Source organism: Thamnophis sirtalis, unplaced genomic scaffold (assembly GCF_051295495.1).
Source record: "Thamnophis sirtalis isolate CommonGarterSnake01/CBP01778 unplaced genomic scaffold, rThaSir2_p1.2 scaffold_2, whole genome shotgun sequence".
NCBI lineage: Eukaryota > Metazoa > Chordata > Lepidosauria > Squamata > Natricidae > Thamnophis > Thamnophis sirtalis.
In genome coordinates this window covers 86,601,666-86,667,427 of record NW_028261382.1, presented here as the reverse complement: position 1 = coordinate 86,667,427, position 65,762 = coordinate 86,601,666, and the positions used below count along the sequence as shown (strand labels likewise).

The 65,762-nt window shown below is 42.0% G+C and overlaps 1 protein-coding gene across 2 annotated transcripts; it reads left to right on the top strand.

Annotated features, from left to right (window-relative positions):
• Window positions 1-17,660: 17,660 nt before the first annotated feature.
• On the top strand, window positions 17,661-64,396 carry SLC37A2 (solute carrier family 37 member 2). 2 transcript variants are annotated; one of them, XM_087706309.1, is made up of 19 exons: window positions 17,662-17,971; window positions 32,149-32,230; window positions 33,171-33,258; window positions 35,744-35,822; window positions 38,104-38,239; window positions 45,103-45,179; window positions 46,855-47,021; window positions 49,115-49,152; window positions 49,402-49,569; window positions 51,155-51,245; window positions 52,484-52,546; window positions 53,053-53,138; window positions 54,282-54,330; window positions 54,776-54,849; window positions 56,710-56,788; window positions 57,942-58,039; window positions 58,590-58,654; window positions 61,381-61,428; window positions 61,857-64,396. In XM_087706309.1, exons 1-18 carry the CDS (start codon window positions 17,913-17,915, stop codon window positions 61,397-61,399), a joined length of 1,518 nt encoding a protein of 505 aa, XP_087562435.1. In that variant the 5' UTR covers window positions 17,662-17,912; the 3' UTR covers window positions 61,400-61,428; window positions 61,857-64,396. The 2 variants fall into 2 exon arrangements, with proteins under 2 accessions (XP_087562436.1, XP_087562435.1); XM_087706310.1 differs by lacking the exon at window positions 61,381-61,428 and having other exon boundaries at window positions 17,661-17,971.
• The last annotated feature ends 1,366 nt before the right edge of the window (window positions 64,397-65,762 follow it).

Sequence of the window (65,762 nt, the reverse complement as noted above, 5' to 3'; positions counted from 1 at the left end):
AAAATAGGAAAAATGTAAAATTTTAAATCCCTATAAATCTGGGCATATAAGCTTTATCCTTGGATTTTCTTTAAATGGTAGCATTAAACAGGATTCTTAAACATGTAAATATAGAAGTTAAAAATCTTGCTTGAGTCTAGTTAATGGTTATAGCAAGTCCTTACGTCTTTTCTGGTAGTTCATTTCCAAGGACAGTCTCGTCTTGTAACTTTAGCACCATTTTAAAGCTCAATAATTTTATATCTGTACTTAGTTATCTTGGCTTTTTCCTACTAAAGGTCTCCACTCTGGTATACATTAGTATTTTACAAAGCTGTATTGGAAACTTATCTTCACCTATATTTCTATCATAGAATTAGTCTGCTGTGTCATTTCTCTAAATTGCATTCTTTGTATGTTAGAGAGTAAGGGTGTAAAAAATTATGAAACAACTACATTTTAGGTGCAATAACAAGCAAAGACAAGGTAAAACAAGAATGTGATATTAGCTGAGACTCCTAGTCTCCCCATTTGGAACATTCGTTTTTTTGTAATTTTATAACTTACATTTTTTAAATTTTTTAATCCTAAATTATTCAGGTTTTAATATTTTAATTTATTATTTAAATTGCATAATGCCCAGAGCCTCTCTTTGAGGGAGATGAGTTATTAAGTTTGATTTTTATTTATGTACAAAATCTGCTTTTTAAAAACTGGCTCTTATAAACTGCTTATTTAATAAGCAAATTTTCCCCTTTATCTGAATTTCCATTTAAGAAATGGTAAGTGAAAGAAAGAGCAATGACTTTTCTAATATTATTACTATCATTTTGCTAGAGGTTTTGTGGAACTGGAGAGCAAGAGTGTGTTGTGCTAAAGCAACTCTGCCCCCAACTATAGATATTGGTAATCATGATATGTCAGGTTTACCAATTGTGTTGCTAGTGTTTTTCTGCTTGGTCAACAAGGCAATAAATTCTACATCTGGGATCCAGTTTCATTCAGACTCCTATGGAGCCTGAGCCCAGAATCATAATGATCCCATAATCCCTTGCAGGATGGAGTCTGGGCAACTGAATGGAGCTAGCAGAGTGTTTTAAAGGCCAGATGCCCTTCCTGTCACCAATGCAGTGTTTTGTTTAGCAGATATACAGAATTCTCAGTGTGCCCAGAGAGAGAAATACCTGCCTCTACCTAGGATTGAACTTCACCGCACCATTCATTCTGACCCAGAATGTGCAATATGAATTCAGATAAGGCCAACCCTAATGCTAAACTGCTTTGAAAAAATGAGCTGGTTCACACAAGAAGCAAAAACAATGAGGTTGGGTGTGTTCTGTGAATCCAGACATTTTTTTTAACGGTATGGTGTTTTGGATGAACTTTTTAAAAATGTATTTTACATTGTATTTTTATCTTGGTCAGCCACTCAGTGTCACTTTTGTGAGATGGGTTTCCATATAAATAACAGGTTTAAATGTTGGTTGTATGCTATTAGATGGGTACAGGTAGTAGCAAGGGTAAGAAAAATAAAATCCCAGAATTCAAGAGATGGAAGAACTGTTTAAAAAAAAAACGCTTAGATTTGGCTCAAAGCCATACTGAAAAATCCACTGCCTGTACAACATAATGGGTTATGCCAATAATATTATATTGGATCTGCAGAGTTTATGCTATAAGGTGTGGAATTTATTGGCTGGTTGGTGTTCCCCACCCCATCCCAAGTAAATGGCCCTCTTCTGTGTCTCACCTGAAGTAACCTTGCTAGGTAGGGTCAGAGCAACCTGTGTTTCTCTCCGTGCAGAGGGTCAGTTAATTGTATGCTGCTGCTGATAAAAGTTAGGTTTTAATTTGCTAATGAGAATGAAGTGCAGCCGTACAAAAATAGAAATGTTCCATAGGAGTAAAAATAACTGGGTGACTTGAGATGTCTTGGCTATGTAGGTGGAAACTAGTTTTTGGGGAAACTGTTTGCAATTTGATTGAAATACTTTTACTACCTCTAGAAACACAAATGTGAACATATATTGCAAAGGCTAATTGACTTCACTATTAGAAATGCTCCTGGGAAAAAAGAGCAAGAGCCAAGAACATTTGTTCAGTGACATTTGGCTCTGTAGAAAAGACAGATTTGGCTGTGTTTATTCCCTAATGATATCTGTAATATATCACATAAGAGTTACATGAAATTCCATGTATTGCCATCTACAGTACTGGTCCCTGTGTTTCCTACTGCATTGCCACACCATAATCACAACAGTAAATATATTGATAATCCTCATTTTCTGCATACCTTTATGGGCTGAATGATAAACAGATCTACTTGATAAATCTATCGATTTATTTAGAATATGAAAGAGGGGCTTTTTCTTTGCCTCATAATAGCTTGGATATGACATAACGGGGACTTTATTTCAAAACTTTCCACATGATTGAATTCCCTTCCCCAAGAACCCTGATGCTGTTAAAAATTCATGCTGGTTTTGTATCTCAAATTGAAGCAGTTTTGTTGCTTTATAAGCTAAATACTACTAAGCCAGGGTTCGTAACAACAATTAGGGCCAATTCATCCACCCTCTTCCTAGATTACTCAATATTTATAATTAAATGTATTTTCCAATCCACCATTTCTAAGTGAAAGATTAAGGCTCAGAAGAATGCACACTTATTTTTGGTCCATTTATTTTTATTATAATTTCTAAAACATACTGGTTAACACAGAAGAATTGCAATTCTATTTTAAACATTCAAACCTGAAGTCATCTTGACATCCATCTCGACTCCTTTTAATTTCATTTTCATTAATGAGACATCTGAGTTTATAATAATCTGACTAGCAATTGGTTACATTACTGTTGAAATAGCAGTTTTGTTCTTCACGTTAAAAAGCCAATGCATTTCCCAAAATATTGGGAATTGAATAGAATTTCCATTCCATTATGTTGAAAATACTGAAGATGCTATTTTAAATACTTTTTAAATGAAGAACAAAATCACTTATCAGCCCCCCCCCCAAAAAATATAGATGCAATTGCTAAAAAAAGACCTAGAGCAAGATTTGATTTGTTGGATTCCATGGCCAAGTACGGGGCACTTCCATCAAGTGCCACCTAATTGTATATGTGGTGCCCCAGCCATAGAAAATATTCCTTATGTTCTGTTTGATTGTCAACTCTATAACTCTTTTAGATTTAGTTAAATTCTCTACTTTCAACCTACTGGGACCTGAATCACAGATTGCTCTATTTCTCTCTTGGGCTCTAGCATATATATGTATGTATGTATATTCTTTATTGTCATTGTACTTAAATACAACGAAATTGTTTATACATTGTTAGCAAAACTGTTATGTTTACAGACAAGGCACTTCAGCTAAAAATGTGTTCTATTGAACAGGGTATCATACAAAGCCAATGTATTTATCTGAAAGTTCGTTATTTTTATTTAGCACACATATTTTATTACTGCATTTTCTTTTACCTAGTTTATCTTGGAACTAGACCTTTTATCTACTTTTTTTTTAAAAATGTGGTTGTAAGACCTATCAATAAACTACCTACTTAGAAAATCCATTCCAGGGTTGCAATCCCCCAATTTCCTTCAGGGTGGATATTTGAAGCATCTTCTCCCTGTTAGATCTGTAGGGTATCTAGATTCTACAAAATGACCATCTTGAAAATGACAAGGTCCCAAGCTATAAATTGCCAGCAAAAGTAATTCAGTCAGCAGGATCTAAGTTGTGAGCTTTAGCGTAATTGTGCTGACTTTAATGTAGCTTAACCATCTTGAGTTTCCATTGTGGCAAAAAAAGATAAAATGCAAATTTGAATAGGTAGATAAACACATAGCCCCGTAGAAAACATTAAATGTACATCCCATTAATCTACTCCAGGAAGCAGTAATCTAAAATTTGTTTGCCTTTGCATAATATTGGGAAAATGTCCCTTTAAGTAGCTGCATCCAAATATATATATATATTTTAAAACAATTACAAGTTTTTCCCCACGGCTTTATGAAACTGATTTTCTGTTGACTTGTACGTGTGTCTCGCCCAGCGCAAACCGAAAAAGCATTTGTAACTCTAATGGTATTCTTTAATGCTAATTATTACCCGATAACACACGAGTTATTTGCGTCAGCAAGAACAACAAACCCCCAATAAAGCATTTAAGGCATGCCATGATACTTTTTACATAGGGTCTCGCCCTTTGCAAGTCATACACTTCTTTCTAGAGTAGTAACCAATACCTAGATAACAAAAGAAAATGACCTTTACTGCGGATTGGAACAGGCTCAACTTTTAATGAAAGTAACGAAGAATCTATAATGTTCTAAGAGGTCACCATCCTTAGCATACGTTTGGCGTAAGATATCCCAGTAATTGGTCCCACAGACCTTTCTGACTGGGAGTGAGTAAGTGGGTTCTTGCTGACTTCGACACCATAAATCAAGGTCCGTGGGGCAAACAGCTCCTCAAATGTTTCCCCACTCTTTTCTCTCTGGTTTCTTTTTTAAGATAACCACCTATTAGCCACCAGGAGGCATAGTTACACAAATCATAGTTACACTGTACAAGCTACAGATGATTTTTACTATGGTTGCGGAATTTGCACAAGAAGGGGAAAATAATGAATTCGTGTTTCCAATATCAAACAGAACACAGAATATAAAATAATACAGAACAACATAATATTTTATTGGCCAAGTGTGATTAGACATGCAAAGAATTTGTCTCAGGTGCAGAAACTCAGTGTACATAAAAAGAACAAAGTAATATAATTATAATAGTGATACCAATAAGGGAAAGTAGTAGAAAAGGTGAGAATGATAACAGTAATGCAGCTATATTATAAGGGTAAATATCCTTAGAACATAAAACAGTCCTGTGGGAGTTAGATGTTCAGCAGAGTGATGGCACAAGGGAAAAGGAGTATATACGGTGTTTTGTGTTGTATACAGTGTTGTTTGGCACATCTAATAGTTGTCCTTGACTTATGATCACAACTGGGAGTAGAATTTCCATTGCTAAGCAAGGCAGTTAAGTGAGCTTTGTCCTATTTAACAGCCCAAATCACTGAAGTTGTTAAGTAAATCATACACTCATTAAGTGGGTGAACTTTAAATCCCAACATGAAACATGGCTTCCAATAGGAGCTGAAGCCGATCCATTTTAAACTTGCCAGGGCTAAGTAAGAGTGATTACTCCTAGACTCACCCAATCTTAGAAACCATTTGCTGTCCTACAGACAGTAATTATACTCTTTGTTTTGCTCCTAGGAAAAAACAAAAGGCCTTACTTGAAACTTGTTGACCATTTACAATTGGTAGGACCAAAGGTTCATCTTTCACCATAATACTGACCCGGTCCTGATCCAGACAGAGAGAAGTCATTAGTTTTCTCTATGAGGTATAATCACATTTTCATGGTATTGGACCTGGGTACTTGAGAGACCGCCTGCTGCCAATTACCTCCCAAAGACCCATTAGATCTCACAGGGTTGGCCTCCTCCGGGTCCCGTCTACCAGCTAATGCCATCTGGCTACTACCTGGGGGAGGGCCTTCTCTGTGGCAGCTCCGGCCCTTTGGAACGAACTCCCCGCAGAGATTCGGACCCTCACCTCTCTCCAGGCCTTCCGAAAAGCCGTTAAAACCTGGCTGTGTCGGCAGGCCTGGGGTTGATGAGTTCCCTTCCCCTCTCGATTTGTGTGGCTGTTGGTTATTTTTAAATGCTTGTATTTGTAGTTTCTGTGTTTCCCTTTCCCCCCTTGGATTTGTGTGCCGCCCTGAGTCCCGCTGGGAATAGGGCGGCATATAAATAAAACTAAACCTAAACCTAAACATTTACTGTGATTTTACTGTACATTTACTATGACATTTACACATTCAATACAAAGAGGGTTGGATTGCACGTTCGTATCACCAATATGAGGCTTAAAATGTAAGGAAGGGGCTTGTGAAGCCATCTTCTGTAACATTTCATATAAATCTTTTAACATATACTGTTTTCTTTGGTTCAGACATGGCCGGAGAGGGAATAAACATTAATCAAATTGTACAGGAGCTCCAATTTAAAGAAACTCCGAATACCTGCGCTGGTGGGGAAAAAAACACATGGCCAAATTATATTATCTTCATAATGTTACTGAGATTTATGTGAATGGATTTTAAGACCGTGATTCCTTTAGATCTCAGGGGCAATGAGTAACAAGTTTCATTGCATTATATAACTTTTTGCCATCACAACAACTGGTTTACTTAAAGAGTTGCAGAGCTGGAGGAAAGCATAGTTACAAAATGTAATGCACATAATTTTATTTGACTGAATAAACTATAAAATTACATTTTTTCACCAGCTCTAATATTCAAAGCCTTTATACCAGAGGGTATATTTTAACAGGCAATGAACCTGCAATTGTTTTTTTCTGCATATTTTTGAAGGTGAAAAAGAATCTCTCCTCCTTACATGTGTATGCTTGTGTGTTTATACAAAAAAAATGTAAGATTCTTTGCCCAACTACCTAGTAAAATTCACAATTTCACCTTTTCTTGAATTCCAAGAAATCTCTAATACTCTTCCAAAAACAGTTGATATTAGGAGGTGTTCTATTTATTTTTTAATAATTATGTATAAATAACTTTTTAAAAAAATTAATACATTATGATTCCAGATAAGTTTGAGAGCTATTTTTTCTTGTATATCATCTTAAAACAAATGTTGGTAGTAAAGCATTCATTATCAAATCAACTGATTTAACTCCTGGGGTGACAAGAATATAGTAAATTAGAAACGAACTAGAAGATGACTTTTTAATTTGTTGACAGTTAGCTGATGTTGCTTTAATGTTGCCATAGCTATTGGTAATATAAATCTAATGTATCTTTAGAACCAAAGTTTTTTTTTTATCAGCAGTATTGAAAATTATCATTTAATGACTTACTGGGGAATCTAAGTTAAGGGTCATTGACTAGAATGAGAAAAGTAGCATTCATGGTTAATTATAAATTTCTGGCACAACGCCTTTCTGAAATGTTTGGAAAAAAAGAATTATCTTACTGACGTGAAAACATAATATAATATAGTAGCCTAGAAAAAAATTAATGCATCCCTTGATTTCTAACGACAAAGTGCTTCAGACTTACTAAAATCAAATCCCATTTTGCCACTTTTTGCAAGAAACACCATCAATGAAATTTCTAGTATGAAATATTTCATTTACTTACTGTTAGTACCCTATCTGGGCTTTGAACTGTCTACTTATAATTAGGAAGCTTTCTAATAGGATTAGACACTGGAAGAGAGACACTGGAAACATGGAGACTGCTTGGAAAGATGGTTTAATGGTGGACAGGACCACATGGTTTGAAATCCTGGGCAAAAGAAAAAGAGAGAGGGAGATAGATTTATACCCCCTCTGGGCCCTGCCTTGGAGCTTCCTGTTTTTGTGTAAGAAATGTATCCTGATTGATTGCCAGACTCCCGTGGAGCCATGTAGGGGTAACCTTTTGATTTGCTGGGTGACGTAATCTTCCCAGGTACCATGTGGTGAAATGGGTAGAGGGCTAATCCTATCATGTCCTGAGGGCCATGTCATAATCCCATCACCCTGGAGTTGAAAGGGGGGGGCAGGGATCTGCTTTGCCTTTAAAAACATGTTTCTCCTTTTCTTATCCAGGGAAGTATAATATTCTGCCTTTTTAATATTTCCTAGAATAGTTTGTTCTTCTGGAATGGCAATAGGTGCTAACTTCCTACAGTCCTATAGTTTCTAATTCTGAACAAGTCTTCAAAGGTCCAAATTAATTTTGATAATTAGCAAAGAAACATGGAGTACTTACACACGTTAACCAAAATGAAATACTACATGAAATGCCACAGAAAAGGGTTCATAGGAACCAAACAAAATAATTTCTGGGTTGAATGTTGTACTAACCAGCTCTTTCGCTTTCACATATGTAAGGGAAACATCAGAAAAAGGTAACCTCAACATCCAGAGCAAATGTTTTTTTAGAATTAAATGTATATTAAAATACTCTAAAGAACCTTCAGAAATGCAATTGACTGGTACTTGATGAACAACTAGTAGTTAGTGGTCATCTTAAAATACAAGTGCTGTTAATATTTTACAAACACATAGCTGAAATAAAACTTCCCTGGTGAGAATTCTGGTATTTTCAAAATTAGCAAAACTTTTTGAATGGCAAAACATTCAAAATATATTTTTTTCTACAATGGCAGATGGGCTGGTGCTTCACTACATGGGGTTGAATCAAATGATACTGAATTGTTTAATCTCAACATCTGTGTTGCCAATCTTGATGGAATTTTAAACCTACTCACATTAATTGTTTTTTATCCTCAGTACCCGTGAGCTAAACATTCATTTCTGAAATAAGAAAAAATGTTTATGAAGTTTTTGAAGTGTCTGCATAACTCTAATTACTTTGTTCTGCTGCGTACCTGATTTCTTTAACAGCCACTTAAATAAAATGGAAAATCCCTCAAGACTCTTTAATCTGCTACTGGGTTTATTTCTTGAAAACTCATAACCAGTCTGCAAAATAATTATTATCAGTAAATAGGGAAATTGCCATTTTGTTAAAACAGGAGAGTTATACTTTCCTTTTCTCTGTTGAATCAGCTTGCAAACAAACATATCTATTGAAAGTTGGAGAGAAAAACAGTTTATTTACACATATATACTCATCAATTTTGCACAGATAAGAAATGCTCTAAAAGCTTGCTTCAGAACTGGTGTTCCCAAGGAATCTAAGCCCTTTTAGTTATACTTCCCTATTTTCTCCTCAGTACTAATACATACAACATGTATTTGTATAGTCTTCGCTAAAGATAAATATTTGTTAGTTTTATAAATTCTCAAGGTTACTAAATATCACTTTATTAGCTTTCCTTTACAAACTGTAGAATTTTAGTCATTCTCCAGTTAGTAATGTTTCCTGTCAGCTAGGTATAAGGGGAAGATGATTGCTTTTATTCACTTTATACTTTTCTGATTTATATCTAGATCATTCAATTGGATTTCTAAGCAGGTGGATATTTGTAAAATATTGTGCGATTACTTCTCTTTTCCTATTCGTGTTAAGAACATTTCATCAAATTCTCATCAGTTCAACTTTTACATTTTATTTTTCTATAATATATCAAAAATTCCTGAATCTAGCTGCAAAAAAAGTAAACACAGATTCTTAATTCTCAGTGATATGGATAGATGTAGTCTATCAGTTAATGCATTTCTACTCAAAATCAAAAAGGAACCTCAACATTGATAAGGATGAATCAAGTATGGAAAAGGAAGAAAAACAGCCTGGCAATTATATACAGATTAGTCCATGTTTCCCATAGCTACCTAGGTTGCAAAAGTTGAACCAGAAAAAAATAGGAGGAAAATCAATTTGTTTGAGCTATGATGTTGGAGAAGGTTTTTGCATATTCCTTGGACAGCTAAGGTGACAAACAAGGAAGTACTGGAGCATATAAAACCAGACATATCATAGGGAAGCAAAATCACAAAATTCAGACTTATTTTGGTTATGCCGTGTGATCAAACTCACCCGAAAAGGCAGCTATGCTTGGAATTGTCAGCAGTAAAAGGAAAAAAGGCCACCAAAAGAAAGAGTCGCTAGACACCATCAAAGCCAACACCAGCCAGGGCATAAAGCAACTGAAAGAAGCCATACAAGATCGGAAAATGTAGAGATAGCTGATTATAGAATCCCTTAGAATTGGACTTGATTGAACGGATAGCATTCTCATCACCCAAAAACAATTTCCTCTAGGTCAAAGGGACCCAGCTTCAGGGATGATGAGAAATCATTTTACTGATTTCACGCCAGAAAAGGACCAATTTCTCCTTCTCTGGTGTGAGCATCCCCTTTTCTGCAAGAAATAATATTGGGCTGCAACCTCCAGCTGTGCCCTCCCAAGTTCAATTTTTGGCAGATTTATTGATCAACCTGTAGATGACCAGGTTGAGCTCAAGGGAGGGATCAAGCACATCATTAGTCATGAGTCCCTTCATGCCCACAAGAGATCTGAGTCCAGCCCAGCTTGAATTCCATTGGCTCTTATCTACCGCCAATTTGCTTTGACCATTAATAATTCAGATTAATATCAGGCACCAGGGAAATCAGTAGATTCAGGCAGTTCAAATGTGTATAAGGTTTTGTTGCCAACTTAAGTTCTCTACAAGAATCTGACCTAATAACGGTCAAGGGAAAATAGTAGGAGTTAAGAATACAAAGGAATTCAAGGTGGGATAGACTTAGATCTGTTGTGGGGGCAAAGGGATTCATGATTGATGAGACATTTGACCCCTCTCTAAGACTCAGCCTGGTTATCTCCTACACTACCTTCCAGAATCACCAGCAACACAACAGCCTGTAGAAAACACCAGGTTGTGGAATATTGATTGGAAAGAACCCAGAAAATTGTAAGTCATTCGGCCAAGGTTAGCTGGGAACTGCCACTTAGCAAGATAGAATAAATTGCAAAATCTGAAGGGCGGGCTAATTCATCAATTTCACTTTCTTATTTGAAAGAGAGAACTGCCTTAACTTAGATTGTGATCAATTTGTACTTCTTTAAGTGCTCAGAACATCCCTAAGCATGTTTATGAACAGACCTCCTGATGCATAGATTTGTATTCAATTTTTAATTCTTAAAAAGACAGTTCAGTGAGTTATGGTTTCTTTGTTCATTCTCCAGAAGAAAATACTTTCTTTTTTCCCCCCCAAAGGTAACTCTGCGAGGACCATTTTTTTCAAATGGCAACTTTTCAAATCCTATATTGCAGTTTTTGATGGGATTGTAAATATATCCAATTAAAAGTCCAGTTTTTCAGCAAGTAAAAACATACGTCAACTTTGAGAAGCATGTTTACATGAATTATTTACTCTACACTTGAACAAAAAAACAAGAACTTTCTCAAGACTCTTTAAGCCAGTGTTTTTCAACCACTGTGCCGTGGCACACTAGTGTGCCGTGACATAGTGTAAGGTGTGCCGTGGGAAAAACACTTTATATATAGTCAATATAGGCACAGAGTTAAATTTTTTTAACATTTTCTAATGGTGGTGTGCCTCGGGATTTTTTTCATGAAAAAAGTGTGCCTTTGCACAAAAAAGGTTGAAAAACACTGCTTTAAGCTCTTGTTCTGCTGAGGTCTGCACTTGTTGAAAAAAGCTTGAGACAAAAATAAACCAGTCTGCAGAACTTTATCTGTAACAAGAGAAGGAACCATTCTGCCCAAGTATGGGAATTCTGCTTAACTCCCCCCCCCCTGATTCATTTTGAAAATAAACATGTCTAATGGAAATGTGTGAGCGTGTGCACACCCACTCCCTCACTCACTTACACACACACACACACACACACACACACACACTTACTTTACAGGTAGTCTTTGACTAATGACCACAATTGAGCCCAAAATTTCTGTTGCTAACCAAAACATTAAACAAACTTTTGTACTTTGAGGACTACCTGTATTAATTCAAGCTGTATGGCTATCCCCTTGACCTACAACTCTGGGTGGAGACTAATAAATGGATAAAATCAACAAGAAACGAAAACCAATTTCACCTGGAGTAACATCCACATTTTATTTTATTTTTGTTTATTTATTTATTAATCAAATTTATATAGCTTACCAACTCCGCAAAAGTGATTCTGGGCGATGTACAACAGTCAAATAAAATCACAACAAAAACAGCCATAAGACACTTGTTATAAAAATATAAAGAATTGTTAGTAAAATTGCATACGTATCCATGTGTGTGTATGGGTGTGTTGCTTCTAAATAAGAAACCTTTGTGAGTTTATTTCATTCAATTTTGAGGCTAATTAATTACTCGGAGTGGCTTACGGTTAAATCCCTCCTGCCTCCAAAACACAGCCCACTATACAGATTTGATCATCCCAAGATTTGGGAGAGCGATTTTTTTTAAAGTTTACAGATAGTCAATAAAGAAGGAGAGATAGAACCTCTGGCAGAGGATGTCATCCCAGAGGGCAGGAGCTGATACTAAACTCTTGGCTACCAGAAGGCAGTGTTTGATTAATGGGACAGAAAGTGTGTCCACTCTGACCTCACTGATGAGTGGCAAGCTAGAGACAAGTGGTCCCTCAAAGTCATATCAGATGCTGAAAGAATTTATGGATGATTAGCAGCACCTTTGATTGCACCCAAACGTTGATATTGAGTACATCTCATAAAGTTGTGTTCTGGGTGCAATCCAACATCTCATTGTTCTCATTACTGTATTCTAGACCACATAACTTCTGAGTGGACTTCAAGGGAAGCCCCATGAAGACCACATCACAGTAATCCAATCATGAGATGACAAAAGCATATGCAATTGCTTGAGGGACAAATTAATTTTAGCTAATTAATCTGCCAATTCACCTTCTGATGAGTGCGCCTATGGAAAACTAAGGAATGCACCAAGGTCCTCCAAGGTGGTCAGATGTATTAAACCTGTCCTTTATTCCCACCTTTCTGCAGGACTGACTAAATGTTTGCAGATAGCTTATCAAGAACAGAATGAAGTGCAGTTCCTTAATCTCCAGGTAGCCTTATCAAGATTTGAATGGAATGCTTCTAGGCTATTGGAGAAGAAGTTAGGACATGGAAGACAGCATGTGAATTAGGATTATAAACAAAACGTGATAGTGAAAGAAGTTAGAAAAACTGAAAATGTTCAGTATGGAGCCAGGGGGGGGGGGGGAACTATGTTGTGAAGCTACTTAGTATGTGATGGTATTCACATTTACTGAATTCAGGCAGGGTACACAATATCTCTTCCCAGGGAACTTAGCAGCACACAAAAAAGTTAAAATATATTGGTACTGTCCAGATTGGACATTGCAAGAATTAAAGGATTGCTTCCCATCACAGAAATCCTTCACTGTTAAATTCTTTAATTTCATAACACATGGACAGACTCAACCATATTTTCAATTGGGAAACTTCTTCTGCCGTATCCGTCATCGGACGTTGGCGATCATGTTGGCAATCCCATTTTTGTCAACAGCCGCACAAAAAGTGCTGCTGAGTTTTGTCCAAACCGGTCCCTTAAATTTTGAAGCCACAATGTTCTCCTTCTGCTTGGACCTCATTTGCCTTCAATCTTTCTTTGGAGGATTAAGTGAAGTATGGCATATTTTTCCAGGTGTCACATCATATTCTAACTTTCGTGACCATCTTAGATCAAGCCACGTTCCAAAACCACAGAGAATTCCTGGAGACTTGACATTCAGACAAATCAGCCATCCACAGGCACACAGAGATAAACAATGTCTACAGACCATTCAAAAGAGCCAATCAAGGAACCACCAAGAACAGTCCCACCAACACTAAAAGGGCAAGCCATTAGTTAGTATATAAAAATATGATCCAACCTTATGGCAATGATGATATTATCTACTTTGGTAATGAAACATCTGCAAGAAAACCATCAAGCTCAGAGAGCATCAAAGACCCCCACATCACAGAAATCTCCATATTTCAGTAGAAACTCTCTTATGGAGAAAAGAAGGAGATAAGTCATTGTCACCAATACATTTCCTACTCCTTCAGCGCCCATATTATCTCGCAGGCTTCTCTCAAGGGTCCTTTAGGATTCCAGAGCAATTTTTTCAAAGGGCTATGGGGCTACTACAGAAACCACAAAAGTGACCCCTTCCTGTAGCATGAATGGCACTAGTGCTGAGTTGGTCCCACCCTGTTTCTCCAAATTAAAAAAAAATGCAACGACATAATTAAACAAAAAATAATAATAACTTGCACGAATGACTGGAATGGTCTGGATGAATCAAATGGCTTTTGCTAGGGCTGAAATCAAACCCCATCTGGGGTTCTTTGGAGAGGGCCTTTCATGGCCAGGCTGGGGCGGGGAGAGGAAAGATTCCTCACAGCAATCAATCAACCCCTACTTTGCAGAGAAATTTAGAACTGGTCTTCTAACAAAGGTCTCAATGTTCAAGTTGGCAACCATCCAGATAGTTTTTCAAGTAGGTCTGGGAATGAGGAACTGACATCTAGAGAGATGGAATCCTATGTCTGTTAGAGCAAAAGGACATTGAAAGACCCTCCACTATATCATCCACTAATATATTATAAAAGTATGAACACTGGGCTTGAGCATGAGATGGTGAAAAATTACTTTGAATAAAGGTGTCCGATAGTATCAAAATGAGAAGAAAATGTGGTCTCTTATGAACTGGATAAAAAGGTTTACTGGAAGCTCTTGGAATTATGTTGATTTATGTGTTAAATGAGAGGGTTTATTGATTAGGGGACTAGAGACTAAAACATATGAAGAACGGTTGCAAGAACTGGGTATGTCTAGTTTAATAGAAAGAAGGACTAGGGGAGACATGATAGCAGTGTTCCGATATCTCAGGGGCTGCCACAAAGAAGAGGGAGTCAAACTATTCTCCAAGGCACCTGAGGGTAGAACAAGAAGCAATGGATGGAAACTAATCAAGGAGAGAAGCAACTTAGAACCGAGGAGAAATATCCTGACAGAACAGTTAATCAGTGGAGCAGCTTGCCTCCAGAAGTTGTGAATGCCCCAACACCGGAAGTCTTTAAGAAGATGTTGGATAGCCATTTGTCTGAAACGGTATAGGGTTTCCTGCCCAGGCAGGGGGTTGGACTAGAAGACCTCCAAGGCCCTTCCAACTCTGCTATTGTATTGTATTGTATTGTATTGTATTTTTTAAAAAAGACTAATGGTTTATAAAAAAGAAAGATGAATGGGTGGGAAGTTTATTTTTCTTAAAGTTATTGTCCTTTTACATAGATACTAGAGTGTTGTCCAGCTTTGTGTCCATCAGATGTGGAGTTGGCAGTACCGGAATTCCCATATAGCAATAGCACTTAGACTTACTATATATACCGCTTCACAGTGCTTTACAGCCCTCTCTAAGCGGTTTATAGAATCAGCATATTGCCCCCAACAATCTGGGTCCTCATTTTACCCAGAAGGATAGAAAGATGAGTCAATCTTGAGCCTGTTAAGATTTGAACTGCCAAATTGCAGGCAACTGGAAGCAGCAGAAGTAGCCTGCAGTACTGCACTCTAACCACTGCACCCCCATGGCTCAATCTGATTGATATTTTGGGTGTTCTAATCTCACCACATCAGAAGACAACAAGTAGAAGAGAAAGCTACCCTACCAAGTAATGGGGGGGGAAAGGGGAAATTGTTTTTAAATTGCCATCCAGATTTGCGTGTGTGTATGTGAAATGTACAAATAGTTAATTATTTCTTTTGTGATACAATCTCAGGGGGGGGCGAGTGATTAACATTCCATTTAAATACAAAAATCAGGTCCTCAAAGAAAGCTGATGCAATTATTCATTACTTACATTTTGTTCTGTTCTTTTATTTTAGAAGATGAAAAGAGGCAGGGAAAATCCAAATATCTATAAATGTTGGTTGTTTATTTTTAAATTTTCTGCCTTTTCTAAATCCTATCAAATGAATAAAATTTACCATGGGCACTGAATTCCATGCTCTTCCTTTCCATTCTGTCCTACCTCAAAAAACATCATTTTTCCATTTAGATTCTATTTTAGCTTCTGTTGCTGGAAAGATTAATCATGCGCTTATTATTCTCCTCTCTCATAAGGTCCTTGATATACTTTGAAACAGAAATTAAAGGATTAAGGAGAAAAATGGCATACTATTTTCTCTATTATCTTAACTTACATTTTGTCCCATAACTAGCCCTTTAGGTTAATTAAAGAGGTAATATTGAAACAGTAGCATGAATACTTGAATAATTCTAACAGAAAATAAGTTGTGAGACAGTTTTCAGTTTTTGCTGAACCTGTAGATCAGTGTTTTCCAAATCTATGCCACAAATCCAACAGGCCTGGGATTTTATTCTGAGCACTGGAAGCCTTGAGCAACATTCTTTGGACAATAAAGAAATAAATAAAAAAAAATTAACAGAAACAGCCTGAAAGTGCATTTCCATCAGAGGGATGTGGGTACATATGCAGACGATGTCAACAGTGGGGTTGGTGGTTAAGGAAACCATCACTATAATCCACCTGTGTTAGTGTCTGGTACAGGTAGCCCTTAAGTTACAACCGCAATGGAACCCATTTTTTTTTGTTGCTAAGTGAAACATTTGTTTAAGTGAATTTTGCAAGCTTTCTTACCACAAAGGTGCTTTTTCAAGAGGCAACTGGACATTCTGGTTTTTTCCTTGAAGATGTTTTGCTTCTCATCCAAGAAGCTTCTTCAGCTCTGAGCTTCTCATCCACGAAGAATAGCAGTAATAGCAATAGCAGTAGACTTATATACCGCTTCATAGGCCTTTCAGGCCTCTCTAAGCGGTTTACAGAGAGTCAGCATATTGCCCCCAACAATCTGGGTCCTCATTTTACCCACCTCGGAAGGATGGAAGGCTGAGTCAACCCTGAACCTTCTTGAATGAGGAGCGAAATGTCTTCAAAGAAAAACCCAGAAAGTCCAGTTGCCTCTTGAAAAAGCACCTTTGGGACAACCTCGACCTGGACGACTCCACTTTCTTGCCACGTTTGTTAAGTGAATCACTGTAGTCGTTAACATGAATCGGGCTTCCCCATTGACTTTGCTTGTGGGAAAGTCGCAAAAGGGGATCACAGGATGCCAGGACACTGCAACCGTCATAAATATGAGTCAGTTGCCAAGCATCCAAATTCTGATCATGGGACCATGGGGAATGCTGCAACAGCCGTAAGTTGCAAGGTGGCGCAGTGGGTAGAGTGCAGCACTGCAGGCCACTTCAGCTGACTGCTAGATCAGCAGTTCAGCAGTTCAAATCTCACCGGCTCAGGGTTGACTCAGCCTTCCATCCTTCCGAGGTGGGTAAAATGAGGACCCAGACTTTGGGGGCAATATGCTGACTCTGTAAACCGCTTAGAGAGGGCTGAAAGCCCTATGAAGCGGTATATAAGTCTAACTGCTAACTGCTAAGTGTGAAAAACGGTCATGAGTCATTTTTTTTCATCTTTTTTCATTGGGTCACTAAATGAATTGTTGTAAGTCAAGGACTGCATGTACAATCCAAAAGAGCCAATGTGATGTAATGGTCAGGATGCTGGAATAGGGGTGGAAAGACCCAGGCTCCAATCTACCCCTCAACTGAGGAAGTCATGGGATGACTTTGCCTCCCCCCTTCAAGATCTCTACACCCAATTACCTCCAATTGGTTGGGAGATAAAATCATTGGCCTGTAAAGTGACTTTGATAGACCTTTTCTTTGCTTTGATTTGCCCCCCTTGCAATCCTGCCTCAAAGTGGCGACTCAACGGCCCAGATGATGACTTAAGAAACGATCGTTGATGCAATTTTTTTCATTGGCTTTAGGAGCTCGTTCCCCTGGGCTCCATGGTGCGGGAGCAAGAAAAGTCCCCCGGTGAGCCCACCTTCCAAAGCTTTGCTCAACCCAGGGGTTGCTGGCGCCCACACGGAGCCAAACGGCACCAGGCTCCGCGGGCAGAAGGCGACGGCTTCTCCCATCCTTGGTTTTTAACCGGGCGAGGTCGATACCACGGAAGCCCCACGCTAGGGGACTTTGGCGGCGCCCGGGCTGCCCATCTGGAAGCGTGACTCGGGCAGGGGAGGGGCCGGGAGGGGCGGCCCCAAGCGGGCAGCTCCCCTTCTCGCCCTGCCCGCGCCGGGGCGGGGAGGCGGCCTTGAATCACCGGCGGGTGCCCGTCGCCTGGCCTCCAGCGGGGCATTTAAATGCCACCCGGGATTCAAGCCGAAGGAGCGCCAGCCGCCGCCGCCGCCAACACCGCCCGCGCCCCAAGAGCCGGCCCGATCGCGCCCCTCCCGCACCGTCAGCCAACCCAACACCCGACCGGCCGGCAGCTCTTGCGGCGCCTCTTCCTCCGCCTCTCGCTCAGCAACCATGAGGGCCATCCCTGCGCCGGGCGTCCGCTTCCTTCGTTCCTTCTCCAGGGACAGCTGGTAAGAACGGCCAACTGGGCGCCGCGCCGCCTGCAGCGGCTTGGGGGTCCTCGGCGGCAACGGCGCAGGCTTTCGGGGAGGTGGAGGAGGGCAGGTGGGTGGCGGGGCAAGTGGCGGCCGGCGCGCTTGAAGGTTGGGTGGGGGGGAGACCGGGGGTGGCTGCCTTGCTGCCTAGTGCTGTGCTAGGCCTGGCCCGATCGCCCCCGGATCTCAACCGCTCATCGGTCCCCGCCTGGCTCGAACAAAGAGCCGCTGGCTGGGACGCAGCCCAAGCTATCCGCGGGGCGAGGCGCGCACGAGAAGAGCGGCGGACGGGCAATGTGCGAAGCAGCAGCGCGGCACGTGCCGGGGACGCGACTGGCCTTTTCTGCGGCTGAAGGCCGGCAGAGAAGCGGGGCGTGTAAAGACGGGGGGCCTACGAACCCGCTTTGCCTTCCCTTCTGGAGGCTCCTGCGATCCAGAACCTCCGCGTTAAGGATCTGCTCGGGCCCTTCAAATGAAAATATCTGAGGTCCAGCTGGGCGCCTCCGAAACTCGTGCAGCTTACAGTCTCTCTCTAAGGCTGTGTTTCTCAACCTTGGCAACTTGAAGATGTCTGGACTTCAACTCCCAGAATTCCCCAGCCGGCATTCGCTGGCTGGGGAATTCTGGGAGTTGAAGTCCAGACATCTTCAAGTTGCCAAGGTTGAGAAACACTGCTCTAAGGAGAGACTTCCATTCCTGGGTACCCCCTGCTTTCACTTGTGGGGCACAAGGCAGAGAAAATCAGACCTCCTTAGTCTTTGCTCTGGGATCTATTCAATGGATGCAGGCGGGAGTGGATCACCTGGGATGCCTTCTTGTGGTTCTGTGGAAAGAGGCATTCGCTGGCTGGGGAACTCTGGGAGTTGAAGTCCGGACATCTTCAAGTTGCCAAGGTTGAGAAACCCTGGGCTAAGGTGATGTGGTGTTATTGCAAATTTGGCTGTTGCATTTTCATTACATTCTATAATGTGACTGAAAGGCAAGCAGATTGGCTGTGTGGCTCCTGCAATGCCTTCAGACACCTGGTTCTCTTGGAGGCAAAAGGCAGGGCCATCTTCCCCCTTCAGGTGAATTGCAATGAGTCCTCAAACGTCAAGGCATCTTCCAGCTGCATCTTCCAGCTGCAAACAGTGGGAGCTCCGATACACAAAACGGGCAACCACAGATCAGTGTTAGGCTCCATGTTGAGTCTTTGCCATGTGCAAGACGAATAGTGAATATAGTGATGTCACTTTCCATGGAAACAATAATAGGCAGCCTTCAACTTAGGGCCACAATTGAGACCTCCGTGTCAGCTGAGTGGCAGGAAAACCATGGAGTGGCGGGGATGTGAAAGCAAGGTTTATCCCACATCAGGTTTTGTAGGAAACATCTTCAACCGGATCATAAAATCCATGCTACGTATTGCTTGTGAGGTTTTCCTTCAGAATGTAAGAAGGCAGCCTTTCCAGTATGTCATTTCTCACATGTTTGGAAATTATTCCAAATGATTGGATGGGTGCAAAAAAAGGTCCCAAAGAGAGCAGTAATTGAGTCCCTGATGGATAAGGTTTTTGCCCTGTGTTCCTAAAATATTTTTTTAAAATTTCCATTGAGATCTGTTTTAATCCGCTTAACACCCTTTGCTGGTTTGACCCACAAGCAACAAGAAATATCATTCAGTCTTGCTAACATTTTCTCAGTGACGGTAATGCTCACTGTCATATTCTTCCTTCCCTCACCATTTTTTTTTGCCATTTCCAACAGTGTGGCATCTTTACGTAGTGCCTGCAATCTATAGAGAAAACAACTTTGCTATCCCAGGGTCAGCTAAATTGTACCTAGCTTTTGCAGGTGTCACAAGGAGAATACAATCTGAGTTTGTGTGCCATGGACTAGAACAGGCTATTGAGCCTAGGGATGTCACATTAATTGCCCGAAGATATCATATCTCTCCATTTAACTACCCCAAACACGGTGGTGATGATTTGTATTGGTAAGCAATTGCAATGGAAATTATCCTTGTCTTCTGAGACTGGATTGTTCCAGTTTTGCCCGCATGCTGCATTTGTAAGTTGTGTGTGTTTACAAAGATTGACAAGTCCCTCCTCTGTAGCGTTTCTGTACAACAGTGTAGAGCAATCAGGTCATCTCTCCCTGGTCTTGTTTTATAGAATGAACAGATCAAGTGTCTAATGAGAAATCCCTGACAAAACAACTCAGAAAGAAAGAGCTCAGGCATTGGTGGTAGGTTTTTCCGGTTCCACCACAAAATCACGGAGGACAAAATTGCGCTCGACGAAAGCGCGCATTTGACGTCATCACAGCGCGACGAAAACATTGCGCTGTGATCGAAAAATGTAAAAATAAAGCTAAAACCTTACCCTGACCCCCCCAAACCTAACCCTAAACCTAACCCTAAACCTAACCCTTAACCTAACCCTAAATCTAACCCTAAACCTAACCGTTAACGTAACGCTAAACCTAACGCTAACCCTTAACCTAACGCTAAACGTAACCCTAACGCTCTAAACCTAAACTTAACCCTAACCCTAAACCTAACCCTTACCTTTATGTGAATCGGCTTGCTTTAATTTTAATTTTATTTCAATTTTTAATTTTTTTCGTCGCGCTGTGATCACGTCACATGCGCGCTTTTGTCGAGCGCGATTTTGTCCTCCGCGCTTTTGACGGGTCACGGGTTTTTCCAAGGCAGCAATTGCTGCTCATGGGAGTATACACCTTCCACTCTTGAGGACTGACGAGATAATTTGCATCTGGGGTCAAGTTGTTGTAGATGGAACACTAGAAAGGCATTCCTTTCATCTCACAATCATTGGTTGCCAACAAATCTAGCACCCACACACCAGAAAGAGAGCAGGTTGTCCTTGCAAGACTTGGGCGTGAAGCCATATATAACCAAACTTGTTTTTATTAGGAATTAGATGCATGCTAAAAAAAACCTGTGTTAGATCTGATTAGCAATAGAGCTTAGACTTATTGTACATACCACTCCATACTACTTTACAGCACTGTTTGGATGGGTTACAATGTCAACATATTGCCCCCAATAATCCGGGTCTTCATTCTGGGGTGTTTGTGGGGGGGATATATAGTATGTGTTAGATTTTAAAGTAATGCGACTGCACTTGTATACTGTTGCTCTTTAATTTCACTGTAAAAATAGGACAAGCTGAATATATTAATAGATAGAAGAAATACACCGAAGGGAGGAGTAGAGGGATAGAAGAAAGAGGGGTAGAGAGGGTGGGAGAGAGGATGGGAGGGAGGGTGAGAAGGAAGGGAGGGAGTGTACTGGGAGAGAGGAGTGGTAGAGGGGGAGGGGAAGTAGGGTAGAGGGGAATGTTGGAGGGAAGATGGAAAGTTGGAGGGGGGCGAAAAAAAATATCCGGGTCTTCATTTTACCAACCTCGGAAAGATGTTTGTTTGTTTGTTTGGAATGTTTATTAACATTTGTAGGCCGCCCTTTTCCCTGAGGGGACTCAGGGCGGCTCACATAAAATCAGGAAGGGGAATACAGACAATGACATAGACACATATAATAAAAATAATAAGCAACATTCATTCATCATTCGGGAGGGGCGGCTATCTTTGTCCCCAGGCCTGACGGGCTAGCCAGTTCTTGAGGGCTGTGCGGAAGGCCTGGACGGTGGTGAGGGTACGAATCTCCACGGGGAGTTCGTTCCAAAGGGTCGGGGCTACTACTGAGAAGGCCCTCCTCCTTGTAGTTGCCAGCCGACACTGGCTGGCCGATGGAGTTCGGAGGAGGCCCAATCTATGAGATCTAATTGGTCGCAGGGAGGTAATTGGCAGATGGAAGGCTGAGTCGCTCAGGACTGACTGGGGACAGATTTAGCCTGCAATACTGCACCACCAGGAATGGTCTTTTTACAAATTTCAGTGACCCGTTTTCTTGTGCTAACAAGGCAAAAGACTCCGAGAATCCCACAGACAGGGGATTGTCATCATTGTTCCCCAGTAACCGCCATCTAGAGTGAAAATGTCTTTCTAATTCTGAAAGTAGCATAACATCCTTAAGACTAGAAGCCATTGATATGTCAATATCCAAAAGCAAGAATGGGGCAGCTCTTCCAAACTCAAGAATTATCCAAATATGGTTGGTTATATTAAAACAGAGCCTCTTACATGAAGACGTTATTCCAAAGATCATCCAAGAAAAGGGCCTATCATTTCATTTCAGGGATTGGAGTCTTTCCAGGCTGCCTTCGTTCTTTCTTTATGCATTGATATAGTTTTTTTGGTGCAGATTAGATTCCTTTCTCATTGTCAGCTGCAATCATCCTTACTATTTGCAACTTCCACACTGGAGCCCCCTAAAGAGATTAAGAAGCATATCAGATGCAAAGAACAAATATTGTAATATATCTGCACATCTTTATAATTTTATTGCCATGGTTTAAACAGTTATCTTTCAGAAAATTCCGTAAGCATGCCATTGTTTATTATTCAGATTCTGAGCCTGCAATGTAGGAACTACTGTATTTTTCAGACTATAAGACGCACCGGAGTATAAGACACACCATGATTTTGAAGAGGTAAATTTAAAAAAAAAAAAGGTTTTGCACTCTGCAGGCCTCCCAAACCCTCTGAACGCCTCATTTTTTGCAACAAAAAAAAGACATGCAGAGCTTTGGAGGTTTGTAGAGTGCTCCTGGGGGCTGAGGGGGGGGCAAAAACGAGCAAAAAATGGCCCGTTTTTTGCTCGTTTTTGCCCTTTCCAGCCCCCAGGAGCACTTTGCAAGCCTCCCAAACCCTCTGCACGTCCATTTTTGCAAAGGGGGCAGGCATTCGGTAGATCAAAAATGCTGTATTCAATGTATAAGACGTACCCAGTTTTTCACCCTCTTTTTTGTGGGGGGAGGTGCATCTTATAGCTGAAAAATACAGTATTTTTATATAAATACTAATTTGCGGAGAGAGACAGTTGCTGATCCCAGAAACATGAGGCAGAATGTGCATTCAACAGCCACCAAACCGCACGGTCAACGGGGAATAACAGCTAATAACACTGAAACTTGATTGGGAATTCCATCAACCAGTCCCACCCATTTGCGTCATTCTAGACCTTCCTGGCTCAAATTGGATTTTCAAGATCATTGCCAATCTTAAGCATTTAAATCCTTTGCTCCTTATCAGTATATTCACATGCAGGGCTCTTAGGCAAGACTAGGTGAATGTGTGGAAGCTGAATTAGACCAAAGGTCTATTTTCCTTCTGATTCTGTTTTGCGCAGTGCCCAACCAGAAGCTCGAAGCAGGCTGCAAAGGCTGTGATTCTCTGCAGACTAGTCAATCTTCTTCTTCTTCTCTCCATTTGCGAGTGTTGCCAACGCAATGCTGAGATCCAGTTTGACTTCTTTTGCGCTTAAGTTCCTGCAAGCATGAAATGACTCACGTAATATTTGAATATTGGCTTTGTTTTAAGCTTGGGGCTCCAGCTTCTGGAAGAAGGGAAGCTAGGAAATTTGGTTGTTGTTATTATCCCTTTCCCCAATCTGTCAATTTTTTTCCCCACAACTGCTGCTATTAATGGAAATTATGTGAAGTTCAACACACTTGAAGAGCTGATACTTGTAGATTTGTTTTCATGCTTTCTGCCATGAATTGTTTGACTCCTACTTCGTTCAGTTCTTCAGAGGATCTCAACTGATAGGTCTGAGGCCCTAAACTGGTGATTCCCAAATGACAAAACTTGTGTGAAGATACCACATGGAAGGGCCTAAGGGTAGGGCTTGTGTTGCAACACATGTTTCATCAGATGTCCCTCCTTCTTCCTCTCTGCAGGGCCTGTTGTCCCACAACAGTAGAGCATCTGAAGAAAAGTCAGCTTTGATTATTTTTCTAGCCAAATTTGATCTCCTCTATCCTCTTGGGACTGACTAAAACCAATCAGGTAGAGTTTTTGTCCCAGCCTAAATCCATTCAATTATCTTGGGCTGTAACACTATCACACCCTCATCTCTTTATTAATCTAATAGGAGTTGGGTTAGTGTATGATGCAGTTGTTCTGGATTCCAAAAGGCCCACTGACCTACCTTTGCCTTACAGAAAGTGCCATAATTAGACTGACAATTGCACAAGAGTCCATACCTGTTAAAGAAACACGCTAAACTAAGGCAACGTGTGGTTCGTTTGGCTTGTCCCAGTGATGTATGAATTCAGCTGTTGTGCTTTGTGTGTTATTGTAATGGAACGATAGTTCTGGCTTATTCAACCAAATACAGTTAATGGCATCATGTCTTAGAACAACCTGTCCAGCCAGCTTGTTAATCCATTTTCTCAACTCCAAACAACAATAGCTTTAACCTTTCAAATCATATTTTTACTATTTGGCATTATTTGTGTATTATCAATTAAATTAATTTTAGCAATAGCAGTTAGACTTATATACCGCTTCATAGGGCTTTCAGCCCTCTCTAAGCGGTTTACAGAGTCAGCATATTGCCCCCAACAACAATCCGGGTCCTCATTTTACCCGCCTCGGAAGGATGGAAGGCTGAGTCAACCTTGAGCCGGTGAGATTTGAACAGCCAAACTGCAGTCAGCTGAAGTAGCCTGCAGTGCTGCATTTAACCACTGCGCCACTTCGGCTCTTTCCGTTTTTTCCGTTCAATCTTTTCAACTGGAGATATTAGATCTGAGCATTTAAATCAGTTCCTTTTTTTTCTGCTCAAGAATCTCTACCTCAAATGTCACGAAGAGCCAGAGAGAATATCAGGAGTATTAAGCAGTTACAAATGACCTGGTTTGCCTAATTGCGAAGGGCACAATTGAACAGAAATATAATAAGAGTTTCAGAGGGATTCCTGTACATCCTTGTAGTAGTGTTTATTCTTTCCTCATTTCCACCCAACTATAACGATATTTCCATTTCATGCTGCCCTCTCTCGCAACACAGATTTGAGCAAAAAGAGAAAAGTTAAAGGTCAGTGACACAGGATAAATTACCCTCTTTTTAAAAAATATACAGATTTTTAAAGGACGTAAGCTCAATGAGACATGAAGATAGAAACCGTTCCCAAATATTGGCTAAATGTTATATACAGTTCAATGAAGAACAACACATAACTTTTTTTTTTCTTCCTCTTGGCTATTAACCCCTGATAAATCTTCCAAGTTGTACATTATAAAGATCTCATGTCACAAACCTCTTGGCAGCTCTGTACCACAAAAAACAGTAAAGTGACATCTAGAGAAGTAACTTTTTCAAGGGTTGAAAAGGTCCCATGTTAGATTAGGTTATAATTTCCTGAAAACTGGTTGGTTAAATAACCACAGTTGTTGCTTCACAAATCTCACTGACCTGTAAATCACGACTTACAAATCACATTGGTTTCACTGACATGTTCAAGCCAAACCAAAAAAGCCACATGACGATCTAGCATGCTATGTGAATTCAATTATTGCCTCTCGGTTTTCCTGTGTCTCCGATGATCTACTTTGATAAAGAAATAAGGAAAAGGTTCTGGCAGCTACTTCCTAAAGTAGCTTGCCAGCAAAATTTGTTTTTAAGGAATCTATTCATTACATTCAGCTAGATGAATTTTTTTTTTTAACATGCCTTGTTAACTTCTCCTGCATCCAGTCGGAAGCCCAAAGCCCACTGGGAAATTTACAGAGCACCTAAAAACAATGCACAAATTTTGCCTGTGTTATGTTTACCGACACAAGTATTTTATGCCTACTGCATATTTCTTATGTCCTTCTTAACGCAGTGCTCCATCATATCTTATAATATAGAGAAATGCATTTTAGGAAAACTGATGATGATAGGTTAACAGAGTTGGAAGGACTTTGTAGGTCATCTAGTCCAAACCCCCCATCCAAGTAGGAGACTCTACACCAGTGATGGTGAACATTTTTCATGTGCCCATCCCACACCGTGCCCCCTGAGCATGCATGCATGAACCCCCCCCCGTTGCTGTGCACATACGTGCATGGTTTCTTGGAGCCTACGGAATGTGGGAAAACAGCGTCCCCCCCTCCCCCCGGAGGCTCTTCGGAGGCCGGAACGTTTTCCGACTTCTGGTGGGCCCAGTAGGTCCATTTTTCACCCACCCCAGCCTCCAGAGGGCGAAAAACAAGCCAATGCATAACCCGGAAGTCTGTTCCTGAATATCCGGTTTGCGTGTAGTGCCGTTTTTTGCTCTCTGGAGGGAAGCCTCTGGAGCGTGAAAAACAGCCGAAATGAAGGCTGAAATCAGCTGGCCAGTGCGCGCATGCGTGCCATAGGTTTGCCATTACGGCCCTACACCATTTCTAACAGATGGCTGTCCAGTCTCTTCTTGAACGCTTCCAGTGATGAAACTCCCGCAATTTCTGAAGGCAACTTCTGTTCCATGGGTTGATTGTTCTCACTGTCAGAAAATTTCTCCTTAGTTCTAGGTTGAATCTCTCCTTGGCCAGTTTCCATCCATTATTCCTTGTCTGGCCTTCAGGTCCCTTAGAAGATAGTTTTGACTCCCTCCTCTCTGTGGCAGCCTCTCAAATATTGGAACACTGCTATCATGTCTCCCCTGGTCCTTCTCTTCACTAGACTAGATGATGATGATGAAGAAGATGATGATATCCATTCAATGGTGTCACACTCTTGGCGATTCTATGGGTCAGATGTCCTCACATCTTTTGATCTCGCACTACTTTATGTTCTGGCTGGTTTCAGCTTTGATAGTGTCCAGTCACTATGTTCTTTAGCAACCTGGTTTCCTTTTACCACTAATTCTTCCAAACATATTCCTCCACATGACACAGCCAAAATAAGTGAGATATAGTTGGAAAACGTTTACCATAATATTATTAGAATGTTGTTTTAATTTATTTCTACCTTTTGGAGATATTCTGTATTCAGCTGTTATTCTATGTCTATAATCAGCCACTGATTTCCTATGCTAAGCTTTTCTTTAAACCTTTAAAGATATTCTTCTTTGTTTCATGTATTATTTGTCTTGATATCTGTCTCATGTTCCAAGGACACAAGGAAGGTTATGGAAATTTTGCAATTAGTTAAATTAAACTTTTCTTATCAAATTATCAGGCAATTTGAGACGAAGGTTTAAATTGATACTCCGTTTCAAACATATCTATTTACTGCAAGAGAGAAGATCTCTTTTCAAAGTGGGAAAGTCCTATCTGTAAATGTTTCTGTAAAATGTAATAATGTATTCGTGACCTCTTGGGACACTAAAGTCGAGAGAAATGTTCACCTAAGACGCTGATTAAAACAGAAAGCAACAGAGATTATTTCTATGTTTTTTAAGAACATTGATACTTTTGACAATTCTTTCAAGGATAAACATGGCAAACGTGAGTTTTCTTGCCTGTTTATACAGGCATGTAACCTTAGCTGCCTTACTGCTCTCTACTTTATGCAGATCCCCTTAAAAGTTCAAGATAAGCAGAATGAGCTGGCTATATTTTCTTCTCGTCTGAATGAAGACAAGTTGTCTATAAAACCTTAGGAGAGAGACATGGATCAAAACGATCGCTATAAGTAGGGTCATCCCTTTGTCCTGATGAGACCTCCCAAATGTGAAATAAATTGTTTGATTGAGTTTAAATATATATGGCTCTATCGGTTTGTGAAAAAACTGAACTCTGAGTACTGTATAAAGCTGATTTTTAAAGTCCTTCCCGACACATTCAGAGTTTGCATGAGAATGTTTATTTCTTCTAATTAAAGGTTTGCACCGAATTGTTTTGTCTGACTGTGTTGAAGTAGTAGAAACAAGAAGCCCGATCATGAGTGCTAACTCTTTATCTTTATTATAAGATTCCAACAGCAGAATCTTGCAAGACTGAAAGTACTTCTCCTCTCCTTTCCGTTTACTCTCCAGAAAACTAGGCAGGATCCCTTCTGGAATGCTTTCCATGTCCCCTTCTCCTTCTTTGAGCTGAGATATGTTTTATACAATCAGTTGCCCAATCTGCAACACTTTCTCCTACTTCCTAAGGTCATCCACATATACCATTCCCATATGGTTGTAAATCCCCAAACAATTGGATTTTTAAAAAAAAGCTTCGTGTGAAATCAAGGCACTTCCTTAAAAGCCTTTTCTCTTCATTACAATTGCATCCCTTTTCTCTCCAGTTAATGGAATGCAAACAGCAATGCTATATGAGCAAGACTTCTTAATATTCTAAGGCAGTGTTTCTCAACCTTGGCTACTTGAAGATGTCTGGACTTCAACTCCCAGAATTCCCCAGCCAGCATTCGCTGGCTGGGTAATTCTGGGAGTTGAAGTCCAGACATCTTCAAGTAGCCAAGGTTGAGAAACACTGTTCTAAGTTAAAGAGAGAGGAAAATAGGCCTCAAATCCATCCAATTCCACCCCCCCCCCATGTCCAAAGATATGTAGTATATAAGACTGCAAGAAAGTACTTGGCACAGAGAAGATGCTGAACCTTTGAAGTTCTAGAGTTTTGGCCGTGCTATGAAATTATGAATGGAGCGTTAGTGTTTGTGTTTCCACCAATCACTGCCAGAGTCATAAGGGTGCCCCAGTTATAATGACCTAGATTCCTACAAGGCTTATACTGTATGAGTACATAACAGATGAGGAACCAAACCAACCAGGAATAATTTTGAGCCTGGAACTATTGAAAAGATGACCTCAACACACCACTCTTCTCCAACATTCCAGGGAAGTAATAAGAGAAAGGCCATCATCTGTAGGAAACATGGCCATTGCTAGAGATGATGGATTGGAGAACAATTCTTTTGGAGGGCACCAGGTTGAGTCATCATCTAGACATCAAAAAGCCATTAGGCTACTTCAGGGCTTTCTGCTGCAGTGGATGTTTTGAGAGTCTGCATTTATTAATTAGACTTTTCATTAATTAGACTTATATACTGCTTCATAGGGCTTTCAGCTCTCTCTAAGCGGTTTACAGAGTCAGCAACTTGCCCCCACAGCCAGCTGGGGGATTCTGGGAGTTGAAGTCCACAGGACTTAAAGTCATCAAGGTTGAGAAACACTCCTCTAAGGCCTTATGTGCAGGTAGTTTAGCTTAGTTTACTTTATTGTCATTGCACCTCATAAAATGAAATTAAGTGCCATCTTCGGTGTACATTATAACTATAAAAATCAAACAGAAACACACAACCTTCGCACTCCATACAATTGAATTGAAAACCCCTGATATTGCATCAATTTTGCACTATACAGTAGAATTCAATATAGTTACTGTTCTGTTTTTCAGCCTATTTGTCCTTGTTTTTATTGTCCTGTACCGTCTGCCAGATGTTAATAGTTCAAAAAAAAGGGTGCCCAGGATGAGATGGATCTTTAAGAATGTTTTGAACTTTCTTAAGGCAGCGGGAGCTATAAAGCTGTTCCAAAAAGGGGAGAGGGCAACCCATGATCCTCAGGGCAATGGCATTAACCCTCCTGGCTGAGTATATGTGGCTGAGGGGTTTCAACCTGTATCGCTGTACAAAAACCACATCCTCCCTGAGTCAGATTTTTCCTGGGTCTTTAAAAACTGTGTTTTCTCCAGAATCTCTTTGAATACCTCAATTTGGCCTTGAGGCAGAAGTGAAAGCAATTGTAACAAGAAGGAAGAGAGCCAAGTTTGCAATTTTCCAAGAAGACCAAATAGGATTAATGGCTCCCATACAGAAAAAAAGAGACACTCTTAAATGTATAGCGAATCCAACGCTGTCTTTAGTCACCCACTGCTTCAACAGTGTTGACTTTGAATAAACTGAACACTATAAAGAATCAAGATCAATATTAAGATCCGGAAGCTGTTCCTAGACACACAGTGACCAAACAAACACGAGGCAGTTCAAAAAAAATAAATCTTAAAACCTATTATTCAGAACCAAATAAAACAAAACAGTAATATGATCCCAAGCAGAGAATCATTTAAATACAGGAAGTTGATTTCTGCTTTCCCATTTGTTCTTCCTCTTGAAAAGATCCTGTTAGCACTGTCTGATGAAGAAATAACTCAGCGCAATTTTTTTTTTACAATTGATTTGGAAGCGTCTCTGGGTCTACCTTTCAGAGATTGTCTCTTGGTTATCTTGCGTGATAAGATAAAAGAGTTGATAAGCAGGAGCTGTCAAGAGGACGCTGAAATTTGTTTTCTCCAAGTTAGCTTCCTCTTGCTTCTGCACCCCCCCAGAAGACTGAAGTCAACTTTCCTTACATGCTTTAATTTCCACCGGCCACTCCCCATGTGACTCTGAAGGTCTGCTTGACCTGACTTCCTTTGGAGAATGGAAAGTTTCTAATGGAAGAAAATACTGAATAGGTAGTTCAAGTTGAATTATGGAGTTTTTGTGCTCTCTGAGCTTGGTTTATGAAACTCAGAGAACACTGAAGACCTCACAAGGGACGACTCTATTGCTCATTCTGTAAGAAAATTGGCTTACCTACTGGGTAATCTTTCCTCTTTACTTGCCAAGCAATTTTTGCATTCGTTTACATGATTCAATCACATGGAAGGATAAGCCGAAAGATCCTCATTCAATCCTGATATCTGAACCCAGCAGAAGAAAGCAATTTAATGCAAACCTCTATCCCATCCAAAAAAGCAACAAATATTCTGGAGCAGTTCTACTTGTAGAGTTAGATTGAGCATTTTAGATCCCTTATCTTAGGAAAGGGAGAACATCTAAGAAGGGACATTTAGTTATTCCTTCTACCCTCCAAAAATAATCTTTTTTTAAAAAAAAAATGCCCATTTTTCCATTATGGTAAATTTACCACATTTTTGTCATTGCAAGGAAGTCACTCTAGATAGCAAGATTGCAAATAAGGGAAGTAACAACGATGCTGAGTAGGGAAAATAATAATTGTAGTGATGGCTTTAAGTGAGGAAATTCAAAATCTGGATGTTGCTTGTTAGTTTTCAACCAGTTGGGATTTAAATAAACCTGAGATAAGTTGTTTTGTGTCAAAAAATGGGTGTAAGGAAAGACTTTTCAGGACATGATATATAAACAAAAGATGCACCTTGGCTGTTGAATTCTAAAGAAGTGATTTATGGGTTATTTTTTTGTGGGGGGGAGGGTGAAGGGACAGAATCAAGGATCCATAGTCTGGATGTGCCTGGCAGACCAGATTGACAGCATGAGCCAGAGATTCGGGACATCACTCTTGTTGTTAGCAGTGGACTTAATTGCGAGGTGGCACAGTGGTTAGAGTGCAGCACTGCAGGCTACTTCAGCTGACTGCAGTTCTGCAGTTCGGCTGTTCAAATCTCACCGGCTCAGGGTTGACTCAGCCTTCCATCCTTCCGAGGTGGGTAAAATGAGGACCCGGATTGTTGTTGGGGGCAATATGCTGACTCTGTAAACCGCTTAGAGAGGGCTGAAAGCCCTATGAAGCAGTATATAAATCTAACTGCTACTGCTATTGCTATTTCATACAGCGCTGGCTTAAGCAAAGTCAGACCGTTGGTTCTCCTGTGTTGAAATGCTGAGTTGATTGAATGGTTGGTAAGTTTTAGAAAGGTTCCCCAAGAATATTTGGCAGTATAGATGTCTTGAAAATGGCATGTTCCTGCACTCTGACCATTGCTTGTGATGCATAACTGAAGGAGAATTCAGAGCCTAATTCAAGGCAGCAAAGATGCATACAATAGAATACAAACTATTTCCAATTCCCAATAGGAATAAAAAATAATCACTTGTCCCCTGCTTTTTAGTAACTTTAGCTGTAGAATTTCACTTGCATAGGATGCCTGAGATGTTTTGGAGAGCATCACTGCACCCAAAGCAGCCATGAATCTGGATCCAAGCTGTCCCACTATTGGAGGACTTTAGGAAGCTGGTTAAACCTTAATCCTGCAGGTGCCTTTTGTTAAGGAGTTAAGCCTTAGATACCCTGGGAATCTTGGCCGTGTCCTTTATTGGTATACGACATTCAAGAGACCAGGGGCTGCAATTTTTAATGGAAGACCAGGCTCTAAAAAAGTGGGTGGAGTCAGGACAAAGAACTGGGTAATAAGATGAAAACAAATATTTAGTACTTACTCTCACTTCTGTTCCATTAAGTGTTAAGACTTGGCAGTTAAAGTCCTACAACACTCCTGTGAATTGAGGCAGCCCTGCTATAAAGTAGTCACTGATTTAACCTCCTCCTGTAATGTTCCTCTCATCCTCCTGTTGTATATTTTTCATAGGTACCGGGGATTAATTCTGGTGCTAACCTTCCTGTGCTACACCACTTTTCATCTCTCACGGAAACCCATTAGCATCGTAAAGGTAGGTATAAGTCAAACCCAGGGCGGACGAGAGACTCATTAGCTATTCAGATCAAGACCTTTACTATATTTGTCAACAATCTCCATGGAATAGACTGCCCGGGTGTCAAACTCATGGTGTCACATTGCTGTCACGTGATGTTTCCCAGCGTTTTCCCCATTCATGGAGATGGGATGGGCGTGGCCTGGGCGTGACGCATCCAGCCTGCGGGGTCGCCAGTTTGACACCCCCTGGATAGAGCATGTTGGCTAGGGAATTCTGGGAGTTGAAGTCCACACAGAGCCGAGGTGGCGCAGTGGTTAAATGCAGCACTGCAGGCTACTTCAGCTGACTGCAGTTCTGTAGTTCAAATCTCACTAGACTCAAGGTTGACTCAGCCTTCCATCCTTCCGAGGTGGGTAAAATGAGGACCCGGATTGTTGCTGGGGGCAATATGCTGACTCTGTAAACCGCTTAGAGAGGGCTGAAAGCCCTATGAAGCGGTATATAAGTCTAACTGCTATTGCTATTGCGATCTTAAAATTGCCGAGAAACCCTGGACTAGAGGAAGTGCTGCTTCCTAGGAAATAGCAGTTTACAATGCCTATTGCCTCCCCTGTTTCCTTTCAGTTCCCAAAATTATTGTTAATAGCAATAGCAATAGCAGTAGACTTATATACCGCTTCATAGGCCTTTCAGGCCTCTCTAAGCGGTTTACAGAGAGTCAGCATATTGCCCCCAACAATCTGGGTCCTCATTTTACCCACCTCGGAAGGATGGAAGGCTGAGTCAACCCTGAGCCGGTGAGATTTGAACCGCTGACCTGCTGATCTAGCAGTAGCCTGCAGTGCTGCTTTTAACCACTGCGCCACCTTGGCTCAGTTAACAGGTTTGCCCTTTTTGCACTCCTAAAATTCAGTGTCGGTGCTGATGATCTGCTCTCTGTCCTTTCTTTGATCAGAGCGAACTGCATTTTAACTGTTCTTCACTGGGATCGAGGCCAAACAATGCGTCCAACAGCACCACGTGGTGTGATTGGAAGCCCTTCGGTAAGCTCTTCTTGATATCTGTTTCCCACCAAACCCACAATCGTTTTGGATTCATCAGATTGCGACAGGACAAGAAGGCTGGATAACTGAGGACTAAAGTACTGTGAAATGGGGAGGATTTGCTACTTAAGGGAGAGCATCGTTTCGTCATTCCTGCAGTCCTGGCATTTCCAGCTATGGTGGGAAGGAATGGGAGCCCTGTTCTTCCTTGGTGGGGGAATCTAGCTTTCCAAAGCTCTTCTCCCTGTCTGAAAAATTGGAGGCTTTTTCTCTATAGTTTATAGTTTATTTATTTGTATGCCGCCCTTTTCCCTGAGGGGACTCAGGGCGGCTCACAAGTCAGGGGAAGGGGAGGACAAAACAAGTTATAAACATAAAACAATACATTGTTAAAAGAGAACACAACAATCATACCATTCGGGTGGGGTTAGGGTCTTTAGCCCCAGGCCTGCTGGGACAGCCAGATTTTAAGGGCAGTGCGGAAGGTCTGGAGGGTGGTGAGGGTGCGAATCTCCACGGGGAGTTCGTTCCAGAGGGTCGGAGCAGCCACCGAGAAGGCTCTCCTCCGGGTAGTTGCCAGATGACATTGGCTCGTTGATGGAATTCGGAGGAGGCCTAATCTATGCGATCTGATCGGTCTAGTGGAGGTAATTGGCAGTAGGCGGTCTCTCAAGTACCCAGGTCCAATATCATGAAAGGCTTTGTAGGTGACAAGTAGCACCTTGAAGCGCACCCGGAGAGCAACAGGTAGCCAGTGCAGCTCGCGGAGGATAGGTGTTACGTGGGTGAAACGAGGTGCACCCACGATCACTCGCGCGGCCGCATTCTGGACCAGCTGAAGTCGCCGGATACTCTTCAAGGGCAGCCCCATGTAGAGCACTCTTCTCTACTTTTGGGCTGTAGCAGAGATCCTTTTCAGAAGTCAGACTGCTGGTTTATGGCAGCCTTTATCACCACCTTAAGCACCGATCCACTAGAGTCCATCCTTGCAAGTATTCTGATGCAATGACTGATCTGAATCTTGACTTCGTTAAAATATTGTTGAAAGCCATCTAAAGCAGGGGGTCACCAACCTTTCGGACCTCAGGGACCCCTAAATTCATAATTTTAAATCCCATGGACCCCTAATATGATTTTGTTTTTTAAAAAAAGATAAGCAGTATTTAGTGCAATATAAAAAATGCAAATAATTTTTCTGCGGACCACCAAAATGTTCTCGTGGACCATCAGTAGTCTGCAAACCACTGGTTGGTGACCACTGATCTGAAGTGTCCTTGACTTTGGAGGGCTGGGAATTAGCAAGTATTTAATTTTGTACTATCCTAACCTCTTTCAGCAATTCGAGTAGCTTCACAGAGTTTTTAGGCCAAAATGGGAGAAATTGTTACCTGCAAAGGCCATAACAATTTCAAATAGATATTCTAATCTGAAGCTGCTACTCACTCATCACTTTAGAAGCAATGGCCTTGAGTCAGTCTCATCAATTTGGACTCCGCTTTAATCTTGTACAGGATTTGAAGGGAGGATTGATTATTAGTTTTCATCCAACCAAGAAATACTGTAATCATGCGGAATCAGAAAACAAATCCCATAAAGCCAAAAGCCCTGGCAATGTTAAAAAGGGCTCCTCGTCTTCTAATCCTTTTTAACTAAAAAGGTTGGTGATTGAGCGAATGTCTTTTGGTAGCAAAGCAGTGGTGGGTTTCAAAAATTGTTCGAACCTACTCTGTGGGTGTGACCTCCTTTGTGGGAGTGGCTTGCCACCCATGTGACCGGATGGGAGTGGCTTGCCACCCATGTGACCGGATATGAAGATGCCGACGACACTTGTCAGAACCACCTTAAATTACCTCACACACAGCCCTGGCCTGCATAAGAATATGATGTAAACTTGTTTTCTAAAAGGCATCTTTGGTTTGCGTTAAAACAACTTCAACACACGCAATGTTCTGATTGCACCACAAACGCAGTAGTCATCCTTACTTTTCACAGAGGCACTGAGTTTTATAAATATGAGCATGATAGTGTAGAATAATCATATCCAAGGACCAGTGGTGGGTTTCAAAAAAGTTTGGAACCTCTTCTGTAGGTGTGGCCTGCTTTCCGGGTCCACTGGTGGAACCTCTTCTAACCGGTTCGGTAGATTTGACGAACCGGTTCTAGCGAATAGGTGCGAACTGGTAGGAACCCACCTCTGTAGCAAAGTGTTTATTGTTGAATCCAGAGTGGGGGAAATCAGGTGCAAATCAATCTATTTAAAACGTTAGAGGACAAAGCTAAGGACCAGATGGGCTTTTTATGGATGCATTTCATCATGGGAAGTCTAGCCCATCTTCTCCCCAATGCTTTGGGAGGCAAGCCTTGTTCCCAGGGTTCTCCCCCCTCAAAAAAAAATAGTACCTATTTAAGTTCTGGAAACTATAACTTGCTTCTTTTGCTGTTTGATAAAAGGCCTTCAAAGCACGTTGTGTTTTTCTTTTCCCAGATCAGGATAACTACAAGGAACTGTTTGGAGCCCTGGACAATGCGTTCTTGGTTGCTTATGCAATTGGGATGTATATCAGGTATGTATTTTAGGGGAGCTAATGCTCTGCAGTGCCGGGAAAAGCAGTAAGGAGTAGGAAGACCAAGGAAGCAAGATCTGAAATAAGGTTTAAGGTTTAAGGTTTAAGGTTTATTATTTATAGGCCGCCCTTTTCCCTGAGGGGACTCAGGGCGGCTTACAATTTATAGGGAGGGGAATACAAAACAATAAGACATAAACAATACATAAATTAAAATAGAACACAACATTCATTCATCATTCGGGTGGGGACGGATTACAATCTTTATCCCCAGGCCTGACGGGATAGCCAGATCTTGAGGGCTGTGCGAAAGGTCTGGATGGTGGTGAGGGTACGAATCTCCACGGGGAGTTCGTTCCATAGGGTCAGAGCTGCCACAGAGAAGGCTCTCCTCCGCGTAGTTGCCAGTCGACACTGACTGGCGGATGGAACTCGGAGGAGGCCTAATCTGTGTGATCTAATAGGTCGTGAGGAGGTAATTGGCAGGAGGCGGTCTCTCAAGTGGTGAAATAAGAATAAGAAAAATAAAGTTTCCACCGGCACCATTCACCGTACGTCTCAGGTTTCCACTGCAGACCTCATTGGACATCTGGTTCCCCTCTGCAATTAGAATCAGTGTGGAAAAACAGAGTCCCTTCTGTTGGCTGGGAATTCTGGGAGTTGAAGCTTAGCCGTCTTAAAGTTGCCATGGTTGAGAAACGCTGGTCTGGAGCCTCTGTGCTTAGGGTGGTGTTTTCCTTCATAAAGACATTTGTATTGGACTTTGCTTTGGCAAGGCGGTTCGTTACCGATAGTTTCACTGTTTCTTTTGGCGTCATTTGTCATTAAGGTTTGTTCTTGGTTGACTTTTACTGATAGAGCCTTTCCATAATCAATTGCTTCAACAATTTGTCATGGAGAGCGTCAGCAACTTGGCACCTTGACTTGGTGGCTCAAGTTGATGGTTGATGAAAACATCCTGTGATCTAAGGAGGTCCTTTAGGACATATCTATAATATTTGATTACATGACAACTGTGGGCCACGTTCAGAGCAATCAACCCACTTATCCACCTTGCAGGAAAGTAGAACATTCAGAAATAGAAAATTCCCTTCACTGGTGTTACAATGCCAGGCAGATAAGAAATCGGCTAATGGAGAGCCTGAAATGTCAACAGGACTCTTGTTAAGATGATAGATTCTGTTTACTGAGAACTAAACAGACCCTTTGGTCGCCTAAGTGGTTATTAAAGAGCTTCGTAGGGTATTTGGAAGGCTATTGATACGTCAGAATTGTGTAGGCTGATGAAAGAGAAAGTTGTTTGGCTTAGAGATGGAAGGCCTGCATCGTGTACAATAAATCCAGTTTCCTTCTCATCAACTGCAATTCAAATTGTGTTGTGTTTTTTTAATCTTCATTTTGTCTTTGAGTCCTTCCTTCCTTCCTTCCTTCCTTCCTTCCTTTCCTTCCTCCCTCCCTCCCTCCCTCCCTCCCTCCCTCCCTTCACTCCATTTTAAAGTGTGTACAAGGCCAATTCCTTAATCCCAAAGGCAAAGCAATTTGGCTTTTAGCTTTGACACAGAAAGGACGCGCAGGTTAAGTGAGGGCATGTCCTTGAGGGGTTTAAACAAATCTGCTTGTTGATGTGGCGTAACAAGCATCTGCCTGCAGAAACAATATCATTGTGGCTAACAATTGCCTGAGACAAAACATAGGAGCGGAGAGACAACGACAGTCTAACAAGGCCTAGATGACTGGATTCACATTTCTGAAGATGACACAATTGAAAATTGTATATTCCCCCCCTAGTTCAAAATCCGAATCTTGAAGTCAAAGTATCTCAGTCCTTACGTCACACTTAGCCAAGATCAGATGAATCATGCAGTGTCTTATAGTGTAATACAGTGTTTCTCAACCTTGGCCACTTGAAGATGTCTGGACTTCAACTCCCAGAATTCCCCAGCCAGCAAATGCTGGCTGGGGAATTCTGGGAGTTGAAGTCCAGACATCTTCAAGTAGCCAAGGTTGAGAAACACTGGTGTAATATGAGAAGCCAACTTTTTTGGATGGTAAGACAATGCTGCTTACAATAACATCAGAACCAAGTCTCTATAGCTTTTCAACAAACCTAGTTAATAAAATAAATCATGGCATTGCATGAAACGTCAACCCCAACTCCACATAGCTAAGGTTTGATGACTTTCAAACCTCCTCCAGCTCCAGGATTCTACAATTTTGCACTGATGGGGAACTGTGATAACCAATTGTGATTTAACAACCTGTCTATTCTATTTTCCCACAGCGGGATTTTCGGTGAGCGTCTTCCTCTGCGCTATTACCTTTCCGGAGGCATGTTGCTCAGTGGTTTATTTACTGCCTTATTTGGATTGGGCTACTACTGGAATATCCATCAATTATGGTACTTTGTGTTTGTACAGGTAAGGAGTTTGTTCTCATCAAGCTAATCAAGTTCTCTCCGCATTTTATATGGGGTGGGCAGGCTCTGGTCAACCCTGCACAAATTGTGCACCAGCATCTTGAGGCATTTTTCATTCAGGGTTTCCCATTCATGCCTTTTCCACCTTCTACCATTAAGAAAGAAAGAAAAACCCCGCAAAAGAGCCCCTGTTTCCATTTCCCATCAGGAACCGAAAGAAGTCAAGAAGACATGGTCTTCTTTTTTTAACCATGTCTCTCATCAGAGATTGGCCATCAGTGCTGTCATTCATTTGAGGTTCTTTTGTACTTCTGATCCAGGGGTGGGTTCCTGCCAGTTCTAATCTCTTCTATAGAAGAGATTCCACAAATCTACAGTGTCATTTAGAACCGGTTGCAGCTCCCTCCCCCCGCCCATCCGCACCATGTTTGCTCCGCCCGCCGCTCACTGATTGTCTGGCTCACCAATTGCCCCGCCTGCCTCCAAGAGTCCTATCTAAACCTTAAAGTCTTAAAGCTGTCAACTTTGAACACCCCTGGAGTTTTTTTTCTAAAGGGTTAGGGGTGCAAGGGTCTTGTAACTTGACAGCTTTAAGACTTGCATGCTTCAAATGCCAGAGTTCCTGAGCCAACATGACTGGAGGAGGAATTCTGGGAGTTGAAGTCCACAAGTCTTAAAGCTGTCAAGTTTGAACACCCCTGGGTTTTTTTTTCCTAAAGGTTGCAAGGGTCTTGACAGCTTTAAGACTTGCGTGCTTCAAATGCCAGAGTTTCCGAGCCAACATTTTGATTGCTAAGCAAGAGCGTTGTTAAGTGAGTTTCACCACATTTTACAAGTTGGCCACGCCTACCCAGTCACATGGCTGCCAAGCCACTCCCACCCAGTCACATAGCTGGCAAGCCACTCCCACCCAGTCACACGGCTGGCAAGCCACTCCCACCCAGTCACATGGCCGTCAAGCCACTCCCACAAAGCAGGCCACACCTACAGAAGAGGTTCTAAACATTTTTGAAACTCACCACTGTTCTGATCATCCAAGACAGTGCCAGAGCCAAACTTTAAAGAAATACTATCTTAGGCATGGACATGTTGCACTTCCTCACTGCCCTTCTTGGTTCTATGCCTTGGGCTGCAGCTTTGTTTTGTTCTCGTGGGTTTTCCCTGTTCCTGCCGTTTCACAGGAAACTGCAATGCAGAGATGTTGTGGTATGTGGGTGTAGCAGTCACATGCATTAAAGGCTGGGCAAACAGAAAGCAGATATATTTAGCCCCTGGAAAGAATTAGGGAAGGGATGGAATCTGATTTTCCATCCAAGGCTCATAGATGTACATGAGACACAGGCTCACCCTGAATGACGAGTTTGCAGATGGTGTCTGGTCATTCTAGTGCCTTGTTTATTTATAATTTTAAAAAAATCACGATTCAGGAATATTCCTTCTAGGTACCCTCCTATCTGTGAGAGCAGTGACCCTGTGGCTTTTCTCTAAGTTTCTCTGCTCGCTTTTAAAAAAACAACCTGAAATTGAATGGAAGGTTGTGATCAAAGGCAATGTGGAATCTTCCCCTATTTCTTCTTTTATGGGTTTTTTTTTTCAAGCTAGAAAAAAGTTCTCTATTTAGGGAGAGAAAAAGAACTGAAGAAATAATGACTGAGTAGTAGAAAATGGTCATGACGTGTGTGTGTTTGTGTGTGTGTTGCATTTGTGCTGATAAATAAATAAAGGGAGACTAGTATAGATCTATTTCAAGCTATTTAGCTCTCATCAGCTAGCCATACCCTTGCTGGGAATCGAACCTGGGCTGTATTACATATTGGGCAGTTGTATTAGCCACTAAGCCACAGGCTCTCCTCCTGTATTTATGTGACACCATACATACATACATACATACATACATACATACATACATACCTACCTACCTACCTACCTACCTACCTACCTACCTACCTACCTACCTACCTACCAGTGGTGGGTTTCAAACATTTTTCGAACCTACTCTGTGGGTGTGGCCTCCTTTGTGGGAGTGGCTTGCTGCCCGTGTGACCTGGTGGGAGTGGCTTGCCAGCCATGTGTTTTCTCTCTCTCTCTCTCTCTCTCTCTCTCTCTCTCCTTTCTTTTGTCTCTCTTTTTCCTTTTTTTCTTTTATCTCTCTCTCACTTCTTTCTTTCTTTCTTTCTTTCTTTCTTTCTTTCTTTCTTTCTCTTTCTCTGTGTGAGTGTGTGTGTGTGTGTGTGTGTGTGTGTGTGTGTGTGTTTCAGTGGTGTGTTTCAAAATTTTTTGGAACCCCTTCTGTAGGTGTGGCCTGCTTTCTGGGTCCACTGGTGGAACCTCTTCTAACCGGTTCGGTAGATTTGACGAACCGGTTCTACCGAATAGGTGCGAACTGGTAGGAACCCACCTCTGATACATACATACACACACACACACACACACCTCTTGAATCAAATAATTCCCTTTGCCTAGTTTAATTCACGATAGTAACTGTAGCAAAACATGTGGTTTGTATGCAGCCCATAATTAAAATACTCCTGGTGCCCCATAACCAGTTTCCCATTGAATTACACCTGAGACTATTGTCCTTGAATAATTCCTATGAATCATTCCATCATTTCACCTCGTCGTTTCACTCTGTGGGCCAGATTTTGACACCTGTCAACACAAACCCTTGTAGCTGAAACCATCAGAAAGTTAGACCAAAACCTGCTGCCCTCCTCCTTAAAAACTCCAGATGCTGCCTATTTGATGTTATGTATTATGTGCCATCCGATTCTACTGTGACTCTGGGCAGCACCCTCCATTAATTACCAATCTTTTTTTTTTAAATTAAAAATATAAACCAAAGGGGAAAAAAACAGCCTCCAGATGCCATGCGCCCCCCTCCAAACTCTAAAATAACCCTGTGTAACCTACAAGTTGCCCACCACCCACTTTTAACTCCAGGCTTGGCAGAAGATAGAAGTTGTGTCAGCCTTCCTAAGTAGATCATACTGGAAACGCAACCAGATGAAACAGAGTCTCTTAGGTCTGAAAGTACAGATCTTCCGCCATCCCTTTTCGCAGCCTGATAAATTAGGAAGGATTCTTACTGGGCTTATCTTTCTGCCCTCTACCTTTATGTAGCTGTGGGTTCCCCCCAGTTGTACCTGATCATTCCCTAGGCCAGAGATGGTTAACCTTTTTGCCATCGCATGCCAAAAGAGGGGAGCACGGGGGGGGGTCATGCACGTGTGTGCCCACACCCATAATTCCATGTGCTCTCCCCTGCGCATGCACGCACGAACCCCCCCGCACTCCCCCTGCTTTTGGCCTGCAATGTCACAGTGGATCCGTTTTCTAGGAGCCTGGGGAGGGTGAAAATGTTCTTCCCAAAAACGCCCCGTTTGCTGACTTCTGGCGGGCCCCAGAAGGCCCGAAAATCAGTTGGCTGGCGCACGCTGAGCTTGTTTGCCCACCGATATGGCTCCGTGTGCCACCTGTGCCATCACGGCCCTAGGCAGCATCTCTCCACGCCCAGCCGAGGTGGCGCAGCGGTTAGGGTGCAGTACTGCAGGCCACTTCAGCTGACTGTTATCTGCAGTTCAGCGGTTCTAATCTCACCGGCTCAAGGTTGACTCAGCCTTCCATCCTTCCGAGGTGGGTGAAATGAGGACCCAGACTGTGGGGGGCGATATGCTGACTCTGTAAACCGCTTAGAGAGGGCTGAAAGCCCTATGAAGCGGTATATAAGTCTAACTGCTATTGCTATTGCTATTCAAAGTTTTTAAGAATTTTTGGAAGAAGACCCAGCAAATCTTGTGGGGATGTTGTTCCAGAGATCAGGCGCTGCAACAGAGAAGCCATGCTTCCTAGACCGGTTTCAGTGTTTCTCAACCTTGGCGACTTTGAGCCCTGTGGACTTCAACTCCCAGAATTCTGGGATTCCACAGGATTTAAAGTCGCCAAGGTTGAGGAACCCTGTGTTAGGCGATGATGGTCTTCTGCCTCCAAGAGAACTTTGAAACATTTGAAACAGGAAGCGGTGCAAAGTTCTTTTTTTCACGGAGCTCTGAACGAAGGGCTTTTTGCATGGTCCAGAGCCTAGGCCGTCCACACTGTAGACTTAAAAGGAGCAGCCACGCGCATACTGTAAGGCTGTGTCCATTTATAAATGGCCTCTGTTATATAATGCTGCATAGAAACAAGAAGCAGGGAGGAGCTGAGGATTTGGCAAAGGCAGCAGCTGTGGATTTGGAAGGAGGCAGCGTTAGAAAAAGGCTCGTTGGGGAAGGAATGACGTTTGTCACTGGCTGGGAAAGAGCCTCTGCTGAGTCACTCAACCGCAGCTGTTGGAGAAGGAAGAATGCTGCAGCCACCACAAAGGACGGACTATGTAGGACTTGAAAGTTGTACCAAGATCTGCCATGGCTGATAACCGCCTAGAAATCCCCGAGGAACCCAGTGCTCTGGCCTTCCGCAAGCTCCCTTTCCAGCTGGGTGAAGTTCTTAAGGTGTGGGAAAACATTGGGTGATATAAATCAGAACCAAATCAGCTAACTAACATCCTGATCTAACTTTCCCATCTGGGGCAAGGAGAGCAAGAGGACAGTGGCAACATCTTAACAGGCGTTTTGGAGATCTGCCCACCTCCTGCCTGTTTTCTAGAGCTCCTCTGCCTTTTTATTTTTATTTTCAGGAGGTCAAAGTGGCATCTTCCCCATTCTTCCGTCCCTCTTTTTCCCTCCAGAACATCGTTCTGTGAGCTCTAGTGGGCTGTGATGCATTGACCCGCTCCCTGCTATTTTTGTAGCCTGTTGAGCAAGAATTCTCAAGTTTTTCCATCCCATTGCCAAAAACTCTCTTAGTGATTTGACGTGATTACATTTTTCCAATCACACATTTTCCGTCTGGTTACTTAGTTAGCTACTCAGTGAGGGAATGTCTGTGTCCCATTTAGGGTCATTTGGGAGGGGGGGGATTGGCCTCATCTTTGCTTTCCCCGCCTTCCTTTTTCCTCTCCTCCTTCAGCAGCTCTGGTGGCCCACTACGTAACTTCTTACTTGCTTCTCGAAAGCTTACACTGTTATCATGTGTTCATTTTTAGGATGTCCCAAGACATTTAGAGTATTTTTCCTTGCAAAAGATTAACCCCCCCCCCCCCGCCTTCTCTAGAATCAGCTTTATAGGTAGTCCTCAACTTGCAAAAGTTTGTTTAATGGCCGTTCAAACTTACAACAGCACTGAAAAAAGTGACGAGCAATTTTCACACTTATGACCATTACAGTACCCCCATGCTCATGTGATCAAAATTCAGCCGCTTGGCAGATGACTGTTGCAGTGTCCAGGGGTCAATTTTGCAAATGTCTGATGAGCCAAAAGTCAGCGGGGAAGCCAGATTCACTGAATAACCTTGCTACTAAATTAATAACTGCAGCGAATGATAATAACATATATACATACATACATACATACATACATACATACATATATATCCCTATCCCTATCCCTATCCCTATATTATATTATATTAATTATATTATATTATATTATATTATATTATATTATATTATATTATATTATATTATATTATATTATATTATATTATATTATATTATATTATATTATATTATATTATATTATATTATATTATATTATATTATATTATATTATTAATTATATTATATTATATTATATTATATTATATTATATTATATTATATTATATTATATTATATTATATTATATTATATTATATTATATTATATTATATTATATTATATTATATTATTATATTATATTATATTATATTATTATATTATATTATATTATATTATATTATTATGTTAGCCACTAAGCCACAAGGTTCTCCTCCTTTATCAGCTGAGCCAGGGAAATAGGTATGTATTTAGCTTAGTGGCTAATATAACTGCCTAATATGTAATACAGCACAGGTTCAAATCCCAGTAAGGGTATGGCTAGCTGATGAGAGCTAAATAGCTTGAAATAGATCTATACTAGTCTCCCTTTATTTATTTATCAGCACAAATACAACACAAATGTAACAAAGGCAACAGTAAAAATAATGGCTTTCTGTCTGGATGGTCTCTTGAGATGAGCCGATAGACAGAGAAAGGAAAACAGTATGCTTCCTCCCATATTTGGGCATACCAGGGGTTGTGACACAAAATACATATATATACATATACACACACGCATATATGTGTGTGTATGTGTGTGTGTGTACACAATATAAGGAAATGAGATATAAATTGTAAACATTGATTTGGAAAGAGGGATAGAAAACTTTGTTATTAAACATTATGGATGTTTAGCTAGAATAGGATATAAGGATTTAGTGTCATTGGAGGATTTTAGAAATAGTAAATGAAATGCCAGTATGTGGTTATGTATTAAATCTTGGTATATTTTATGATGAAGGACGTTTAAACGACTATATTCAAAGGAAAATGGAGGTATGATGACGGTAACATGTATAAATCTCTGAGTTAAAATACTTGAGTTAATATGAATTACGCTTGATGACTGTGGAAGAGATGCACGAAAGTCTTTTGTAACCAACTGATACACTTTCTACAGTATGTAAGAATGGAAGATTTTATGTGTTGTGTTTGTTTTGAAGATTAAAAAAAAATAACTGCAGCGATTCACTTAACAACCGTGGCAAGAGAAGTTGCAAAAATGTGGACAAATCCACTTATCAACTGCTTCACCTTAGCAACAGAGAAATGTTGGGATGAATTGTAGCCGTACATCCAAGACTTACCTGCGCATGTCTGCGCATGTGAGAGAGAGAGAGTGAATGCATACAGGTAAGAAGCAGGCCCTTCCAGCAGTTCACTGGTTTTTCCCCTCTTGTGCCCTCTATTAGATCCTGAATGGCTTGGCTCAGACAACCGGTTGGCCTTCGGTGGTGACGTGTGTCGGCAACTGGTTTGGAAAGGGGAAGTGAGTTTCGTTTCTTCGTGCCTTGCAGATTGTTCTTTGCTTTCCAATCTCGGTTGCTTCACTTTAATCCCTAGAAGGAAGTCTTTGATTTGTTCCCACACTGGACAGGAAATGCAACCCTGCACAGTTAAATGGGACAGTGGTTTGATTGGTTCCACCACAAAACCGTGTTCGACTAAAGGGCGCTTGACGAAACCGCATAGCTGACATCATCACAGCGCGACAACAGCACGGAGAAAAAAGCACGCTGTAAACGCTAAACCTAAAATTAACCCCTAAACCTAAACCTAACCCCCCTAAACCTAATCCTAAACCTAACCCTTAACCTAACCCTTAACCTAACGCTAAACCTAATCCTAACCCTTAACCTAACCCTAAACCTAACTCTAACCCTTAACCTAACCCTTAACCTAACCCTAACCCTTACCTTAACTTGAATCGGCTTGCTTTCAAAGCGCTATTTAAAGCGCCCTTCTTTCTCCGCGCTCGCTGTTGTCACCCTGTTGATGACATCAGCGACATGGTTTAATCGGGCGCGCTTTAGTCGAGCGTGGTTTTGTTGTGCCACGGTTTGATTGATTGCCTGTATCTTCTTATGCTTTGCATGCTGGCCCGGTGACTTCTGCCCTAAAGGAGAGCTGTCCTCTTTGAACCCTGCAGTGACTCTTTGAGATGGTTCCGATGACTGATCATTGGAAATCGGCTATGATAAACGTCATTGCTGGGTCGCTCAAATCCAAGTTGAACTGCATGTTATCCCTTATACCTCACGACTTTCAAGTGGGGTGCAAGGCTGCCTCAGTTTTTCAGCTCCCAGAGCTGTATTTGGCCTTTCAATGTTATATAAAGGATGTAGGATACAGGATAAAGACAGAGCTGGAGCCAGAACACAAATTAAATGATACTGTCAGATCCCTAAAAGTGATACTGCCATTCAATTGGGAGTAGGGGGGCCTCGGAGTTAAATCACTAGCTGTACTTGTAACAACTGAGCGTTACAACTTTACCACTGGTTTCCTGTCATCGGAAGACTGAAGGTCCCAGCACCTCTGGAGGGATGTTTATGATGGCCATGTGGGATATCTTACTTTAATGTCTAACTAGAGATAGCCAGTGTTTTATTCGACTCTCAGGGCAGAAGAGTTAAGGAAGCATCTTCACACTTGTGTATTGGTCAGAATCTGCATTCAGACAAAGGGGAGGGGTCATTATCAGTTTAATCCCACTTGCATTGCCTAAAGGGTTTCAGATGCTGCTTTGCCTCTAATGGTTTCCATCCTGCTTGTTTAAAGGTTCCTTTTGAAATAATCCGTTTCAAGAGTCTTTACTTTCTTAAGTTAGGAGAGGAGCCGTTACAGATACTTAATTTAATTCACTTTTTGCTTTTTAAAAAATAGCACAATTTAATACAAAGTGAATATGTGCCATCCAGATGTTTGGGGCATCAGTTCTTACCAGCCCCAACTAGCATGGTCAGTGGTACAAGATTGTGGGAGCTGTCAGTCAAAAATTCTGGGATGTTTACCTGTAGGTTGAAGCATTGATCCGAACTGCCAGAGACCTGTCATGGAACCAATTCCCAACAAGTGCTGAACCACATGTAGATTCCCATCTGCCTCTGAGAACTAAGTCAAAAAAGACAGAAATTTACAATAGGTCTTTTGTTTCTTGCCAGGAGAGGTTTAATCATGGGCATCTGGAATTCACACACATCTGTCGGGAACATCTTGGGGTCCTTGATTGCTGGCATCTGGGTCTCCAAGGCATGGGGACTGTCCTTCATTGTGCCTGGTATCATCATAGCTTTCATGGGTGTTGTCTGCTTCCTGTTCCTCATCGAATGTAAGTCTTGTATGAAACATAACCACTTACTTTTTAGAATAGAACAGGACAGAATAGAATAGAAGTAAAGGTAAATGTAAAGGTTCCCCTTGCACATATGTGCTAGTCGTTCCCGACACTATGGGGCAGTGCTCATCTCCATTTCAAAGCCGAAGAGCCAGTGCTGTCCGAAAAAGTCTCTGTGGTCATGTGGCTACTTGCATTTTTTATGTGCTTTTGAACTGCTAGGTTGACAGAAGCTGGGACAAGTAACAGGAGCTCACTCGGTTATGCGGCGCTCAGCGTCTTAGCCACTGAATCTCTATAGAATAGAATAGAATAGGATACAGGATACAGAATACAGAATAGAACAGAATATAGAATAGTGGAATGGAGAATAGAATAGAATAGAATAGAATACAGAATACAGAATAGAACAGAATATAGAATAGTGGAATGGAGAATAGAATAGAATAGAATAGAATAGAATAGAATAGAATAGAATAGAATAGAGTTGGAGGGGACCACTTGTCCCAGCTTCTGCCAACCTAGCAGTTCGAAAGCACATAAAAATGCAAATAGAAAAATAGGGACCCCCTTAGTGGGAAGGTAAGAGTGTTCCATGCGGCTTCAGCATTTAGTCATGCCAGCCACATAACCACAGAGACATCTTCGGACAGCGCTGGCTCTTCGGCTTTGAAAGAGAGATGAGCACCACCCCCTAGAGTCGGGAACGACTAGCACATATGTGCAAGGGGAACCTTTACCTTTAATTCTAGCAGTCAGAATTCCCAAGATGGTGTATTGTGACCAACTTCCTCCCCTCCCTAAGTGAAAAATGTGTGAAATGGGGTTAAAACCCTTAATTTCCCCCTGCAGCAGAGATCGACCCTGAAAATTATTATTTTTAGCTGAAATGTCTGCAGTGCTAAATATTTTAATATGACCCAGGAGAAAAAAAATATATCCAGTTCAATGAATGTCTTCTAACTAAAACTTTATGGTTTTTGCTAGCGAAATGATAGGTAAATAATACTTAATCTAAATATGTGTAAATAACATATTGTGTCAGGCTGAATCAGTTTCTCAAATTGCAAAAAAAAAAAAAAGATGAACAAAAATGCTACAGATTTAAATAAAAGTAATTCTCACATTTTGGATCATGCAAGCCATAATTGTCATAACATCAACACAGAGAAATATCTTGATGATGTGTTAATGAGATCAGCTCAGTTGAAGGTGGGGGAGCCGGGGGGGGGGGGGGGGGCTCTAATGTTTCTTATTTCCTGGGCCACATTTTATTCAAGTGGCTGTCACCACCTAGTGGCAGGTAACAACATTACTACATTCTTTGCCAGAAAATTACTTCGATACATGTATTTTACCAGGAAACATAAGTAAGGCAGGGACAAAAAGTCAGCACTGCTTCTTCCTCAGCATACTCATGCACTCCGAATCCATTGGCGATGTCCATTTTGCTGTCATTCATGGAGACCTAACCCTAATCCTAAATGGATTTGCCTCCCAGTGGGGTTTTCTCAGGTGTTTTACCAGGAAAGGTAGATAATGGATCTTCGAAAAGTCAGTTCCCTCCTGAGCATACCGATGCATCTCTGAATCCATTGGCCATGTCCATTTTGCACTCTGAATTCACGGAGACCTCGCCCAAACCCTAACTGAATTTGTTGTTTATTATTTATAATTCCCTTATCTACCATATGTACCTTTACACCTATTGGCAGTCCAGGGGTGGGTTTCTCGCCCCGTTCCAACCGGTTCGGTTGGAACGGGGCTGGCGGCGTCCTCATGCACGCGCACAGTGCACGCATGCGCACTAGCATCTGTGCGATGCTCCAGCTGCTCCTGGAGGATCGCGCAGGCGCTGTATGCGTCCTGCGCATGCATGGAAGTGCAGAACTCGTCAAAACCGGGTAAGAAACGCGGGCGGGTGGGTGGACCCTTCGGCGTTCCCGGAAGTTACTTACTTCCGGGTTCGCCGACCAACCAGTTCGCGGGGACCGCCACGAACCGCCTGAAACCCACCCCTGTGGCAGTCCCTACCGTCTGTTGGAGAAATCATTAATTTCAAATAAAATATTGTTTCCATCTTTCAGATCCAGAAGATGTTGACTGCAGCCCTCCTCTTCACCACGTAAGTTTTATCTGGGAATAAATACATTTTGTTTGTCACAAAAAGTGGTCACATGACCCTAGGACACTGCAAACATCTTACGTACAAGCCAGTTGACAAGTGTCCAAATTTTGATCACGAGGCCAAGGGGATGCTGCAATGGTCATAAGGGTGGAAAACAGCCATAAGTCAATTTTTAAGTGCCATTGTAACTTCAGTCACTAAACAGTTGTAATTCGAAGACTACCATATATGTTTGTTTTTATACAGGAGGCCAGTTCTGATGAGAAAGGTCTGGAGGCAGGACACTCCATCAGTGACGGGAGCCTGAATGCTTCTACCAACAGCCGAGAAAATATCATTGACATGGTGGATCATGACAAAGGCTCTGGGGAGGACCGAGAAGCCATCAGTTTCATTGATGCCCTCAAGATTCCTGTGAGTGCACTTATCAGTAAGCTGTCAAACCACCAAGAGCCGAAGTGGCGCAGTGGTTAAGGTGCAGTACTGCAGGCCACTTCAGCTGACTGTTATCTGCAGTTCAGCGGTTCTAATCTCACCGGCTCAAGGTTGACTCAGCCTTCCATCCTTCCGAGGTGGGTGAAATGAGGACCCAGACTGTGGGGGCGATATGCTGACTCTGTAAACCGCTTAGAGAGGGCTGAAAGCCCTATGAAGCAGTATATAAGTCTAACTGCTATTGCTATTGCTACTGTTGGCCAAAGAGAAGGCTGAAAGAATGGATGTCCATCTTGCAACTTGTGGATGGCAATCTGGACCCACATAGAATCCACAATGACATCAAAATGAGATCAGTATGTCATGACATCTTCATGCCAATCATCCTGGGGATTTCATTTGCTTCCCAACCAACATCTATGGATGACAGTTTGATTTTGGTCTAAAGCAAGTGCAGGGGGCATGCTTAGCCTTTCTCTCCACACACAGATCTCAGCTCCGAATCATTTTTTCTCTTCCTTGGAATTATTCCCAACAGGCAACCAATTTAAAAGGATCATGCCAGCATCTTTAGTACAGTGGATCTAATAGCAACTGCAGTGCTAGTGATGATTTTGAACCAAGTAAGATATTAGCTGCGTGGTGGCCTAGAAGTGAAGACCCTCGCCTCCCACTTGGAAGGTTGAGAGTTCAATTCTAGGCAGCGACAGATGTTTCTCTACCAGGGTGCAAAGAGAAAACATTTGCTGAGAACTCCACATAGGCATCGGGAAGAGTACCCAGCCAGTAAATGCTAGTTCCATTCTGTTGCCCTGACTCATTTCATTCATTTTATTATATTTATATGCTGCCCTTTCCCCCCGAAGGGGACTCAGGGCGGCTAACAAATCAAATCAGGGAAGGGAGGGTTCAGACAAAAAAATAAAAAATGAAACATAACAATACATAATTTAAAAACACACAACAGTCATACCATTCGAGACGGGGGCAACAGCTCTTTAGCCCCAGGCCTGTCGGAACAGCCAGGTTTTAACAGCTTTGCGGAAGGCCTGGAGGGTGGTGAGGGTTCGAATCTCCACGGGGAGCTCGTTCCAAAGGGTCGGAGCAGCCACAGAGAAGGCTCTCCTCCGGGTAGTCGCCAGTCGACACTGGCCGGCGGATGGAATTCGGAGGAGGCCTAATCTGTGGGATCTAATCGGTCTAGTGGAGGTATATTCCGCATAGCCCTTAAAACCTGGCTGTTCCGACAGGCCTGGGGCTAAAGAGCTTTTGCCCCCCTTCTCGAATGGTATGACTGTTGTGTGCTTTTAAATTGTGTATTGTTATGTTCGTCTTTTTTATTCCCTGTCTGAAACCCCTTCCCTGATTTGAATTTTGAACCGCCTTGAGTCCCCTTTGGGGAAAAGGGCGGCATATAAATGTAATAAATCCAATCCAATCCAAATCAGGAAAGTTAGATCATTGATCTTCTGCCCAGCATCAGACGTTGCTTTTTCTGCCTCCTAACTGATTTTGAGCATTTGCTGATGACTAATCCCTCTCTTTGTCTCTCTCGTCATTGCAGGGAGTGATCGAATTTTCATTCTGCCTTTTGTTTGCCAAACTCGTCAGCTACACCTTTCTCTATTGGTTGCCGCTTTACATCGTGAATGTTGGTGAGTCAGGAGCAAGTTACTTCTGATCCCCAAATGATAATGCTGGTCCAGGAAGTTTTGACCTACTTGAGCAAGTTTGATTTATGGTGTTTCCAAGGACTGTTTTGACACATAACTATCCAGCACATCAAATTTCAGCCCGTTGCATGCCAGCTAAATTTAATGGCACAACTGCAGGACCTTGAAAGCTGTTGCGTCAACTCTAAATCAGGATTAAGAAATTCAGGGGGGGGGGGAACCCGCAGAGTCTATCTCCTAGCATGGAAAATTCCAGACTCTGCCACAATTATCACATAGTCTTGCTTATTCTGCACCCAGCCCCTCCCTGGGTGCAGAATAAGCAAGTTAAATGTGGGCTTTGGTTGGCGAAACATTGGCCAACATATTAATAGAGCATTACTTGAGAAAAGTAACACTCTGGAGCAGTGTTTCTCAACCTTGGCAACTTGAAGATGTCTGGACTTCAACTCCCAGAATTCCCCAGCCAGCATTTGCTGGCTGGGGAATTCTGGGAGTTGAAGTCCAGACATCTTCAAGTAGCCAAGGTTGAGAAACACTGCTCTGGAACTATGTGAATCCTTGTGTGCTAAAGATTTTCAAGTCAACTATTTTGGAACAAAATAGATCAAAGTAAGTTGGAGCTTACTATCCAGCTTACTATTCTCGAGGTTGAATGGCCATGACTCTTCAAATGATGAACAGTAGTTTCCCCAATGCTGCTAATGAAGATCTTGTGTTATTTTTTAAATTGGACCTTTGAAGTATGCATGTAATGCCTTGCAGCTGTGAGGTGCTGCTGATCCAAATAGAAATAGATCATGTTGGGGTTGGCATACATAGCAATTGTCAGACTTGGATGCTTACTTCAAAACTCCTTTCCCACTTTGAATCCTACCTATTGTTCAGCCCAACAAAACATGTTCTCTGCCATGGGTCGTTGACCATCGTTCGTTCATTCATGTTGAGAGCCGAGGTGGCGCAGTGGTTAAATGCAGCACTGCAGGCTACTTCAGCTGACTGCAGTTCTGCAGTTCGGCTGTTCAAATCTCGCCGGCTCAGGGTTGACTCAACCTTCCATCCTTCCGAGGTGGGTAAAATGAGGACCCGGATTGTTGTCAGGGGCAATATGCTGACTCTGTAAGCCGCTTAGAGAGGGCTGAAAGCCCTATGAAGCGGTATATAAGTCTAACTGCTATTGCTATTGCTATGTTTACTCCTCTTCCTTTCTGTTGTTGCAGCTCGCTTAAGTGCAAAAGAAGCTGGAGATATGTCAACTCTGTTTGATGTTGGTGGCATTATTGGTAAGTTGGATTGATTTCCCTGGAGCCTTCTTTTCATTTCTGCATCAGAGTCTAGGAAAAGGGGTGGCGTTGGGGCGATGAGTTGACAGTCAAGAGCAGGCATGGGTAGGAAGCGTTTGGGTGCAAATTCCACCCAAAGAATTTTCAATATTTGGGTGGCTTCTTCAGTGATTCGCACATCATGAAGCATTTCTTGACTCCAAAACAACAATCATCAAACTCCTTCCCCTGCATTTAAATTTAGATTGCTGAAATGAAAGTAGGGCCACCAAATCTTGGCTGGAAGAATCTGGGTGAAGACTAGATGTCAGCCAGCAATTATGCTTTTCTTTGTGTTTTTGCTGCCGTTCCATTTCTTCCGGCAGCTCTCATGGAAAGTAGCTGGGAGCTCAGTTCTGCTCTGGAAAACACAACTCTGGACTTAAGTGTAGGATCGGCACCTGCCTTCCCACCAGCTCTTAGCTTTGGCATCTTCTGCTGTGAAACTATACCTTTTTGTCCTGCAGGTGGCATTGTGGCTGGTCTCATATCGGACTACACTGGAGGCAGGGCCACCACTTGCTGTGCAATGCTTATCCTGGCAGCTCCCATGGTGAGTATTCCCATATCACCTCCAGGTTCATAAGTACTGTATCATTTTGGGAGGAGAAACTACAGTGTTTCCCTGAAAATAAGACCGGGTCTTATTATTATTATTTTTTGCCACCAAAAAAAGGCAACAGGTCTTATTTTCGGGGGATGTCTAATTACTGACTCACCTCGCCGTGGTGGCACTGACAGCCCAGCATGAGCCTGCTACCAGCCCACTTCTTCTGCCGCTGCTTGCGTGTGTCGCCTCCGGCTTCCGTTTTGCCATCAGAGACCTTCCGGAAGGCCTCTGCAGCCGATAAAAGAGTTCCGGATCAATCCAGAGCTCTGTTATCGGCTGCAGAGGGTTTTCCAGAAGGGCTCTGGCGGCAAAACGGAAGCTGGGGCGACGTGTGTGAGCGATGGCAAGTGGCCACAGAAGAAGTGGGCCTGCAAGGCAAGGCAGGTATCGGCGTGTGTGAGGCCTGGTAAGTAGGGCAGCTCCCGCATCTCCACACTAGCTTAATTTTCACCCATGTGTCTCACCTCACCTCGTGCACCCCGGAATGGGCGGGGTCTTAACTAGGGCTTATTTTGAGGGTAGGGCACACGTGTAAAAAAATCAAGCTAGGACTTACTTTCGGGGTAGGTTGTATTTTTGGGGAAAATGGTATGTAAGAAGATTGTTAGCTTTATGCAGTATTCTGGTTGATCATTGATGGAAAAGCTAGTGTTGAATTAAATAAACATTTCACTGGCAGTTTTTATGTGCTGCAATCTGATTTGCAAATAGTTCCATCTCATTATATATTTTACCAAATAAGCCATAATTGTCTGAGATTGTACAACAAGCTAAGCAGAATTCAAGCAAACCTTGGCCTATATTTTAGAGGCAAGGTAGCCTCTAAGCCCCTCTTCCAACTTTAGGTTGTCTTGATGTTTTGAAGCAAAGTTCCCACAATTGTTTGCCTTTAGCCACGCTGCTTGCAATTAATGGAAAGTTTGAAGAGTCCCAGATATTTTTTGAAGATGGTATTGTCAAAAATAATCAGCAATATAAAATGAGTCTGTGGCCACCACCTGTTTGAGACAGGCGCTCTGTTCCAAGTTGCTGGTGCATTTTTCTTTATGGATGAATTCTCACTTGTTGCTTTGCTTTTGGTTCCAGCTCTTTCTGTACAACTATGTTGGCCAAAATGGACTAGGTACATCCATAGGTAAGATCGCATTCCTTTCTGGAGATTTTTTTTTGCTACAAATGCATGTTAACTTCCCAAAAGAAAATCTGGACTGAGGTGGCGCAGTGGTTAAATGCAGCACTGCAGGCTACTGCTAGATCAGCAGGTCAGCGGTTCAAATCTCACCGGCTCAGGGTTGACTCAGCCTTCCATCCTTCCGAGGTGGGTAAAATGAGGACCCAGATTGTTGGGGGCAATATGCTGACTCTCTGTAAACCGCTTAGAGAGGCCTGAAAGGCCTATGAAGCGGTATATAAGTCTACTGCTATTGCTATTGCTATTCTCACATTACACTGACCTGGAGAGCAATATTTGTTCTAGACAGCCTTTTTGTTTATAAGCCAAGGACTACCTGTCCTTAACTGGAAAATAACCTGGTTAGGTTGTAGGGCTGACGATCCTCTTCCTTTTTTCTTTTCTTCAGCAATGCTCATTATCTGTGGTGCCCTTGTCAATGGCCCCTATGCTCTCATTACAACCGCCGTGTCAGCTGATTTGGTAAGGATGAACTTGTTCTTTATTCTTTATTCTTTATCCTACTACTTTTTGGCTTGCCATCTGAGTCAACGCTGGCAACCCACAACTTTTAATTCACTCGGGTGCAGTTTTGCAGCCCTGCATGTGTGCGTTTGTGGATTTTTATTTCAGTTTCCCCCCGAGGGGAGGCGATACTTTGCACAACTATAATTTAGTGAATTAAAACAGTGGCCAGACTTCACATATACGTAATGTGGAGTTCATCCCTCATTTGGCATCAAATGTCAAAACACCCTGATTCTGATATACATGGCTATGGATGAAATACCTTGCATCTTCATCTGCTTTAAATTTTCTGAGCTTGAACAGACTCAGATTTTATGTGCCTAGCACAGTGGTTCATTTACGTGGGCACAGCTAAGACATTTCTTTCCACCCAGTATAACACGACACCTTGGATCAGTGAATCTCAGGAGAACGGAAATTCTTGGCTTAAAGCAACTCATAGAAGTTGAAACTTGGAAGGAATTTGAAACTTGGAAGAGAGCTGATTCAAAGCAATTCTATTTATCCAGCAGATATTCTGGAAAGGTTTTCTGATTCTCCCATGGGCCAACCCTTCTCCATAGTAACTGTTCATGTAAAAAAAAAAAATCTTCACTCCTCTTTTTGGCTGAAACTGATAAATATCTAGATGATCTTTATTGCAGCAAAAATTGTAATTGTCACAGGAAGCTGTCAAAGACAAAACACAGAAAAACAGAAATTACACTATGTAGTAAGCAAATTATCAGCCTTAGCAGGGGTGGGTTTCTTGCCCCATTCCAACCGGTTCGGTTGGAACGGGGCCGGCGGCGTCCTCGTGCACGTGCGGGGTGCACGCATGCGTACTAGCGTCTGCGCGACGCTCCAGCTGCTCCTGGCCGATCGCACAGGCGCTGTATGCATCCTGCGCATGCGTGGAAGCGCAGAACTCGTCAAAACCGGGTAAGGACCGCGGGCGGGCGGGTGCGCCCTTCGCCGTTCCTGGAAGTTACTTACTTCCGGGTTCGGCGACCAACCGGTTCGCAGGGACCGCCGTGAACCGGTTGAAACCCACCCCTAAGCCTAAGCAAACTATTTGCACCCTGAGTCCTTCATATAGGATTCAGAAAGCATTCATTTGCCAGTCCTAAGAGTCAACTAAAACTGTTTTATACCCATGGACAAATAAAATGTAAGATATTTTTGAGCTCTGGGAAATTGCACACTGGTACTTGTGCACTCATCATAAGCTGTTCAAGCACTGTTCAAGTTTTTTCTTTGCAATTGTTTATATTATTATTATGTGGTTAATCTTTGGTGAGATTCACAGCCTTTGGGGCTGGTTGGTAGTTCAACAGCTCGAGTCCTAACCAAGGACCTAGCAACTGTTAAGGTAACGTTGGAGGATATAAGCTTTTCCAAGTAGGGCGGTTTTTTTGTAGAATCAGAATGTTCAAGTCTGATAAATTTAAAATTTCCAAATAGCCAGGTAGCCCTTTGGGTATTGCTCCAAGGGCTCCAATTACAATCGGGACAACACACGATTTCTTTTTCCACAGTCGCTCAACTTCAATTTGCAAATCCCGGTATTTTGTGATTTTTTTTCTTGCTTTTATCTTCAATTCGTGCATCACCAGGTATTGCAATGTCAATGAACCAAGCTTTTTTCTTTTCAACTATTGTTATGTCAGGTGTGTTGTGGACCAAGTGCCTGTCAGTCTGGATTCTGAAGTCCCACAAGATCTTGACTTTCTGGTTCTCTAAAACCTTCTCAACCTGATGGTCCCAGTGGTTTTTGATGTACTCAAATCCAAACATCATCATCATCATTATTATCATTATTATTATTATTTCCAGGGTACTCATGAAAGTCTTCAGGGAAACGCAAAAGCTCTCTCCACAGTCACAGCCATCATTGATGGAACAGGTTCTGTAGGTAAGTAGCCACATGGCTGCCAGTTTAATCCTTGATTGCATTTTAAGAAACCTTGGTTGGGCTTAGTAAAGATCTTAGTAAAATTGAGGATTTTTTTCGTAACAATGAGAAATGGATAGACTTTGCTTCACACAGGTAGTCCTTGAATGACGACTCAAATTCACAGAACATCACAACTGAATCATAAATAGCTTTGGGGCTGTCCATAACAGTCGTTAATCAATTGGTTGTAAGTGAAGGATTACCTTGCTAATACAATGCGATCCATTTTGAGTCTGAATCCACTCTTACGAATGGCTAGCACAAAGGTCCGCATTGTCTGGTCCCGGAAACATTCAAACAGCTGCACAGGCAGGGATTTATGTTGACCCACAACCTTACCACCTTTCCTGCAGTTGTGTCTGCATCTGAAAGAACAACATTTTGAACACATTATCTTGTCCAGTTGAAGCTATCAAGTAATTCTCCGCGTTAAAAATGGTTCTCATATTTAGATACCACCCAGAAGATCCCCAAAGGTATTTTATTGTCCATTGTGCTGAATTTATATTTTACCGACAAAGAAATAAAGGGAGTCGGTAAAATGTAAATAAATATAAATTGTTGGTAAAATATAAATTCAGTACAAATATAGTTTCTCGCGAAAGTGACTGCCTGCGAAGGCTCCTGGATTGGGGCTGAAAGGCAAAAGCAGAAGCTGTATGCTCCCTCCCATATTTGGGTCAACCAGATTGCCCTGATAGACCAGTTTCACCAGGAAACAATACTTCGTTGTCCATCGTTTCCTTCACAACTCTAGCTAAGGACCTTGTTCCCACCTGGCATGTTATGTCATGGTCTGTAACCACATGCTTGTGGTTACCTCATTTCCCCTTCTTCACCACCTTGAGGACCTAAGCAAAGACTCCCAACTCTACCATCATGGAAGATGTGCAGCATCTACATCAGTGGTCTCCAACCTTGGCAACTTTAAGACCTGTGGACTTCCAACTCCCAGAGTTCTTCAGCCAGCAAAGCTGGCTGAGGAACTCTGGGAGTTGAAGTCCACAGGTCTTAAAGTTGCCAAGGTTGGAGACCACTGATCTACATGACATGAGCTGGACTTTCGTTGGGCTCCTCGGATGCTGATCTTTGGTGTGGTTTCCATTTTCAGGTGCTGCTCTTGGACCTTTGCTAGCAGGTTTGATCTCCAGCTCTGGCTGGGATAATGTCTTCTACATGTTGATTTCAGCCGATATTTTGGCGTGTCTGGTAAGTACTTTTCAGGAACTTTCTGCTCCCACTTAGCAGTCAATTAAATTTGTTTCACTAAATGTGAATGGCAGAAGGTGAATTCTTCTTCCAGTTGCACTTTTTAAAACAAAAAACAAATTGGGGACCTGCATCACGAAATTTGGAAAGAAGCAATTAATAGAAGACAGTGCATTGGTTGGAGGAGCATGAATGCCTTACATTTGTATTAAAATAAACCGGATAAATGTAATTTGTTTAGAGCCGAGGTGGTGCAGTGGTTAAATGCAGCACTGCAGGCTACTTCAGCTGACTGCAGTTCTGCAGTTCGGCTGTTCAAATCTCACCGGCTCAAGGTTGACTCAGCCTTCCATCCTTCCGAGGTGGGTAAAATGAGGACCCGGATTGTTGTTGGGGGCAATATGCTGACTCTGTAAACCGCTTAGAGAGGGCTGAAAGCCCTATGAAGCGGTATATAAGTCTAACTGCTATTGCTAATCCACTATAAACGTTTGCTCAGACTTACAAAATTCATGGACAAAGTAATTTTGAGCGTGTCTTCTGCTTTCAGCTCCTTTCACGAGTGGTATTCAAAGAAATTCGAGATTGGTGTGGCTGCTATACAAGAAAAAGAGGGTAAGTATTTGAAAAAAGCCATATTCCAGATATTGATAACCTGTGTTCCAGTCCTTTGGAAAAGTTCCAGTACAAAATTCCCTAAATTTTCAACATTATGAATCTCATTTTGCTTCCCAAATTCATGGACGCCTAACTCTAACCCTGCAGCCATGAGACAAACCAAAATCTCCAAATCTGTAATGTCCCCTTAACTGATACCATATGTTGTTATAGCTTTTGTTGGAAGCCGAGGTGGCGCAGTGGTTAGAGTGCAGTTCTGCAGGCCACTTCAGCTGACTGCTAACTGCAGTTCGGCGGTTCAAATCTCACCGGCTCAAGGTTGACTCAGCCTTCCATCCTTCCGAGGTGGGTGAAATGAGGACCCAGACTTTGGGGGTGATATGCTGACTCTGTAAACCGCTTAGAGAGGGCTGAAAGCCCTATGAAGCGGTATATAAGTCTAACTGCTATTGCTATCAATAATATGGGATACAAAATAACTTGTCTGAATATATTCACTATTTGTCTCTTCCTACTTAATGGAGAGAGAAAAAAATGTGCAAATCTGAAGTATAGGATTCCTTGCCGCATTAATTTTCCTTCTGTCTTGTGGCAACTCTTGAGTTCAATGCAGCTGTGGAAGTTCTGCGAGCGAAATATGCTTCTGGTGGCCTATTTATATTTTAAAAATTAAAAACGATGCATGAAAATGGCAGGAGTATTTGAGAAGTTCTAGCCTTGGGAGTGCTGAACTAAATGAGAAAAGAATTTGGCCTGTTATAAAGCAGCATTCAGTGAAAGCCATAGCCAACTCTGAAATAACATGCCGGTTTGATAGTAGATTCACACACACACACACACACACACACACACACACACACACACACACACACACACACACACACACACACACACTAGTGATGTCAGATGGGCTCCTGTAATTTCAACACAAGCCTAAACATGTTGAATTCATCATAGAACTCACTTGAGTAGGTCACAATTTTCAGGTTGTTTGTTTTGATAAACCTGTCACTCCAAACTTGTTGCTCAACAGCTTCATATTCCTTAACTTCTAAACAGTTTGGGGATGAATGTTATAAGTCCAATGGTTGGAAGGCAAGAATGTGGGAACGTGTACTCTAAACCATGCCTATTGAGAGAGGGTGGTCCTCTTTTTTACTAGAGCCAATTAATTAGTTCACCCAAAAATCAATTAACGAATTCAATGAATTTCAACTTGAGGAAACTTCACACAAGGCATCTTGGGAAATAATTAGCATTACTGCAGACTTGACTATTACTTGTCCCAAGAAAGCTTTCCACATCATACTAGGTGCATCTGAGGCTCTATATCCTAATCTCCTAATCTTGTTAACATTCAGGGTTCAAGACCGACCACCAAGTGTTTTCCATTCTAGTCCTGTTCCCTATTTTTCCTTAATAATCTGTGGTTACCAGGTATACTTGGAGGTCTGGAGGTGGATTGCAAGTCCCTTGTAAAGGGGAAAAAATGGAGAAAGGGGAAATGAGATTTTTCCAAAATCAGGATCATTCTTTCTTTTTCATCAGTGATCTTGCTTTGGCTCATGTTTGTTTGTTTGTTTCTTTCTTTCTTTCTTTCTTTCCTTCTTTCTTTCTTCTTTCTCTTTCTTTCTTCTTTCTCTTTTTCTTTCTTGCTTGCTTGCTTCCTTCTTTCTTTCTTTCCTTCTTTTCCTTCCTTCCTTCCTTCCTTCCTTCCTTCCTTCCTTCCTTCCTTCCTTCCTTCCTTCCTTCCTTCCTTTCTTTCTTTCTTATATTTTTATACTGCCTGACTCGTTCCCTGAGTCTGTTATTAGAAACAGTGACGGCATATTGTCCTTCCCTCTTTTTTCAACTGACTTTTGTCCTCAGTCTAGGAGCATCTGATTTAAAGCTTCTCCTTAAATCAGGGCATAACTTAACTAAGCAGGGCCCATTTAGTAAGTTATGCCCTAATGTAAAGGGTAGCTTTAGGTTTTGAGAAGGTTTTAAGTTAATCCACAAGCAAGGCACCACCAAAAGAAAGACCCCGTCTTTGAGGGTCTCTTGCTTAAGAAAGCCAACAGGTGCAGCTCAAGATCTTTGGCAAACAGGCAGGTTCCTATAAGATGTTGCTTGGGTGAATGCGCCCAGGAGAGACAGCGGTCAATGGGAGTTGCCCCTTGCTGGGAACAGTTAGCCCAACCATTGAGAGTCGTGACCCGTCAAAACCGCGCTCGACTAAACTGCGCTCGATTAAACCGCGTTGCTGATGTCATCAACAGGGCGACAACAGCCAGCGCGGAGAAAGAAGGGCGCTTTAAATAGCGCTTTGAAAGCAAGCCGATTCAACTTAAGGTAAGGGTTAGCTTTAGGGTTAGGTTTAGGGTTAGGTTAAAGGTTAGGTTTAGGGTTAGGGTTAGGTTAAGCGTTAGGGTTAGGGTTAGGTTAAGGGTTAGATTTAGGGTTAGGTTTAGGATTAAGTTTAGGGGGGTTAGGTTTAGGTTTAGGGGTTAATTTTAGGTTTAGGGTTTACAGCGTGCTTCTGTCTCCACACTGTTGTCGCCCTGTTGATGACGTCAGTGACGCGGTTTAGTCAGGCGCAGTTTAGTCAAGCTCGGTTTTGTGGGTGAACCATTGAGAATCACTACTTTACAAGCAAAGAACCCTGCTGAATGTCTTCTGCATACGCTTTTCCATCTTCCTCCAAGATACCTGGGTCCATTTTATGTTAATTATATTTGCAGGTCAATCACCATTTTTTGAACAGTCATGCTCTGGGGCCATAAATCCCGGTAAGTCTGTTGTAAGCCCCTGGTGTACCTTGATAGGTCTCTTGGCTTTGGTGTCTTTGGTTCCAATCATTAAAGATGTTCTTGACCTCCTACACCTTCTGGGAATCTTTTTTTTCTTGAGTATCTGGTGGTGGAGAAAAATCAAAGTCTCTGAGAGAGAGCCTTGCTCAGTGATTAGAGTTCTTGGGATTTCTGCACTCTTTTCTTGATTAAAGGAAGAACTGAACCTTCAAGCTTCCGATGTCTTCTTTTTCCTGCCTTTTGAAGGCTAAGCCTAAAATGCAGTTGGTGACTCTTGAATAGGATGTGCAGGTGGCACCGTTTGGCCTCGGTTGGGATCCTGAGAGGTTCTCCCAAGGTCTTTCTCATATACCATTAAACCATCTGACCTGATGACATTTCTAATGTTATCCTCTTGTGTGTTGCAGCTTTAAAGAATTCTGATGTGGTCTGCCTGGCTGTAGGAGTCCATCGAGGCAAGAAGAAACAGCATTGCCAAGAGGGTCATTTTTTTTGCCCTCCACCTACGCATGTGGGATGAATTAATGACGCTCCAATGTGCTCCAGAGACAAAACTTTTCCTACTAAAAAAGCTAGCCAGGTCAATCACTGGCTTCACTTTAGGTTTTTTAAAATGATTGACGGTGGAAAGCAGGGGGAAAAAAATACAACAATAGAAAAAGAATGAGCATATTTTGGATCCAGTTGGGAGTCCCCATATTTTCGTTTTTTCTATCAGTTGCCAGATGCATTCCATTTTGTTTTTTATTATTAAAAACAAAGAACCAGTCCAGGGTTCGTTTCTCCACCTGGAGGAAGAAAAAGCTTCAGTCCTCTTGCTGCTTCTTCCACAGTCCTATTTTTTTTTCATTTCTGGAGATGTTTTCATTTTATGCAAAACCACTGCCAAGTGTTTAATTTGAATTACAAGAACAACCCAGGGAAAAGAGGTTTCCTCCTAAGCCAAACACTTTTTTTAAAAAACTAAAAGTTGTATGTTAATGATAGCTATTTCTACTACAAGGACATGAAGCCCGATGTAAAATAATACCACCAGCAGAGGCTGTCACAGGGTGAGCTCAGAATGGTGCTAATAAACCATCCTTAAACTCAGAAAGAAAATAGCAATAGCAGTTAGACTTATATACCGCTTCATAGGGCTTTCAGCCCTCTCTAAGCGGTTTACAGAGTCAGCGTATCGCCCCCAACAACAATCCGGGTCCTCATTTTACCCACCTCGGAAGGATGGAAGGCTGAGTCAACCCTGAGCCAGTGAGATTTGAACAGCCGAACTGCAGAACTGCAGAACTGCAGTCAGCTGAAGTAGCCTGCAGTGCTGCATTTAACCACTGCGCCACCTCAGCTCCTACAACTTGTGTTGTAGAGGTGAATAACATTTGGGAGGGAAAGGCTAGTGAGCTTCAGAAAAATGAGACATGGTAAACATTTGGTTGTTGTTAAACCTGCAACTTTAAGGGATATGTCAGAAGAAGGAAACCACAAGCCACGTCCACAACTCTTGTCAGAAGACCAAATCATCCCGTTGTCTAATTCCTACTTTAAGTCTCCTTGAAATATCTTCAACTATAAAATATCCTTGAAATATCTTCAACTGGAAAGCCAATGGAAGGCTAATGCAATGATTTCTTCTTATTGAAAGGAAGAAACATTTAGAAGAAATGTTAAATGTTCTCACCCTCCCCTGCTTGCAATTGGTCAGTTGCAAATGGTCAAGTGTGATCAAGACTTCTGGGATCAACTGGATCTAATTTGGACACACAGGAATGAAAACAACCCATCTTCATTGAGCCGGATTTGAGACTTTGTGCATTTAATCTCTTTTTTTTTTTTTTCATATCTCACACCAACACAAGAGAGCTGTTGCTCTTGATGCAAACATGGCCAACACATTTTGCTGTGAGCTCTTTTTTACCCCAATTGTCTCTGGGCAAAAAAATTATAGTGGATGTCAAACTATTCAAATTGGATGTTTGGAAGAACAGCCAGATCAGCAGAATGGGGGTTTCGTTCTGATCTGGGATATACTACATTCCTCTGGGGATGTGTTTGAGTTTGTTGAAGATGGCCTCCAGGGTAAAACACCTGTCTTCAGATCATCCGTTGCACAGAGATTCCTTAAGAGTTAGGTGTGAAGGAATGCAAGATTTAGGTCTCTGTGGAGCCCCTATTCTACTTTTGTTAAAGCTTGTCACCTAATGTTATCTTCCCTGGAGAAGAAAATGCTAGTAAAATTATCCTAGGGGATTAATAAAGGGTGCTTACATTTAACTCAGTTATCAATAGGCCAGGGATGTGTTTTGTCTTTCATTAAGTACAGTCATTGTATTTTCAGTGGACTGCAGTGGACTTCAAATACTTCAAGGAACCACTTAAAGAAAGAGATGCAATAGAGTGGTCTTTAAATGGTCCCCTCGACCTCTCTAATTTATCTCAAATCACAATGGAAGGCCTCATGAAGGGAATTTCATCCTCCCTTCCAAATTAGGATTCTCCCCCCCCCCAGATTAGTGAACTCAACCAAGGAAGCTGCAGAGGGATTAAAAGAGCCTTGTCTGTGAAATTCAGAAGAGAGTAAGTTCAACAGTGCTAAGTCAAATTGGAAAGTATTTCAGCCAAATTAAGAGATATCAGGAACCCCACTAGCAAAAGTTTATGTCATAACAACTCTTATAGGCTTTTAGTTCAGAGGTATCCAACCTTAGCAACTCGAAGACCTGTGAACTTCAACTCCCAGAATTCCCCAGCCAGCTATGGAAGAATTTTGGGAATTGAAGTCCACAAGCCTTAAGGTTGCCAAAATTGGACACCCCTGCTATAGATTAATATGAAGCTCTGGATAGTTTATGTAATGTTTACCATCTTGTCTGTAGAAGAACTTGCTAGTGATGAAATCTTGTGATGTACTAGTTCCATTCGTGTAACAAGTAAAGACTCGCCATGAATTTTATTTATACTGTAGCGTATTTCGTTCGGGTCTGCGGAGGTATGAGACTAATGGCCAGGTCTAAAGTAGGCCAGACTCATACCTTAACTTGCCTTGTGTATTTGGTTCGCCCACGGTTCGCCCACATAACACCGATCCTCCGTGAGCTGCGCTGGCTACCTGTTGATCTCCGGGTGCGCTTCAAGGTGCTACTCACCATTCATAAAGCCCTCCATGGTAGTGGATCTGACTATTTGAGAGACCGCCTTCTGCCAATTACCTCCCTTCGTCCCATCAGATCGCACAGAGTAGGCCTCCTCCGAATTCCATCCGCCAGTCAGTGCCGACTGGCGACTACGCGGAGGAGAGCCTTCTCAGTTGCAGCTCCGACGCTTTGGAACGATCTCCCCGTGGAGATTCGCACCCTCACCACCGTCCAGACCTTCCGCACAGCCCTCAAGATCTGGCTATCCCGTCAGGCCTGGGGATAAGACCCTAATCTCGCCCCACCCGAATGCTGAATGAATGTTGTGTTTTACTGGTTTATTTTTACTCACATTTTTTTTCTTGTGTTCTGTCTTGCACTCCCTCCCTATTACTTGTAAGCCGCCCTGAGTCCCCTCAGGGAAAAGGGCGGCCTATAAATGTCAAATAAATGACTAAATGACTAAAATTTCAACTTTTAATCAATCTGATTCATAGATCATGCCAAGCCTGTCATTGGTTTGGGCATAGCATTTTAAGTAAATTCTGTAATGGCTTCAGAAGCCATGGTTAAGCCAACAGTGGCTTATTGGGACTAAGACTGTAGCCATCTCAGCTGCTTGATTTCTAGAGTGAGCAGTTCCAGCCACCACTGATAACATTATAATACTGAATTGTAAACTGTCCCTGGACTTGTCTCTGAGCTATCTAATCATCCTTGTCTCTTTTTGTTCTGAATGGCTGTTTATCTCCTTAACAGCCATTCATATCCATCAGATATCCCCTGCGGATACCTTTGTTATTCATTATATATATATTTTATAAGAGAAGGTTTCTTAAAAGGAGAGTTGGAATACTCTAGCCGAGGTGGCATTTATATGATGGCTTCCATTCCCATCAGGGTGAATCTAAGCATAAATAACAGATTAACAGGGTTGGGACTTTGTAGGTCATCTAGTCCAATCCCCTGCCCAAGCTGTACACCATTTTTGACAGATGGCAGTCCAGTCTCTTCTTGAAAGCTTTCAGTGATGAAGCTCCTACAACTTCTGAAGGCAACTTCTGTTCCATCAGTTGATTGTTCTCACTGTCACAAAATTTCTCCTTATTTCTAGTATTGTCCCCATCAATCTACAGCAGTGGTTCCCAAACTTGGCAACTTTAAGACTTGTGGACTTCAACTCCC

What these genes read in the sequence shown, in the direction of transcription:
- SLC37A2 (XM_087706309.1), top strand. Translation starts at nt 17,913, where the DNA reads ATGAGGGCCATCCCTGCGCCGGGCGTCCGCTTCCTTCGTTCCTTCTCC. An exon ending in GTGTGATTGGAAGCCCTTCG is followed by an intron (nt 33,259 to 35,743) that starts GTAAGCTCTTCT and finishes TTCTTTTCCCAG; the next exon opens with ATCAGGATAACTACAAGGAA. An exon ending in TTATCCTGGCAGCTCCCATG is followed by an intron (nt 53,139 to 54,281) that starts GTGAGTATTCCC and finishes TTTTGGTTCCAG; the next exon opens with CTCTTTCTGTACAACTATGT.